The 60,948-nt window shown below is 36.8% G+C and overlaps 1 protein-coding gene across 12 annotated transcripts; it reads right to left on the bottom strand.

Moving 5' to 3' along the window:
• Positions 1-13,198: 13,198 nt before the first annotated feature.
• Positions 13,199-60,699, bottom strand: LOC131163700 (inactive poly [ADP-ribose] polymerase RCD1-like). 12 transcript variants are annotated; one of them, XM_058120385.1, is made up of 10 exons: positions 60,318-60,552; positions 59,814-59,873; positions 59,603-59,703; positions 52,415-52,522; positions 40,513-41,775; positions 30,849-31,090; positions 30,529-30,617; positions 25,704-25,889; positions 25,467-25,562; positions 13,199-13,524 (listed from the first exon to the last, which is right to left on the bottom strand). In XM_058120385.1, exons 5-10 carry the CDS (start codon positions 41,649-41,651, stop codon positions 13,411-13,413), a joined length of 1,866 nt encoding a protein of 621 aa, XP_057976368.1. In that variant the 5' UTR covers positions 41,652-41,775; positions 52,415-52,522; positions 59,603-59,703; positions 59,814-59,873; positions 60,318-60,552; the 3' UTR covers positions 13,199-13,410. The 12 variants fall into 12 exon arrangements, with proteins under 12 accessions (XP_057976368.1, XP_057976366.1, XP_057976372.1 ...); XM_058120383.1 differs by having other exon boundaries at positions 59,603-59,708; XM_058120389.1 differs by lacking the exon at positions 52,415-52,522 and having other exon boundaries at positions 60,318-60,699.
• Positions 60,700-60,948: the final 249 nt, after the last annotated feature.

A 60,948-nucleotide genomic window follows, 5' to 3' on the forward strand; every position in this document is an offset into this window, starting at 1 on the left:
CGGAAATCACTTGGCTAGCAGAGCCTTAGCTCACAAGGCTCTGCGGCAAGGGTTCTATTGGCCCATTATGATGGACACAATCAAGATGGTTAAACGATGTGACAGAAGCCAGAAGTGTGCTAGCATACCACACCTACCAGCCAGTATTCTCTCCCCCCCTGACAAGTCCTTGTCCCTTCACCCAATGTGGACTGGATATCCTAGGACCATTACCTCAAGCAACGAGGCAACGGAAGTTCTTGTTGGTGGCTATTGACTACTTCACTAAGTGGGTAAAAGTAGAAGCCCTAACCTACATAACAGAGCACAACATCACCATCCCTTGGGCTATAGTCATAGACTATGGGAGACAATTTGACAACAACCACTTCAAAAAAATTTGCGCTGACCTGGGCATAAAATTATTGTTCACATCTATTGCGCACCCGCAAAGTAACAAACAAGTAGAGAATATGAATAGAACAATCTTGCACAGTCTAAGAACGCGGCTCGAGACTTCATATGGCAAATGGGTAGAAGAACTCCCATCCATTATTTGGGCATGCCATACGACCCGACGAACAGCTATAGGGGAAACTCCCTTCATGATCGCCTTTGGAGTAGAGGCAATCATCCCTGCAGAAGTTGGAATCTCTTCCTGGCGAAGATGACAATTTAATGAGAAGAACAATAACAAAAAATTAAAAACAAAATTGGATCTCTTGGAGGAAAGACAAGACCCAGTGCAGATGAGAATTGTAGCAAACCAACAAAAGGTGGTCAGGTATTACAATGCTTGGGTGAAGTCACGAATGTTCAACGTGGGGGATCTGGTCCTGAGGAAAGTGCGAAGCGACCCCACAGAACTCGGGTCAAGCAAACTGAAGCCCAATTGGGAAGGACCATACCAAATAGCATCAGATATCAAACTGGGAGCATACACTTTAATGGATTTAGAAGGGAAAGAGATCAAAAACACATAGAATTCTGATATGTTAAAGAAATACTATTCTTAAATTTCCAATTCATAAGTTGTAAACTTCAGTAGTAAACTGCAAAAGCTTGAAAAGCAAAAATTACAAAAGTAAAAGTAATAAAACTTCAAGCTGGACTCTCTAGTCACCAGTTTTGCTACCTTCTCCACCCTCATATTCAATCTCTTCAATCTCGTCCATTTCCTCCCCCAATTGTGAGCTCTCATTACCATAACCATATGAACAAACGCCAGTTAGAGAAAGATCAGGATGCATTGTCGTGACCTACTCTCGGCACCTCTGAAAGCCTGCTTGGTACATTTGAGAAGTATTAAGGATGAATTGCTTGGAGCTTCGAAAATCCGATATCTCCGCACTTATGGTAGCAAGGATCTCTTCATTCTGAATCTCTGCAATCTCCTTTGGAAGGGCCTTCTCTCAACGAGTAGCTTCGTCCCGAGCTTCGTACAACTCATTCAACACGGCAACATATTTCTCCCTCAACTCCATAGAAACCCAGTTCATCTCAACCATCTTTTATTCCATGCTTAGAGACATAGTTTCCAGTTGAAAACAATATCAAAATTAGCATGCATGCAATGGTGAGTAGCAAAAATAAACTCATAGGAAAAACTGACAAGGCTACTTGATAAGAAGTCTACAAAATGTTGGCAGACAGATTTTTAGGGAGCATCATCTTCATCTCTAGAAGGTCATCAACGTGCACTGCACGCCGAAGAACAGGACTAGAAAGCGTAGGGTCATGAAAGATGGGTCCCCCAGAAGCATTAGGCGCCAGTGAGGGCATCTACGTTAAAGGCTGCTCATAATCTGCTGTAAGAGCATCTTCCAACTGAGAGGAATCATCCTATAAGTCTCTCTTCTTCTTCTTCTTCTTCTTCTTCTTACTCGCCCTTTGCTTTTTTGCTTTAGCCATCACAGCCTCATATTGATTAAAGTTCATATCTACAAAAAAGAGAAGAGGGGGGTAAAAAAAATCTGGTAGAATAAAGTACAGTATACTACAAAGCTTATAAGAAGTAAAAATTGGGGGAGACGGGACTGAGCCGACACTGCGCAAGAACTCGCTCCCTGAGCAGCTCACTGTGGGGGATAATCCCCTACCGAGCACTAGTTCGGAGCTCCTGAAGGATAGCTTGCTCTAAGGGGGACAATTGGGGGCCAAGTGGCACAGCCGGGCTAAAACGGAGGGTAGAGTTAGATTTAAAAAAATAGCTTATGCCCATGCATAATAAGTAAAGGATAGGGCAAAGAACATCACCATCAAGAGGGGTGAACCAGACACAGGGCCCATAATAGTTAAGCTCCACAGATGCGAAAAAGAAACAAAATTTCCAGTCATGAATGGATGAGTTACCAAGGGTAAAAAGCTTAAAGTCAGAGAGACAATTGAAGTATTACAGCTCTTTCTCTACGGAGTGCTTTCTCATCTGAAAGCAGCTCCGGAATAAAGCCACTATGGGTTGATGACCTCTTTTAATGAGGAAGATGGTAAAGCACGCCATCGTCAAGTATGAGTTAGGGGCCAATTGTGAAGGAGCTGCATTGTAAAAGCGACATATATCAGAAAAGAAAGGAAAAAGGGAAGCCTGAGCCTTAAGTTAAGGAAATCGGTGTAAAAGCAAATCTCATTTGGGCCAGGCTCTTGAGTGGACTCAGAGCTGGTGGGTAGCCTCGTTTGGATGTTATCAAGGAAGGCAAAAAAATGACGCAAGGTGTGCATATTTCCAGGGGAAAGGTTTGATCGAGTATTACTTATACTAGTTGGAGGCCTAGAATGAGCCTCAGAAGATTTCATGGAGGCCAAACCTTAAAAGGTCAAAGGGAAAAACAACTTGACTACTTCACAAGTTTAGATCAACGGAGCCTATTTTCAATCGTTTATTGGGAACACATTCGAAGGAAATGAAGAATACGAAGAACTTTCAAAAAAAACTTGAAGAACACTAAGAACATGCAAAGAATGTGTGATAAATGGGAAAGAAAAAAGCCAAAATATAACACACACAAAGCCAAGGGAAAGCAAAGAAAAGCAATGAAAACAGACACAAAGAGAAAGGAGGACAGAAGAGCATACCTAGCAGATACAAAGGGAACCTTTGAGTCAAGGCAAGGAAGAAGTGAGCAAGTGAGCGCTTTTTATAGAGCAAAGTGGGCTCGAATCTCCAAAAAGCACATATCATGAGGAGGCGAGAATCACTAAGTGGTTCGCATCTTAAGGAAGAATATACAAACTTCGGTACAAACATGCAGCCCAAGGAAGATGCATATCCACCTAGGTACAAAAATTGAACAGACGCACGCTGACATGACTCCGGAGAGCAATTACTCATCCCACAAGCATGTCGTCCAAGGAATATGCATATCCTGTCAGATACAGAAACTGAACAAGCACACACTAATGTGACTCTGATAAATGCGCATCCCAAACAGACGCAACCACGAGCCCCGAAAGAGATCTCGAAACTCTATAGGTACGTTCACACTAATGAGAGATCTTGAAACTCTACAAGTACAGACCAACTGATGAGCAATGCTCATGAGGCCTAAAAACAACCCAACATATGAGCACAGCTCATTAGGATAAGAAAAATTAGCCTAACTGATGAGCAACGCTCATGAGATCTGAAGACAACCCAAAAGATGAGCACAACTCATTAGGCAAAGAAAAATTGGGTCAACTGATGAGCAACGCTCATTAGGCCTAAAGACAGCCCAAAAGATGAGCACGAATCATTAGGCAAAGAAAAAAAATGGCCCAACTAATGAGTAATGCTCATGAGGCCTGAAAATAGCCCAAAAGATAAGCATCGCTCATTAGGCAAAGAAAAATCGGCCCAACTGATGAGCAATGCTCATGAGGCCTAAAGACAGCCCAAAAGATAAGCATGACTCATTAGGCAAAGAATTGGACCAACTAATGAGCAACGCTTATGAGGGCTGAAAACAACCCAAAAGATGAGCACGGCGCATTAGGCGACCAGTGGATGAGTAACACACATAAAGGTAAAGTAAAACTAGCTCAAGCTGCTCGACATTAAATTCCTCACATAGAGCTACTCAACACAAAATGTATCACAAAGAGCTGCTCGGCATAATATCCCTCACAAAGAGCTGTTTGGCATAAAATGCTTCTAAAAGAGCTGCTCGGTATAAGTGATTCTCGATGAGCTACTCGGCATTAAATGCCTCACGAAGAGCTCCTCAGCACAAAATGCCTCACAAAGAGCTGCTCAGCATAAAATTTTCCCAAATAGCCGCTCGACATAAAATGACGAGTTGTTCAGCATAAAATGCCTCTTGAGGAGCTACTCGACACAAAATGTCACTCGATGAATTGCTTAACACAAAAGTCCATTTAGAAGTTTGCTCGGCGCAAAGTTCATATTACTAAACTACTTGGTATAAAATACACTTTGAAAAGCTATTCGGTCGTTATCTGGTCAATCCAATGAAGGCCTATAAACATCGGCTCGAGTGAACTAAGCAAACGCGTTGACCACAGCTCGACAAGCCACATTGTCCCTAAACCTCAGCTCGGATGAGCCAACACCCTCACGATTTCGACTAGGCAGAGTCGTGCACACGTTAAACCAGCTCAGATCAATTGACATACCGATGATTTTAGCTTGGAAAAACCATATATGTGACATATTTGGCTCGGATCAACGACACCCTCATGATTTCAGCTCACCAAAGTCATGCACACATGAAACTTGCTCGGATTAGCTGACATGTCAACGAGTTTGGCTTGACAAAGCCACATACATGACAACTTCGGCTCGAATCAGCGAAGCCCTCACAATTTCGGCTCAGCAAAGCGGTCCACGCGTGAAACCAACTAGGATCAACCAATATATCGACAAGTTTAGCTCGGCAAAGCCACATACGTGACAACTTTGGCTCGGATCAACGACACGCTCATGATTTCATCTTGGTAAAGTCGTGCACACATGAAACCGACTCGGATCAGCCGACGTGCCAATGAGTTCGGCTCGGCAAAGCCACATACGAGACAACTTCAGCTCGGATCAGCGACACCCTCATGATTTTAGCTCGGCAAAGTCGTGCACACATGAAATTGACTCGGATTAGCTAGCATACTGACAAGTTTGGGTTGACCAAGCCCTATACGCATCAAAATCAGCTCAGAAAAGCCAACAACACACCAAGCCTGCTCAGCAAATCATACATGAGAAAACAACTCTTTAAAAAAAAAAAAAAACAATAAGATAGCTTTCAAACTTTGAAAACAAGTTTCAAAAATTCGAAACTGAAGGGGGGGCAAATGATATACCCCAAATTTATCAACCACCATGAGTCAAAGGGAGACTAAAGCCCAGCATTGATGAGGTCAGTTACCACCCAAGTCAATTGCTCTAATAGAGCAATTGGCGCCAACCCCATAATGACCAGAGTGATCCACGCCAGCACTGTAATAACCGGACTGATTCACCCCGGCACTATAATGATCGGATTGATTCATGCCAAATGCCATAATGGCAAATATCCCAAGGGTCAAACCTCGTCAATATAAAAGAGGGTATTACGAAGAGGTAAAGGTATCTCATTCTAACCCATTTTTACTATTGCTTACAACCTCTCTAGAAAATCCCTTACTTAGGCGATCGAATTCGGAAGGTTCCTCGAAGGTCACTCGACATTTCCACTCCGCAACAGTAATATTAAGAAGAGATTAATTATCAAGTTGGAGGGACAAGGGACAAGGTTGCACCAAGCTCAAAATTTCTTCATTCTGCTAATTAAACTTGTCCATTATGCAAGCATTAGTTTCAACAAGGTCTTTTAGGTGTCGCACACAATTAAAGAAAGTGTTTAAATTGTTGTCCTTAGGGGCAAGAGTAAAAGTGGACGGTAGTGTTTGAGATCTAAGCTTCAAAGACTTAGGATTTCAATACCATCCTTGTTCAGTTCTTTGGATTTTCATGGAAATAAGAGTGTGTTCATTATATGGTTTGGTTCTGATCTTGTCAGGAATCGCATCCCCAAAGTGAACATGAAAAGCTGAAAATAGTTTGCAAAGGTAAAAAACATAGTGCAAAGAAGTAGAGTTTCTTTTCTTGGGAGCCAACATATGGTGGAGCATAAAAATAGGCAAATTAATGGGTTTTTTTTTTCAAAAGATTAATAACCAAAGTCATAGAACTAGCTCAGGGCAGCAAGAGATTTGCAACAATGTCATGGATGATTCTCTTCTCAACTGAGAGAAGGTTGGCATCATTTTTGGGCTTGGATGATCCGAAAATAGTTTTCAAAGCTTTATTTTTCTTAAAGGCATTTAATGAGTCAAATCTAGTTATGGGAAGGTCAAAATGAAGGCCAGATGACGTGCTTTAATATATGTGTGGAGTGCACATAGGATCTTAAAATGGGTGCATCAATTTTCCCTTTTTTTTCTAGATTTGAACAAAATAAAAGTACAAAATTTCTCAAGATAGGGCCATTGAAAAGATATAGTTTCATCCTCCCTTGAGCCTCAAAATGTTTAGGAAATCTAAACCCATTGTTATAAAAATATACAAAATGGACAATACGAGGTGGAAAATTTTTCTTATTGATAAAAAGATAGTACAACCTATTTTTATCACTTAGGATGAGATACCAGTCAGCATCATAGCCTTTCAAGATATGAAAGAGAACGTATTGATCCACATAAACACAGTTTGACAAGTCTAGAGAAGGAGATTTCTCTTCTCGAACAAGATTTAGAGTAGAAGAGGATGGAGGTTGTGGAGGTGACGGCGATGAAGAAGGAACGTAGGGTGATCGCGGTAAGTGGTTAAAAGCTAGATTTCTATTCCATATCGTTAGAGAGCTCAACCAAACAATTTTCTTGTGCTTTAGGTGTGCATGAGCGAAGAGATCAACTCCTCAAATTATAGGAATTCGCTGTAGTTTTTAGGGCTATTGGAGAGCATTCAAGGGAGACCAGCAGACACAAGAGAAATGCACATGGCTTCAAGGTTGGGTGGTTGGGTCTGCATGTGCTTTTAACCGAGTCTTCATTTAATAGTGCATTAAACACAACCCTAAATCCCTTCTAAATTTGACCACCTTCTCTTCGAGGAGGGGCCTTTGTGAATACATCAACAATATGGTTATTTGTGTTTATGTATTCAAAAGCAATATTTTGATTAGCAATATGTTCTCTTAGAAAATGGTGTCTGATATCAATGTGTTTCACGTGTGAATGATGACATGGATTTTTTATGAGAAAATAACTCTAGAATTATCACATAAAATGGGAAATTTTTTGCAGTTTATTCCATAATCTCTTAGTAGATAAATCATACAGAGAATTTGTCCACAACAACTACCTGCAGCTATATAGTAAGCCTCGATACTACTAAGTGCTACATATTTTTGCTTTCTACTTGACCAACTAATCAAATAGAAACTTAAAACTTGACAACATCCACTAGTACTCTTCCTATCTAATTTTTAACCTACAAAGTTAGCTTAGAATAACTAAATAGTTTAAAGTCATAACAATTTAGGATAGAATAATCTAAGATCAATGGTACCAAAATGTATCTTAATATTGTTTAATAATAATTAAATGGCACTCCCTAGAGAATCAGATTGGCACCTAGCACACAAACAAATAAACACTGAACATAATATCAAGCTTACTGGTGGTTAAATATAATAGGGATCCAATGATGCTTCTGTATAGTTTGTGATTCATTTTCTTTCCTTTTTCAGATCAATCAAATTTACTAAACTACTCATGAGTGTGAAAAATATTTTTCAATTCTCAATATCAAATTTCTTCACCAACAATTTTGCATATTTAATTTGACTTATATAGATACCTTCAAAGCATTATTACAAGGGAGTCATTCTTATCTCAAGAGCAACACATTCACTAGTACGAGCAAGATTGGTTGTTTCTTATGTTAAGAGCCTTATTCGGTTGTTTCCAAGACTTGCCAACTACTATTGCAAATACAGTTAAGGGTTACTCAAGTAGGATTGCCCTATTTCGAATTGTTGAAGAAGAATCATGGGTGGAACTTGACATAGAAGACTTTGACAACTTCGTGGAAGCCAAGATTAAGGATTCAATACTTACTTTTCCTAATATCACAAAGCCCTTCTAAGTATAATTGATGCATTTAACTGCATCCTTAATGGCATCTTGTTGCATGAAGGTCACCTTGTTGCATCAAGAGTCATAAGCTTAGTGAAATTGACTGAAGAACAAAAATCAAGAGAAGGAAATCGTAGCAGTGATTCATTACCCTTGAATGTGGCATCATCAATTACATGGGTCGAAGTTCATTATAATAATATATAACCCAATAGTTAGCACTTGTACACACCATATGTTATTCCCCAAACATCATTGATAAGAAATTCTACCAAAGTTTTATTTTGAGGATAAGGTAGGGTAGATGAATCAAGTTGCAAATGCACTAACAGTAAAGCTAAAGCCTACAACCCTATAAATGGTAGATGGAAAGTAAGGTTACGACGAAAGCACGGGAGTGAATTAAGGAGAATCTTGTTAAATATCCAGTAGTCCAAAACATAATGAAGTTGGTGGAAGAAGGAAAACTCTCTAGTTTTTGTTAGAGATGGCTTACTATGAACATATGAATATCAACTCTTTGTTCCTCAAGTCAATGATCTTAAGAAGACGCTATTGCCAAAGTGTCATAATACCATGCGAGTAGGCCAACCAACATGGAGTTGGACTTTGGCATTGCTAAAAAGGGGTACTATTGGCCTCACATGTGAGATTAAGCTAGTTATGTATATATAAACTTGTCTTGCCTGCCAAATAGACAAGGTTGAGTGGATAAAGATTAAGAGTTTGTTGAAGCACTTATCAACATCAAAAAGATTGTAGGAATGTCTCACTTGACTTCATAATCAACGTAATGGACCTATAATTGTTGTTATAGACAAGTTCTCAAAGTACAAAACCTTTATGTTGGCCTAATAAGGTTTACAACTCTTATTTTGATGATAACAAATCAAGGGAATTTAATATGTTTTTAAAGTGGTGATGTTTCAAAAATCAAGTATTAGAAATTTCAAGATCAACTAATCACACGAGAACATTGTACACCTACAAACAAGTAATTCAAAGAAAGCTCAGATCAAAGTTCAACAAAACTCGGATCAAAGTTTGACAAATATTATAAAAGCTCGAAGAATGTTGAAGCTCAAGACAAGATGAACTCAAAGCAAAGACATACATGAAGACTTCAAGAATTGAACGCTTTAGAGTCTTAAGGAAGTCTTATGTAAGTACTTCAATTTAAAGTTCAATATGAATGCATTGAAACTCTTTAAGAATAATAAAGACCTAGAGACCTATTTTTAAGCCCTTGAAAAATGTTTTTCAAAGTTATAAATTAAAAAGCCCAAAGAGCAAAAAGAGTTTTTGAAATAAAAATCTTAAAAAATAAATTTTTCAAATGTTCAGGCGCCTGACCTAAAATAGACAGGCGACTAACATTTTTTATGTTTTTTAAGATTAGCTAACAAAAAGGTGCCAGACGCCTAACTGAGGCGACTGACCTAGTTTTGTCAAGCGACTAACGGTATACTGACTTTTCAAATAAAATTGAATTTGAACTAGATAGGCACCTAACCCTTTTAAGACAAGTGACTGCCATTCAAAATTTTTTAAAAGTTCAATACGAGAAAGTTTCTAAATTTGGTTTCTTGGGCTCCAAACTTCGTGTTAACTTGGGAAACACTCCAAGTAAACTTGGGGAATAAGGAATACACTTTTTAAACTCTATATATAGCCCCCAAGGCAAAGATTTTAAAATACGAAGAAATTATTCCGCAATAAAATACTCTCAAGTGCTCTCAATTCTCAAAGGCTATCTTGCTCATATCTTGCTCACGTCTTGCTCACATCTTATTGATATTCTCTACTGACTTCTTGCTGAAATTCTCACACTGAAGTTGAGCATAAATTATGAATCTTTCAATCATAGAAAGATCATACCGGTGATAAGTTTACTTTGAGCTTCAAGTTCATTGCATATTGATATTTACTTTGAAGTATACTTTGTGCTTAAACTCGTACTAACTTGCTTTTTCAGAGAGTGCTTCTTGTACACAAGAATTCTTTCTTGTCTCTTGTTTTCTTAATGATTCAGGGCTATTGGATTGTTGTAACCAAGCATAGGGTATCGTTTGGAGAAGGGGCTCTAACCTAATTGAAGGAGGAATTGTAATCGATTTGTTCTGCCTGCAAAGGAACGAGTTAGTGGAATCCTTAGGAAGTCTTGCCTAAGGCAAGGGCGTAGACTGGGGATAAGTCGAATCTCGTAAAAAATCTCGATCTCACTCTCTCTACCCTTTTCTATTTAAATTTCAGAATATATACAAATTGTATTTTTCAAAGTGCAGGGTTGTTGAAACTGATATTGAGGAAGACCTTTTAATCTAACAAAATACGTTGGTTAATATTTTGCGAAAACCTTTAAAGCAGTACGTTGATTAACCACTTGTGAAAATCTTGATTAAAAGAAGTGCTTAAAAATCATACATGCAAAGCTATAAGCCAAACGCTAAAAATAAAGAAAGTGCTGCAAAGCTTTCTCAAATTTTGCTTTCTCAAATTTTGGTTAAGTATTGTGGTTGATTGATTGGTTACTATTGTGGTTGTGATTGGTATTTAGATTATGTTTGGTTTGTGGTTGATTTAAAATTAAGTCATACTTGTAAGTTTGTTTAAATATACAAAAAGCTAAAAATTTTCAATAACACTTAAACGAATTTGTATAAGCCCAATTCACCCCTTCCGCTCTTGGGATAACACCTTGACTTTCACTTTATTCTGGCACTAAAGTATTAATTGGTAGAGGAGACGATGCACTATTTTTCAAATACATTATGAATATTGGAACGTTCCTCAAGACATTATTAGTGACCAAAATGCTATATTCATATAAGCTTCTAGTTTAAAATTAGAGTTCTTAAGCTTCTTTTAGACTGATAAACAAACAAATAGATTCAATGGCAACTAGAGGAGTCCCACTCCCTTTTGTCACGCTAGCCATAAGAATTAGGTGCAGTAACTCAATATGACTTTAGTTTTGTTTCAAAAAAGCTTATCCACAAACAAAGAATTTTTTTAAAGATTATTATAGGCCAACAGTTGATGTTACCTCACACAATGAATAAGTTTTACAATGAAAAAAGTCTAGAAGGACACATTAGCGCCAAAGAATAAAGGCATAATGCAAATATTGCCCAAGCTTACCTAGAAAAATATATCAAGTGGATGAAGAAAGTGGTGGATCAAAGGAGAAGACTGTTGCACCTCAACATAGGGAACTTTGTGTTTGTTAAGCTCCATTTTAAACAAATCAAGTCATCATAAGGTCAAGATTTATAGGAGACTACCTCACAAGTATGAAAAACTAACCCCATCTTACCCAATGTCGAGAAGGCCTCCTACAATCCTCCAATTTGCATGGAAGTGCACCAATGTTTACATCAATTGCCTTAATTCTATGCTAACACTCAAAATCCAACTCACAACAACAAAAGCATCACTAAAAGGCAAACGAAAAAACATTTAAAGAGATCCTTACAAAGTAAAAGTAAGATCATTAAGGCATCAATGGTGGGAGTCTAATAAAGTGGAAAAGCCTTGAAGAAGAAGTAAACTAAGGCTAGCAAAAGACTGGCATATGTTTGTGGACAAAATTCGTCATTACTTCGCATCAACAATACTTAGCATCAAAGAGCACTAGGGCATCAATTGAATACAGCAACAGCAACAACAACAATAAGCCTGAAATCCCACTAGATTGGGTCAATTACATGAATCATTGTCCTCTAAGTCACCCAATGAAGAGTGTTTTCCTATATTAAATTAAGGGCTATTAAATCCTTTCTCACTACCTCATTGCAAGCTATTTTATGACTACCCTTGCACCTTTTCATGCTAGACACAATAACTCACTCCTTACTTTATCTTTTAATGTTAAACCACTCATCTACCTTAACATTCACATCTCAACAACTTTTATTTTTTGTACTCATCTTTCTTAGTTGCCCAACATTTTGAACCATAAAGCATAGCTGGCCTTAAAGCGACTTTATAAAATTTTCCTTTTAATTTTAAAGGTATTCAACGATCACACAACATACATGACGCAATCCTCCAATTTACCACACATATTTTAATTATATGTACTACGCCTTCAAATTTAAGGTCATCAACAAAATAAGTGGTCGAACACGTAACGTGTCAAACTTTTCTAAGGCCTTACATGCCCTTGGCCACTTGTCTTGTCCCATTGCATGCATACCCCCCATGTAATTAGTAGTGTAATCCATTAGATTAAGTTGCACCCTAGGTAATAATGCACATCACTATGTGCATGGTGACGTTTCCTAATGTATGGATGACGTAAAAAAAAATTTGAGGGAGCGTGTACTCATCCATACTGTATGGTTCACTACATTGTGTTTTCACGTTTTCACCATTAACTTTTGACCATGACCAGTTAAGAGGTTATGTACTCGAACTAGTTATGTACTTAAACCAACGCCATACAACTCCTCACATTAAATGCTCAACCCGTGATGTTGCCCTAGCCATTTTAATCAAGACAACTATTTAACGCCAAGTCAAGGTGGGCTTTTACAACAATTTCTCCCGAGAAAAAGACACGTTCAAAGAGTGTATTTCTAACAATTTCCCACAACTTCAAATGTGGTCATATACAACACAGTAATATCATCCTCCATCTCACACGATGGCCCCAAAACAAGCATGTAAGAGTGCTTGCAGGTATTTCCAGCATTTACAGTAATAAAAAAATGTGCAGGATGCTTGGGTATTTCTATTATTTCTATTTCTTTTCCATTTAAGAGAACCCAATCACCTCCTCCCTCCGTCTATTCTCACCCTTTTTCCCAACTTATATCTCTACTTTTATGTCAACAAAAACAACCAAGGAAATCCATTCTCCCATTCTTCAACAGTAATGTCATTCTCATAGCACATTTTCTAGACAACTTCTGGTATGAACTAATTAAAAATAAATAAAAATGAACTCATAAGTTATAAAGAGAAGTTACGCATGACGTAATTTACGATTACCTGGTTCCGATTATTGTCATTTTTCTAGGTCATCCATAACACCCCCCTAAAAATCATCAATTTCAGACGGTGAGAGTGCCACCAAAATATTAAACAGCTCAAAAGATCCAAGTGATTTGGTAATGAAGTAAAGATCAACTGAATGAACTTCCAATCCACATTCAGAAACATCCAGTCTTCAAGATCCAACATCAGAGAACAGCATGGTTCTATTTAAACCACACCACCACAACCCACCCCAACAAGCCCAAAAAAAAAAACAAAAAATAGAAAAGCTAGCATTTTACCATACACCCAAAAGCCACTGTCCAACTAGATCAATGAGCTTCATGTCGACGCATTATCAGCACAAAAACTCTCTCCCTCCTGTTTTGGTGCTACCATTGCTTTCAATGCAGTGGAAGCATTGACAATAAATGCAGGCTTTGGCATTGATGATACCTGCAAGTTTAAGTGAGAACAGCAATTAATGAACCAAAACCTAGGGTCCTCAGACACAAAATAATCTAATTAGACTTCCAACAAAATTCAAAAAATGCAGTATAAATGTAACCAGGCTTGAGCAAGTAATCAGGCATATTTTTGTCAAGGCCTGACAGATTTTGGATGCAGTACTGCTCGCAAATGAACTAGTGATCTAGAAATTACAAGGATAACAGGAGGGAGTTCACATGTACATTAAACAAAGAAAAAGCCTATGGCTTCTTTAACTGGCAGTTTCTTGGCTGGAGCTCCACGCTATCCAGCACACTACAAAAGAGCGCATTATTTTGCCTCCAGCAGAGGTGGCTAAGGCCAGGGAAACCCCTTTCCCTTCTCTTGCCACAGAAATGCATAGTTCCATGCTTAACAAAGCAGATGAAGAAGGCCATTTAAGAAGTTTTTGAGCAGAAAGGAGTGGCAATAGTCACAAACTATTTCCCATCTTCTTCCTGATGAGGCAAAAGGAGCAGCGCACATCTGTAGTCTGATGACATTATCATTTTTCAGTGACACAAAGGCAGAACTTGCTGTCTATTTTAGTCTTCCTAATGCTGTTCCAGCTTTGAAACTGAACTTGGGTAAAGTCCAATTGTCCCTGTGGGAAAGAGTAAGGAATATGATGGGCTAGCAAGGGGTCCCTCCCTTTGGTTTATTTTAGGATACCTTTGGAGTGAAATTCAAAGATAAAAAATCCAGGACTTTTGAGAAGTTTGAAAAAGGGACCAGCACAAAGTGTAGAATTTTCTTTTCTATTGCTAATATTCAATTTTAAATTTAGAAACCCACCAACATTTTTTTCTTAAATAATTAAAGTGTCATTACACATTTTGCACCATAGTATACAAGCATAGCCCTAAAGTTGGGTCAGCATGTTGGAAGGGGCAGATGCTTTCCAAGAATCATAGACTTGCAATGCTAAAGGGTTTCTTGGCTAAACCTTGCAAATTATTTCACATCCAATTTCCCAATTTTTGCTCAGTCCACAAGAAAATTTAAAACATTTAAAGAAGGATCCTTTGGGCAATTTTGGAGGGAATCAGAAGTACCATCTGGTGAGATGGCAGAGAGTTCAACTCCCTGTGAATCTGTGGGTCTCAGAGTGCCGGACATTATGAATGTAAGGATCTTTCTGGAAAGTGGTAGCCAACATTAATGCAAGAGGAGAACATATGAACAGAAGCAGTTCTGCTAAATTTGGTGAGAGCCATAATGGGGCAAGGTTAAGCAAGAATATTAGGAGAGGGTGAGACGATTTTTTCAAAATTATTTTTTTTTTCAATGCAGGATGGGGATTGGGGTCTACATCTCTTGCTAGTGGCTGGTACAGTAAAAACCCATAGGATCAGTTTACCTCCTGTCCTGTGTGAGGAACATATGGTTGCAAGATGCTTAATGGTTGAAAATAACCAAAACTTGGGGCCTGTTTGGTATCATTTCTGGCTTTTGTTTCTTATTCTCATTTTTGTAGAGTGAAGAAACAAATTATGAAAATGTATTTATTTACATTGCCAATTCTCTGTTTCAATTGTCGGTCTTCCACTGTTTTCGAAAAAATAAAACCCAGATTTTATGGTTTTTCAGTTGTTGACAGCTTGTTGCCAAAATACTTCATCCAGAATTAAATTTTGTGATTGAAATAATTAATTTTATACATAATTTTTATTAAACTTGGAATAAAATGATTATATGAATTTACAATTAAATAAAATAAATAATAATTAAGAAAGATAATTGAAATCATTTTTATTTTTTATAATATTTTTATTTTGCAGTTTTTTTATTTAAATCATATTTTTTTTAAATGGTAATTAATTCATAGGCAAAAGTGAGCATTTGTTCAATCAAATTTTTAATTTGATTTAGTTTTAGATATATTAACCAAATAGGTTGCTGATTTTCAATTTTAGTTTTTATTTCTGATTTTTAATTTTTCATTTCTGGGTTTCATTTTCATACTTGAAAGTTGAGTGACACCAAACGGCCCTTAATCTATTTGAGAAACTTTATGGTAGGGAGGGTGAAAGGTAGAGAAATGACAACAGGGCAGTCTGGCCCTAATGCCCCTACAGCAAGGTAATTTCACTGTAAAATTCATCTATTCAGAGGTGTCTAGAGACAATGAAGAAGTAAACACAATATGCTCCCCACAAAAACTTATTTAGAAAACCAAGGCCCCAGGCCCCTCCTAAGGTTGGACACACAGATTCTAATAATTGATATCTAAAGAAGAGAGGCTGAAACTAGGCCTGGCAAAACGGGGGGCGGGCCGGGTTTGGGCGGGTCACTAATGGGGCGGGTCATAAACGGGCCGAATCATAGACAGGTCGATGTTCAACGGATCACACACATGCCAACCCTAAGGTCACCCGTTTTAAAATATATAAATTTTTTATTTTAAATTTTTTTAAAATTTCATATAAAATGACATTTTTAAAAAAAAAAAACTGCATTTGATTTATTAATTTCTAAATAAAAAGAACATAAAATGTAAAAAAACAATACATCCCTTTAATGAATACATTTTTAAAAAAATGTAAAATTAAAAAAAACACACACCTCCCCACCTCTTGTCGGCTGCCGGCTGGTCCTCTGCGGAGCTGGGGGTGGGGGGGAGATTGACGCTTGTGCCAGTGGTCCATGGCGCCTGGAGGAGACGACAACTCGATCTGCTCAAGGTGTGGAGTGGTCCGAGTGGATCATTCACTAGAGACGACGACTGGCAGGTCCGGCACGTAACAGCGCACCAGTCACCAGAGGAGAGGAAAGACTGCCGGACTGGAGAGGAGAGCTGGAGAGGATTGACTGAGAATCTGAGAGACAGAGAGAGAGCTGAGAGCCGAGAGGTCAAAGACGACCCAGACGGCCAGACGAGGAGACTAGAGACTGGAGTGGAGAGGCGCGGCGTGGGTTAGGGAGTTGGGAAGGGGAACTTAGCCTTAGGGCTTTTTTTTTTTTTTTAAGTGTGTGATTGTGAAGTGTGAACCGTGAGGGTGACTGGGTGAGGCGTGTGAGAAGAAGCACTAAACTAAAATTAACGGGTCACCCGCCGGGTGACCCGCTCAAACCCCACTTAACCCGTTTATAAACGGGTTGACCCGTGACCCGCCCAATTATTAAATGGGTTAACTTTCTTAAACCCAAACCCGTTTTAAAAGGGCGGGTCCGGGTGACCAGACGGGTTATTACCCGTTTTGCCAGGCCTAGCTGTAACATTGTGAATATGCCTTTTGTGCAAGGAGCAACAAGAACATATGTTAACCATCTCCTCCCGCATTGCTCTTGGATGATTACAATTTGAGGCCTTGAGCATGCAGCCTTGAGAGTTAAATGGGAACAACCGATACTAAGGTTCAACACAACACTTTGTAATAAAACCCCGCTGGATTATTTGGGAGTGTAGAGGAATTCCGTGACATGGTTCTCTTTGCCTTGCATACTAGGGCAACCCAACCCAAAAGCTCTTTGGAAGCAACCAAGGCAAAAGATTTTCTCTTAGGAAGAAAGCAAGGGCAGTGAATGGTTCTCTTTGCCTTGCATACTAGGGCAACCCGACCCCACCCCACGCCACCACCCCGCAGGAATCTGTTACTAGCTACTGTAGTTATTTAGTGTTACTGCTGCGAGTAATTGATGTATGAGTGTGACGTAGTGCATAAATTAGTAAAGGCAATATGGTCATTGTAATGTATTAGGCATATATATCATATAGGGAGAGACCTATCATTGTGATTAGGCCGTCCAATTTAGCCAATTCTTCGACATGTTGTCAGAGCATAACTCTGAGGCCTAAACCCTACTTGCCATAGACATCGTCAAACTGAAGCCTAAACCCTAAATCCACAGCATGCCCCCCATTGTTGGAGAATTGACATCACCGTAGGCCTAAAAACCAGCCAACAGCCGCAGGAAGCCACAAAAGTCACCAGAAACTCCCTGGACAACACTACCAGCTTAAGAACAAAAAAACCTCTCTAGATTTTGCAAAATCAACACAGAGCCACCCAGATACGATCTGACCACCACTGAAATCCAACAAGCTGGAGCTGCTCCCACATGCCCCTGCGCTGGTCAAAGGCAGGCAGGGCCAGCTGCTCCCACACGCCGGTGCATGAAGCTTCTTACAGGCATGTTTCTGGCCTGAGTTGTACCTACATTGTTCGAAGCCCTCCATAAACATATTAGTGAGTACTCTTGTGATCCATTTTTGTCCAAATATCTCAGCTTTTTAGTTGCTTGCATGCAGAATTCTGGGAATGAGTGTTTGGTGCAACCTGAAGCTATCTGTCAATGCCTATTGAGTTCAATGGGGCATGAAACAGTGGTGTGTTTGTGATTCATTTAGTTGTCTTTGTTGTTCGTCTATGTTAGTGGTTTGCCCTGATTGTCAAATGTTCTGTGTGTTCAGATGGCTTCCATGAATCCTAAAAAGTATGTTGTTTGTTATGTATTTTTCATTTGCCGTCACATCAAGGCTATGTGTGTGTGCTGGGATGGAGTCCCCAAATCCCAAAAGTATGTTTCCCTCGCCAATCACTTGTTCAGCCATTGGTGAACATCCCATTATAACTACCATAGAGGAGTATTCAAGATTCCTGTAGGCATCCCAACAAATCTCTCATCACATTGCATCTTTTGCACAAAAAGGTAATCATATAGTTTGCATGGCATCTAGTATCTCTCCCACTAGCTCTTGGGTAATAGATTTTGCCACCACTAACCATAAGGTGTAATCAACTTCTTTTCTACCCTGCTCTATTCTAAAAATCAATCTCAAGTTGCTTTTGTTGATTGAATCCACTACTTTAGTTAACGTAGTACGACCAATAAAGTCACAAAATTGTTTTATGGTTTCTTTCCTCACTCTGTTGTTATTCAAAATTTGAAGACGAAGAAGACAATTGGCACAAGATATGAAGCTAGTGGGCTTTACTACTTTTGAGTCGCTCTCTCGCCTATTGCATGCCAGGGCCACTACAGCACCACTTCAAATCCATTGTCGATTTGGTCATCCTTCATTGAACAAGTTAGAAATAATTACTACTTTTGAGTTCTATGTCTAACCTTGATTGCGAGTCTTTTCAATTAGGAAAGTATCATCACATCCCCTTTGCATCCCAAGTCAATAAACAAGCAATTATTCATTCATGTTAGTCCATTCCAATGTTTGAAGTCCGAGCCATGTCGCATCAAGTTTGTCAATGACTACTCTAGGATGACTTGCTTGTGTTTAAATGAAAGATTGTTCTGAGTTGTTCAATATCTTTTATGTTTTCCTTCTCAAATAAGGACCCAACTTGATATGCTAGGATACTCTTTGGTGATGATACTAAGTAGCACTTCAGTATCCAATTCACAACCTATATGACTAACTTCAATATGATCCATCAGTCATCTTGTGCCCACACTCCACAACCGAATGGAGTTGCAACGAGAACAAAATAGATATATTTTTCAAAGTCTCTCTACCCTAATTGCATAAAAAGAATATCCCCAAAGTTTTTTGGAGCGATGCCATGCTCATTGCTTGCACTCTCATTAATAAAATGTCATCCTCTATCCCCAGTGGTAAAATCTAATATTCACTTTGCTTGCTCTCTCATTAATAAAATGTCATCCTCTATCGCTAGTGGTAAAATCTAATATTCACTTATCCTCCCAAAGGCTCCTTTGTTTTCACTTTCTCCTCGTATTTTTGGTTGTATCCTCTATCCATTAATTAAGTCCAAGAATGGATACGTTGGGTCCTCATGTCATCAAATGTATTTTTTAGCCCATTCTTCTACTCAAAAGGGACAGCGACGTTACTTTATGTCAATTCTTTGTCCACGGTGTTCTTTGAGTCTACACCATACAATTCCAATTCCTTGAGTTCTGTTAATCTTGATGAGTACCTTCCTCTGCCTAGCTTTCCCTATTGTCTCTACCTAATCTTCCTACATCTTCCACCAATTTGACGACTCCTCGTTGCTTGTATCATCTTATTTTGCAAATGTAGTGACTCAAAGGAAGAGAGCCTCCTCTAGCTTCTACTTCTACACCCCTGTTCCCTTGCTGAATGATCTTATTTCTCATGTTAATATTCCTATTTCTTTCAAAAAGGTAAATGCACTTGTACCCAGCATCCAATCTCTAATTTTGTTTGTTATGATTTATTATCACCCTCATATTACTGCTTTATCAATACCCTATCTTTTGTGCTCTTCCAAAATTAATTTCTGAATCCCTATCCCATCTTGGGTGGAGGACTGCAATGAATGAAGAGATGAGAGCATTATGGGATAATGGTAGTTAGGAACTATAATCTCTTCCTCTTAACAAGTCTCTGGTTTGTTGTTGCCAGGTGTATACCGTGAAAGTCAATCCAAATTGCTCCATGGCTTGTTTAAAGGTCCATCTAAGGGATACACTCAGGTGTACGGTTTGGACTATTCGAAAGCATTCTCCCTCGTTGCCAAATTTGCGCAATTTAATTGTTCATCTTCTTAGCCACAACATGTCATTATCCTCTGCATTATTTAGATGTGAAGAATGCCTTCCTATGGGAAATCAAGCATGCAGTGCAAATATTAAACAAACAATATTAATTTAATAAAACATCTCAACCAAATATTCAAAAATAAATTTCATTCCATAAATAATGTTATGAACAAGAAGACATTAAAAAACTAAACACTAGGAAAAGAAATTCCAATTTCTATCAAGAAAAAAAAGTGATAAATCGAACACAAGTATTCCATAAAAATACTAAATAATGCCAAAAAATACCCAATCTGACACACAAATTGTGGATATTAACAGACCATCATTCCAAAACAAAACATTTAGCGGTCCAAAGCATTCTTTCTATTTAGTTCTTTTTTGTGAGGAATTTTAGTGCATATGCACTACTTTGCACTTGCATGGCTAATACATTATAATTTATAAAGAGAAAATTCTAAGGGCCACATCAATTGAGGAAAATAGCTTTATTTTCCAATTTCAATTTTTTTAAAAATTACAAGTGCCACCACATCTTTCAATTTTTGAGCACTCATACAAACAAATATATAAATAATTAAAAACATCGTTTCATTATTTTCCATTTTTCCCATACAAATGTTGGGATAAAATAGAAAATAAACTGGCATTTATGTAATTTTTTGAAAAATTAAAATTGAAAAATGAAAATTATTTTTTCCCAAAACTAAACATGCCCTAAAACTTACCCATCCCAATAATAATGTTATGTTACATCCCATTTTGTTAGTCAAAAGGAAAACAAGTCTAGCATCATCATGCACGTATTTTGTTGTTTAAGTGCACAAATTGACAAGGAACCCAAACCCTATTTGTACCACAGCACAATAAATAGCTTCTTTCTTGCAAAACAATGACCCAATCTGAATCGCACTAGGTTATGTTGTAAAGTAAAAAGATTGAGAAGAGGAAAAAAAAATTCCTAAAGCATGAGTACAGTTCCAAGTTTGCCCTCACATACATATTAAGAACAAAAGACGAGACAATGCCCCCACTTATGCCATATAATTACTAAAGCAATATATTCTCTTTTAAACCCCCCCCCCTTTTTTTTTTTCTTTTCTTCAAGCTGAAGGTATATAAATATCAACCTAACTTGTTAGAACCATTAGACAAGGTAGGCTAAAATAAAGTCTTCATGAAAACATCCTCTAACTGATTGGTAGCAATATAATGGTAGTCTAATTATCACAAAACACATCTCTAGATTTCACGTTACAAAAAAACACATCTCTAACATAAAAGACTTCAACCACATAAGTTCACTCATAATATGAATCATATTTCATACAACAATAGCTTGTTTCATAAAATGACATATAACATGATTACCTCCCACAAATGTACTAGTAGACATATGATCATCAAAAGAAGCAACCTAATATTTATTAGAGTATACAATGATATAATAGAAACTATTACATATTTTCATCAAACCTCTACAAGTAGCATCCATTGTAGCTATTTGGGATTTTCCATAAAATGACTCCCCAACCCCACAATAAAGGATGTATGAGGTCTAGTGACAGTGAAGTAAATCAACTTGCTAACCAACTACCTATATCGATGTTTGTCTTAGAAGTCTGGTCCAACATCCATATACAACTCCAAATAAGGACCTACAAGAATATCAATTGGTTTTGGTTTGGATCTCAACAAGCCAATCCTACATAGCAAGTCCAAGATACATATTCACTAAGATAAATTCAACCTTTTCTTACATAGTACAATCCCAATACATAGAACATAACATAGAGAACCCAAATCCTTGATTGAAGTTTTTCTTAAAGCTAGCTTGAGCTATGTAGTCACGCTCCAGTCATTGTCAATGATGATGTCGTCAAAATATAGTAGAAGTACCACACTAATCTCCTTTGGAAATAGACAGAAAGATTGGGGTAGCACTTCACAAAACCAAGTGTAGAGACCACCATATTAAATTGGTCAAACCAAGCTCAACAAGACTTGAGGCCCTTCCTTTCTCGGAGCAACATACCCCACAAGGCTACCCTATATATCTCTACTTGCAAATCTCCATACAAAAAGGCATTCTTCATAAAAGAACCAATCAAGCTAAACTGCAAACGAGATTGATACATGAACAAAATTTAGCCAAACAACATAAGAGGTCTCAAAATAATTAATTCTCTATGTTTGGTGTACACCTTGGCAACCAATTGAGCCTTCGAATTCAACCAATCGATAGAGCCATGAGGAAGATATTTGATGGTGCACACCCTACAATGCCTAAGCAATTCTTAATGAAGATCCACCAAGTCTCATGTCCTTTGAGTGGTCAAAGCATTCGCTTCTACATTCATTGCATGCTTCAACATCTAAGGAAGGGATGAAAACAAAGGATATAAACAAGCAAAAGAAGGCAAAAGACCAGGAAGGTGAAGAATGGAAACATAATGAGCAATAAGATAAGGCAACAAAGGAATACAACTTCAAGTACCTTTCTAGTGAACAGTTGGCAAATCCAAATCATTCTAGTCAAAATTTTGATATAGTGAAGCTTGAAGGAAAAATTAGGCATATATAATAAACAAAAGAGGAATAGAAGGAAAAGGAAAAGTATTGGCACAGCCAAAAACCGATGTAATTGAACCATTAGCAATACTAACCTTAGAGCATAAAGTATTGAGTTTCAAGGAGTGAAACAAATTAGGATTGGAGCATGGGAAAATCAATAACACAAGGTGAGGATGATGAAAAGGTAAGAAGCCTGGTTGTACCTGGTCACAAAACAACTAAATGCAATGCAAAAGCCTAATTTTGGAGTTGTTGAACCATGCAGCCAAGATTGTTATATTCCTCTCAAGACTTGGTAGATGGTGCACTCAGCAATGTAGACAAGATTGCTATATTCCTCTCAAGACTAAGTAGATGGCACATGTCAATTTCCCATGTAGATCCCAAGAGCAATCAACAATATGATTTTCCTTGCCATAATGTGTGCAAATGCCAGAATTGCCATGACACTCCCTCTACAACAGCCACAATCCAAACCTCGTCCTCATCCTCATCCTCATCCTCATCCTAATCCTTGTCCACTGCCCCCACCACAGCTAGAGGTAGTGCTAACTATGGTTGAATTATCACTAGAAGAAACTTTGCAAGAAGACTCAAAAGTAATTCTTTGTTGGACAGTAGGATTTTAAGCATATGCTTCATTCATAAAAGGTATGAATTCCAGAAAGAATCTAATTGCAGATGGATTAAAGCTCAGCACTTGACACAAACACAAACTTACTAACCAAAACTCTGGCTATTTGCCTCTTAATCATCTCAATGTCAGAATAAATTGATTCATAGATATTGAGTTCCTCAAATATACACTTTAAAGTGTTAAAATACGCACTAATAGATCTACCTTCTTGGTCATATTTGAATAACTTCTCACATAAGTCAAAAACATGAGTTCGATTTTTACCCTTGTTGCAAACTTTCTAAAGATTATCCTATCGGACCTTGGCTGTGTCATGAAACATCACATTCGTAGCAATTCATGGATCCAAGTTATTCCACAACCACACAAGCAACATGTCATTCTCTCGCATCCAATCTTCATAATCCTTGGATTTTGGAGACAGAGAACAATGCAACAAAATACTTCAACCTCTCTTTCGTGTAATACAAATGTACTATCTTAGATACAACAGGCAGTGTGGGGATCCAACCAATTTGATGCTAGTTTATAAAATTACTTGAATCTCTCCATAGAGGCAATCAAAACCACCCCTAATACAATACTGTTAATTCACACAGGCATCAAGAATGAACCAATACAACGACAATGCAGAATCAGCCAGCACATGCAAGCACAACATAGCACTTCAGAACTTCAAACATCCAAAGCTTCAATAGTCAGCTCTGGCCACAGATCTGACATTACAATATCCTACGATGAATTACTTGACCATGCAGAAGAGGCAGACCACAAAAAGCACCGCGGGCACTTAATAAACAATATGGCAGAGTAGCAGCTACGTGTGTTACAGATGGCAGCAACTACAAGCAGGTGTAAGCAAGACCAAAAACTAAAATCTTTAAACACCAATCAATACCACTGACGACCTACCTTCTTGATGCCTGTGTGAATTAACAGTATTGTATTAGGGGTGGTTTTGATTGCCTCTATTTAGAGTCTAGACATGGAGGAGAATGCAGCACATACCTGGAAAGATACCAGGACTTCCCTTTTTTGCATTAATATAAACATGCATTGCCTAGAACCACAACAGACAGTTGGAGGATCCAACCCATTGGGTGGCAGTGATATGTATGTTAACAGTTTCAGCCAAAGCTCTCTATGTAGGGGCCATTAAAACACCACTCCAGCACCAGGAATGAACAACACAGCAACAATGCAAAACCAGGCAGCACACTACCACTAAGCAACACAGAAATTGAAAGATTAAGAATTTCAAGAGGCACCTATGACCACAGAACTGAAGTTACAATATCCTAGGAGGGATCACTTGACCAAGCAAAACAAAGCAGACCGGAAAAAAGTGCCACAGGAACTTAATAGACAACCTGGCAGCAGCTACAGGCACTATGGCTGGCAACACGTAGAATGAGAGCAAGCAAAACAGTCACAATATTGCAATAAATCACTAACACAGGCAGCACCAAAACAGCATCATCAGACCACAACCAGCCAGTGGAACATCAAAACAGCAATAGCAGTATACTTGAAATAGCTTCATATCAGCAAACCCCAAAACCACACACAGCACCCATGACCCAGCCAAGGATGCTGCAAAACCTAAGAAAGAAGAAGAGAGTCACTAAATGACTCTTCAATCAAACAGAAAATCATATTTGATAACCAATTAGTGAAACATTAAAGAAAAACAAAAAAAAATCATCGCAGTTTCCAAGCATATGTACTACTCCATGTCTGCCCTCTTATATACTAATAATAAGGAAACATAGAAGACAAAATTGGCCCCATTCACACCACATAATTACTAAAATAGCAAATTCTCTCGTCAAACAATTTATTAATTTAGCTCAAACTTGTTGCGAGCAAGATTGAGTAATTTCAATTTTCAAGGTATCCAAAAGTTCATGCATGTTCCATAAATGGATCGCTGAGATAACTCCTAAACCAAATGGGCATCTGTATAAATTTGTTCGTAGACAAGTTAGGAATGATGTTCATTCCTCCTAAATGGCATGGCTTAACAACTCATGAACAGGAAGACACAACTGCTACAATATTGAAAATATTTATTTACAAAAAAAAACTCAAAAGGCACCACTGGTAGAGTCAACTACGTGAAATCCCCTTCCCCCCTAAAAACCCGACCTCCATCCTTATGCATGCGCACGCACACAAAAAACCAATTCAATCACATAACAGCATACCATACCTTGTGCTGAAGACTTGTTATTGTAGACCTCAATAAATTATCTCCAACTATCAACCTCAACCTTTTGATAAACTCTTCCCGATTTATTTTCTTCCTCTGATAAAAAGAACACAGCCATAAAATAATTTTCAATATAAATGAGAAAATAATAAACAAATGGTTCAGATGTTGAACATACCTTGAAAAGGTCACATAAATGAGAAAATAATAAACAAATGATTCAGATGTTGAACACACCTTGAAAAGGTCATAATGAATATGAATGAGATTCATGTCCTTAACAGAAACCTTGTCTGAAATAGCTGAAAATAACATAGGGAAGGGCATCCAAGGGGATTTAGGAGCCCTGGGAGAGTCTGACCCTAGAATAACAGCTTTTTCCTGAGATCTTCCACAAAGTGGAATTGCATGACAGTCACTTCCCTAAATATTTAAAATCACAATTGTTAAAGACCATTAGAAAGAAAAATTCACTGCAAAAATGTCAAATTATAGCTCTACAAAGAAGCCATAAAGAACATATGTACAAGAAAATCTCAACAAAACAAGCCACAAAGTACTCCAGCATGTAGATGGTGAGGGCCAAATGATCAAATAATCAGGTGATCGTCCAAACCGCATACAACTGTGAAATTAAAAATAAAAAAATAAATAATAAGAAATATAAAAGAAGGCTAGTGTCCATCAAGGAAAAAGAATGCTTCCCATATGAACAAATGACTTTCTTTGGGTGGGGCATGGGGTGTGGAGAGTGGTGGTGGGGAATTCAACTATAAAACCTTAGAATAATGCTAAGACATGAAAGGCACTGGCACTGCAAGAAAGCAGTGTTCTTAAAACGGGACTAGACAGTCTTCCAACAGCAAATTCAACCATAATGCTTTCAAACTACATAAAGTCACGACATGCACTAGGTTGCAAGAGTAATTAGAAACAGAACAGACAGCTGACTGAAAGGCTGTCCACTTCCCAGTTCTACCAACCTGACTGGGGTATAAGTATTGTAATGCATGGCTCCCAGCCCACTTGTTCCTTGATGTGGGTTGACAGTTCGAATTTATCAAACACAAGCAGTTTTTCCCATCAAAAGATACGAGACTAAGAGTGTGTTTTGGACCATTGATAAATCTTTCTAGAAGAGATCAGATAGGAGCTCTAACCATAAACGGTGTTGTTTTGGACCATTAATAAATCTTTACAGAAGAGATCAGATAGGAGCTTTAACCAAGAACGGTGTTGTTTTGGACCATTAATAAATCTTTAAAAGAACAGTGTTTTATTAATTAAAAGTTCCTTAATTTTTCAAAAAGTTGAGGAAAGCCTTGACTCAATCTCAAAGGTGTCGCATCCAACCCTTAAGGCCACAAGTTCAAATCACAAACGAAAAAATAAAAGCCTCTCCAATCATGGAGGTACGACTGCAAACATCTTGCCATCACAGGACCCCCAGGGGCATGGGAGCCTTGTGCACTAGGTGTTACATTTTTTCAGATTTTTAAGAAGAGATTGCATGGGGATTCAAATTCCTTAATTGCAAGGGGGCCTTGAGCGCTAGGTGTCACATGTCTTTTATTTTTAAGAAGAGATGGCACGAGGGTTCGAATTTAGGAAACTGTAAGAGAAGCTGCAGTATACTTCTGCATTTGCTCCCAAACTAACAACCAAGCTCATGGCACAACAATCTTCCCAGAAAAATACTTACAGAAGTTTTTGCCCATGCAATAATGGATAAGCTTCGAACAAATTGTGGTATATGAAAAAACAACCGCCGAATTGATGCATCACAAAATTTCAAAAGGTATGGCTTGTGCAAATTGATCATATAGTGTTTTTTTTTTTCCCCCCCCCCCCCCCACCACCAAAACTAATTTCTGTCAAGAAAGCCTCCAAAAGAAGCTTGTGAAGTTGGATAACTAAAAAACTAGAAATTGTTCAGTTCACTGTTTTTTTAGAAGTCGGCTCTTTTAATTTCTTCCATTTCTCAAACCAATCAGAAAATGACGCAAGAAACAACCAGAGGAGAAACTGCTCCTCAGATTAACTGATCCAACTGGCCAAGTCTGATATGTTCTGGTTTAAAAAGATGCTTAGTAAAAGTGAAATCTTTAATCTAGATAAAAGTTGCAGAATATGATACTTAATGCCTTCCATTTTACACATACAAGCACATGCAAAAGAAAAATAGAGATTCACAAACCAACAAGCATGTGACATTCTTGCATCAGTGCCGTGCCAGAGGACTGTATGGCAGCCTTGGAAAGACTTGGCCCCCCATATGAAAGCACTTAAAAAAACGTGCTTATAGCACTTATCACTTAAAATAAGCACTTTTACAAAAAAGTGTTCGACTTGTACTACAACAAACACTTATTGTAAAATGTGTTTTTCCAAAATCACTTTTTTGAGAACTTTTTAAGTGAATTTTGAGAAACAACCTAAGATAGCTTTTTGGCCACTTATAAATGACACTGTTCATAAGCAGAGTCAATTTTGTAAATATAAGAAAATTTAGTGACTATTTTATAATTTTAAAATACATTAGAAGATAATCATATACTATTTTATTATGTATTATAATATATTAATTATTAATGAAACATAACTTTATTATGGAATGAAGAAGAAAAACCATCCATTAATTTAAAATTATATTTAAAATTAAAAATAATAATTTAATTAACAATATAACTTTAATATAAATTAATATGATAATCACATGTTATAAACATAAATTAAGAAAAAGATTATTTTAACCAAAAAAAAATATTTAATATTATAAAATTTTAGTTAACAGAAAATATTCAAATTATAAATAGAAAATTAATATTATTATCATTTAAATTTAGTTACAAAAATATTATTTTTATTTAAAATATATTTAAAAATAACTATATATTATTTTACCATATATTATGGTATATTAGTTATTACAATTCAATTCTGGATTGAACAAGACTATTTATTAAAATATTTAAATATTATACTATTTTTAGCTAATAAAATATTTAAATATTAATTAAAAATAATAATTAACATAATTAATTAAATTTTTAATTAAAAATTAACCTTACATTATTTTACTATGCATTATAGCCTATTAATTATTGATAAAATATAGTTAAATTCGGGAATGAATAAAAAGAACCATCTATAAATTTAAATTAACATTAAATAAATTGAAATTTTTAATTTAGTAATTAATACTATTTTTAACATAACTTAATGAGATAATCATATGTTATAAATAAGAATATTATATAAGTTTAGTTAATAGAAAATATTCAAAATTTAAATAGAAAATTAATATTATTATCATTTAAATTTAGTTATAAAAATATTACTTTAATTTAAAATATATTTAAAAATAACTATATATTATTTTACCATGTATTATGGTATATTAGTTATTACAATTCAATTCTGAATTGAACAAGAACTATTTATTAATTTAAATTAACATTAAATAAATTAAATTTTGAATTTAATGAATAATATTATTTTTATAAATAAACATTAATACCAAGATTATTGTTAATAAAAAATAATAATCTTCTATTATTTTTTAATAGAAAATATTTAAATTTTAATATAAATAATTAAAATAATTATTAATGAAATTGTTATTTTAAAAATATTAATATTTGCAATCTAAAATATGTTTAAAAATAATCATATAGTACCCTATAATAAAAGCAAGTATCCAAATACCACTTATTTTAAACACAACCAAACACCACTTATAACTTTCAGCACTTTTCCAGTTCAGCACTTCTTCTGAAAAGTGCTTCTGTATGAGTGGTTCCAAACAATGTGTCTTGGAATTAACTACAGTAAACATGGATTCAATTATGGAATTGTCATAATTTTTACTGGGAGTGTCACTTGGCCTTATAGCAGATTTACTGAAGTGGCATTCTCAATCAAGTGAAGTATGATTCTGCAGATCCATTGTTGCTTATTCATTTTGAGTGAGAATGGTATGGAAAGATGACGTCCTAAAGGGAAATCCTATGCGAACTTCCAAACAACCAAGTATCCTTTTGGGCACTACGTGAGCAACCCAAAAATGCCTTGGGACAGGCCATTGACAATTGACATCCTCAAGGGATAACTTGCACTTCCATGTGGTTCTAGGAGCCCCATGGACAACCCATTGGAGAATGCGGTCGCACCTTGGGACAAGATTTGTCATGCCACAAGCATGACCACTGAATTTTGATCATGACCATTTTATTTGAATTAGTATGGCTGGACAGGACTTGATATAATCTTGCCACTGCACAGGAATGACTTTGTCACATGTTAAGCAAATTAAGGCGAAGGTGATTCTTTTGGCATTAGCATTCTGTCACCCGCAGCTGCTGGCAAAGAGTTAGCTGATGCTCGAGGTCATATCTAGTATCAAAGTTTGCCTCAATTAAGTCGTGCTCTAGCCTCTATAGGAGTTATTACTTCCTTGGTAGCTCAAGGGTTTCACACAGTTTCAGTAGTTCTTCCGCTTCCAGGATAAATTCTCCCATTTGTGCCTCAGATGATGGGGGATAAGCTTCATTGTCAAGAGGGAAACAGCCCGGATCACCAGCTAAGGTCCCTAAATGACCGCTCAGCGATAGTTCCCCTCCCAAGGGCAGGTTCTTACGCGTTACTCAGTTCACACAGTCAATCCTCCAGAGCCCAAGCACCTTCAGAACAATTGCAAGTTGCAGAATTTTCTCGGATCAACGTGCCATCAAGGAAATTTTACCTAAAATGTGGTTCCATTAAAAAATCTGCAGAGCCCTACAAACTACACCAACATGTTTAGGCTGAACTAAACTCCTTACAAACTATGAGCATTTCCCAAGCCCATAAATGATGGACTTCAGCACCCATATTATTCTTATTTCAACTAAAAAGATATCTTGTGGATGTTGTACGTTCCTAAAATAGGAATAAGCCCTAAGATTTACTAAAGATTCACAACTAAGATTCCACAATAAAAAAGGAAAAAAACACAAAAAAAAGTACAAAAAGAAATGAATTATTCAAAAAAAAAAAAAAAAAAGCTCACACGTTTGCCTACCACATCAGCTACAAAAGGTTGGCCTAGAGGCCCATGGCAAGCAGTGACCCCTGAAATATCATATTTGCTCTCATTTCCAACAAAGTACCCTGTCCAAACAGCATAAAGAACTAGTGCTCAAATATTTGGAAAGTTTAATGTTAAAAAAAAAAGAAATTAAAGAATGCACCCACTCACTAAATTAGCAAAATATCTGATCCATGCATCATCTTTTGAGTGGGATTGGATAGATAAAATCAACTACTGGGTTGCATGCATAAGGTAACGCTTGAAAATTTGCAAAATTATTAGGAAAACAGAAATAAGGGGTAAAATATCACCTTTGGCACTGGACAAGACCTTGAAACTAACAACATATTCAGGGTATATGTGAGTGAACATATTCATGTGCCATACTACATAATATCTTGGATTTTGCAGATTGTCTACTCCACTATCGAAGTCCTCAGTACTGGGATGGAATTGTTCAGATCCAGGATGAACAAGCTCCATGTTCCCCAAAACAACACGACACAGAACCATATGCTGTACACCATTTTCATCAACATCACAAAAATTTGCACTGCAAAGAAAACAAAATCTGAATCCATCTCCAAACACATTGTGATGAGAAATATACAAATAATAGAAACAGCAACAGCAGCAGCAGCAGAAACAAATCAACAATGACATCAACTTCATTACCATCATCATAATAAGAACAATATGATTATGATGATGATGATGAAGATGATGAAACCTTGCCATACAAAAAGGTTTGTCGCATGGCAGCAACTAGAATTTGAGCAATCTCATATTAAAATCCCATAGATGCCTAAACCCAACCTGATTAGTACTTTTGACTAGCAATCTGACGAGTAATTTGTGGCATTAAATTTCAATTTCAACTAAAACTTCAAGCTTTCATAATTATTACCAAAAAAAAACAAATGAAATTTTTATTTTGACTTTAATTTAAATTTTGAATAAAATTATAAAAATGACTGAAATCAACTGTACAACAACAACAACAACAAAAAGCATGAAGTCCCATCACATGGGTTCAGCTACATTAAACCTGATCCGCCATTTCCCATAATCCAGGGCAACATCCTCGAACAATTGGAGGGCTGTCAAATCCTTGCTCACTATCTATGTCCAAATTATTTCAGGTCTACACAGTCTACCCCTCCCCCTCCTACTGCCACTAACCATTAACAAACTACTCAATGGATATTTGGGCCATTTGGCCTACATTGCAAGTACCCAACCATCTTAGCATCGTTACCTTATCTTCTGAGGGTGCTACACCTAACTTAACATGTAAAATATAGAATTTTTTAATTGAAATTTAGAAAAACCGAATAGAAATAATACTGCATAATTTATAATTAAAATATTTCGAATAAAATACGTAAGTGAATGACAAGTATGTGTTCTCATACGATGCAATATCCATGAAATGATGAGATATTAAGAATCTTCTTTTATTATAAATGAAATTCATAACAAAAGGCTGGATTACGTGGTAAACTCAAGGCTCTCCTAGTTTAAATGCCAAGATTTAAGACTTGAGGGCTACAGCTTTCCATTTAAGATAACACCTAGGTATTTAAGTGGAGATGAGTTGAGGGGCGGGCCTATTATCCCGGTAAATTAGTAAAGCGTCCAAAGGGCCTCAGACACCATCGTTTCAGAAAAAAAAAATATATATACAAATCAGACATAGGGGAAAAAAAGGTTTAAAGAAATTTTTTAACTAACTTACAAGTGATGACATAAAAATCCAAAAAGGCTAAAATCTATATTCCTATCCTTAGCATAATACCATGTATCAAAATTTATTCTTGACCGAAAAAAGATTATTAAGAGAAAGAACCACTTGATAACAAATTACCGTATACTCTTATCCAAAAATAAATAAATTACCCAATGATTTATAGAAAAGATAGTACAAAGCAATCTAATAAATAATTAAATATATGTACCCTTCAAACATATTTGTTTATTGTTATGATTCTCATTTGTTTCTAAGATCAAAAATATCAAATTACTATTAAAATAAGATTTTTAGTTACTAATTTATAAATATTACATGCAGGAACAATTGAGTGGAGTCAAGCTATGTGAACCCTTTTTCTGTCATCATGCGTGGTTAAGGGAACATCCTCAAAAAGTGGTGTTATCACATCCTTACTAGCCCAGTAATTAATTCTAAATCTAACCACTCATGCTACCTCTAACAACAACTAGATTAGCCCTCCTCACTACAGCATTATTTGGTCTATATTGCAGGTATCCAAAACCATGTGAACTGCCCCTATCCTTTTCTTCTATAGGTGCCATGCCTAGCTTACCAATGTGCCCATTCCTTATTATCTTTTGTACTTACACAAACACTAGTCATCATCTTGGAATTCTCCCTTTGCAACATTTACTTTTTCAATAAGTTGTTTCTTAGTTGTTAAACATTTCGATCCATATAGCTCTTATATAGAACTTTCCTTTCACAAAGTACTCTCCAATCGCATAATACAGCCAAAGCAATCCATTTTATCCTACCTGCTTTACTCTTTTTATGACCACTTTCTTCAGTTCCTCCATTATAGCATGCATAATTGATACAAGGTACTGACTGCTGAAATCTATTTGGTACCAAAAATTCCTAGATCAGGTCTATTATTTTCTCAAATATTCCTCCTAAAATGACTAAGGTTACATTTCATTTGTGGAACATCTATTCCCAGGAATAGATTAGTTTTAGTAGGTTAGTTATAATTAGTTATATATAAAATTATGTTATTACAATAAAGCAAATAACAATATGAAACGTTTTATGAGTCCATAATAAGGAATAGATAGTTATTCCCAAATTCAATTATGGAGATGTCTATTCCTTTCTAAATTAAATGCTGATTAAGATGATTAGGAATATACAATGAACAACGATTCCCTTAATTCCCCAAATTTAAATTATATTTCATCTTATTCCAAAAAATAACTATTTTGCCAAACCAAACGAGCCGTAAAATTGCATTTTATGTATTCTTTCGCGCTCCGACTTGCCTTGAGAACTCTAGATTCTAAATTTCATCTCCATGACTCCAGCTTAGATTTTGCTCCACGTCATCTAAGACAATATCCAAAAGAACCATACATAGAGCCCCATTTTTGATATATTTAATATCTTCATCCATAATTAAAGAAAAGATATAAGGACTCAAGGCAACCGCTCGATGTACACCTATCGTAATTGGAAATTCCTTACTCCCCACACAGTCCTACCATCAATCATTACCCTGATACTTACACATCCTCAATGATATCTCATACCAACTAACTAGCCCCTTTTTTTATAAAATTCATCACAAGACTTCTCATATGCTACCTATGGGTCATTTGGTCAATAAAAACCAAATGCGAATCTCTATTCTTTTCCCTAAACTTTTCCATTGATCTTCTTAATAGATATATAGCCTCTGCTAATAGAGTATAAAACCAAGCTAATTTCTAGAGCCACATTTCTCTGATGTCAGATAACTTTCCCCAAATATGAAGAATTATGAGTAAAAATTGAAATACATGTATGCATAAATTATTAAATTTGCAGTGAACTTGTAACTTGAAATAGGTAACAACCACCACCGCCTCCTCACCAGCACTAGGTGGGTTCAGCTATGAATTCTATTCTACCATTCCATACAGTCTAGGGTGATGATGTCCACCAAAAGGTGGAGATTCAAATCCTTACTATATTGGCTCGAGTTATTCTAGGCCCTCCTCACCCCCGCCTATTGCCACTATAAAAAACTTGAAAAGTATAAGGCGCAAATAAATTTTGCGCACTTAAATTCCAAAGAATCAAAAACTTAAAAGAAGGGACTTCATTTGCTCAAAAGAGTTAAAATACAATTGAGGATTTGTCAAAATCTAGGTACTTTGTTCAAAGTTCACACACTTAAATTTCATCTAACTTGAGATTTCTTGAATGAAATTCTTCAAATTTGTTGAAATCTGATATTGGAAGCTTTCGATATTCAAGTTGTAGCTTAAAGTTAATTTTGTCCCACAGGACCAAATTTTAGAAAGATTTGACAATGCTTTAAATACTTTAATATATTTCAAATGCAAAGTAGAAATTTGCGAGCAAATTTTGTAATGAGAAAATTAACCTTCATTTCAATTTAGAAGAGGGATGAAAATGGTAATTTCAATCAAAAATTCAACAATTTTCCATGGATGTTTAAACCACTCCTAACCATAATCATGAGGTTACTTTTTCTGATGGATCAAAGAACATAAGAAACATAATAAGTTCACATCTACTTTAACAACAATACAAAGAACAGTCAGTTTGCCAATTCGTTCATCCACCAACGAGATGTAAAACCATTAATAAAAAGCTGACAGGCACACCCACTAGTGTCCGAAGAAAAGTCCAGCAATAGACAAGGCCTTCAATGTCAGTTACAGCCCAAACAGAATACATTTAAAGTAATTAAACTAAATGCAGTTCATGGTAAGTTGGTGGGACGGTGAACCATATAGTTGGATGCAAATATATAATAGGTCCATAGGTCCACATACATGTCATACGAGCTATGGGAACTGTTGTTTGTGGTGTGGCTCTTATACTTTGGATTTCTCAATCAAAGAAGGAAAAAAAACATAAAGGGGCAACACAGCAGGGACTCATTGACAAGTGCCATGTGCTCATCGACGAGTTGATCGCGAGAGCAGGAAAATTTCAGAAAATAGGCTTGTCGACGAATGCCCTGTTCTCATCAACGAGTGTTCTTCTATGGATCATCGACGAATCCCCTATTCTCGTCGACAAGAAGTTCTGGGCTGCGAGCAGTTTTTTGCATTTTGAATTTTGAACGTTGGGGTGGTTGGTTAACTGGAGGGAAACCTCCGAAGGAGTGTTATATATGTCATTCTAGGCGTGTATTAACAGCGTGTGATCATTTGAGAAGTGTATCGTGTACTTCGTGATTTCCTTAGTGAAATTCTTGTGTCATTACTTCCGTGAATGTAGGCTTTGCCGAACCACGTAAATCTTGTGTTGTTCTTATTTTTTATCATTTTCTAGTTGTGTTTCATTTACTTGTTGTATCTATTCCACTGTGCATCTTAATTATCTCATCCATATTACAACAAATTGGTATCAGAGCGATTGTTGTTATGGCATCAGGATCGTCTTCCGCAAGATTTGACATTGTCAAATTTGATGGAACCGGGAACTTTGGTTTACGGCAGAGGAGAGTGAACGACATTCTTGTACAACAAGGAATGGGAAAGGCATTACTTGGTGATCAACCGGATGGAATGGATGAGGCAATATGGGGAGATTTGCAAGCAAAGGCCGCTTCTACAATACGCTTGTATTTGTCTGACGAAGTACTCTATCGGGTGATGGAGGAAGATTCTCCAACAGCTATATGGCAAAAGTTAGAGAGCCGGTACATGTCAAAATCTCTCAATAATAAACTTTTTCTTAAGCAATGTTTGAATTGGCTTAAGATGGTTGAAGGATCAAACTTAGATCAACATATTAATGCCTTCAATCAAATTATTAGTGATTTGATGAGAGTTGACGTTAAGTTCGATAAGGATGACAAAGCTTTGATGCTGTTAAACTCTTTGCCCTCGACTCATATCTATGAAAATCTTGTGACCACTCTTACGTGGGGAAAAGAAACTCTTGATCTTGAAAAGGTAACAAGCGTTTTGCTAAATTTTCATCAAAGATTGAAAATATGTGATGAAGGAGAAATCCCAAAATCAATCCAACAAGAAAGAAATCCAATGTCATAAATGCGGTAAAAAGGGGCATGTGAAACCAGAGTGTCCGGATTGGAAGAAGGGAAATTCCAGGAAGCATGAGGGTACTTCAAAATCTGTGAATGTTGTTCAAGAAAGAGGTTCAACGTGTAGTGATGGTGATGTTCTATCAGTTTCAGCGGGATTGGATAATCTAACGGACTCTTGGATACTTGATTCGACATGTTCTTATCACATGATTCCGAACAAGGAGTGGTTCAGCACTTACAAGTTAGTGAATTCTAGATCAGTTTTTATGGGTAATGATTCTTCTTGCAAGATCATTGGCATAGGAAATGTAAAGATAAAAATGTTTGATGGTGCTGTAAGAATGTTGTGTAATGTAAGACATATACCAGAGTTGCGTAAGAGTTTGATATCACTCGAAATTTTGGATTGTAATGGCTTTAATTACAAATCCAAAGGTGGAGTTCTAACGATATGGAAAGGTAATCTGACTGTAATGAAAAGGCAGAAACTGGATGGGAATATCTACGCATTGCAAGGAACTACCATGTAGGTGGAGCAGCCATAGATGCTGAATCAGATGAAACCATCTTGTGGCATATGCACCTTGGGCATATGGGGGAACACGACATGAAAAAACTACACGAGGGAATTGTTGAAGGGCTTAAAATCATGTTAGCTGGAATTTTGCAAGATCTGTGTTCTTAAAAAACATAACAGAGCAAGGTTTAGATCGGCTATACACAAGAGAAAGAGTATTCTTGATTATGTGCATTCAGTTGTTTGGGACCTAATTAGAGTTGCATCAAAGGGTGAACATGTGTATTATGTGAGTTTCACTGATGATTACTCAAGAAAGGTCTGAGTTTACTTCATGCGTCACAAATCATATACGTTTGCCAAGTTTAAGATTTGGAAGGCTGAAGTGGATAATGGGACTAAGTACGCTGATTCTCAATTTATGGAGTTCTGTGTGAAGCAGGGCATAAGAGACACTTTATAGTTCGCTAGACACCTCAACACAATGGTGTGGTATAACGGATGAACCAGACTCTTTCTGAAAGGGTTCGATGTCTCAGATTAAATGCAGGACTACCGAAAAACTTCTGGGTCGAGGCAGTAAGTATGGTTTGTTTTCTAATAAACCGATCACCAAGGGCGTCACTAGAGGTTAGAGTGGCAGAATAGGTTTGTACAGGAAATGCAGTAGGCTACTTCGAATTGAAGGTACTCGGGTGTCCAACCTATGTTCACATATCTAGTGAGGAGAGGTCTAAACTTGACCCAAAGTTTCGTCGTTGCATCTTTTTTGGATATGTAAAGGGTGTAAAGGGGTACAATCTATGGGACCCAGGGGCAAACAAGGAAGTGATCAGTAGGGATGTAGTCTTTGATGAAAAGGCTATGGTGAAGCATACTTAAGATTATGATGAACAAAAATAGGAGCCAGAAAGCTGGGGCAGTGATGAACATGTTGTGCAGGTAGAGTTGGAAGCTCATGGCAATGACAATGATCATGGTCCTATGGTTGCAGGGAGCTCTAGCTCGGGAAACCAGCAAGTCGACGATATTCCTAGACGGAGATCCAGACGCACTATCAGACCTCCACCAAGGTATAGATTTGAAAAGTTATCTTATGTTTTCCTTACTAATTGCAATGATCCAACTACATTTCAAGAGGCAGTACAGTCCAGGAGAAAGATAGGTGGATGAGTGCGATGATTGAGGAGATGGAATCACTACATAAGAACCAAACTTGGGATTTGGTGGAGCTTCCAGATGGGAAGAGACCAATAGGTTGCAAATGGGTATATAGGATGAAGGAAACAATTTCAGAAAAGGAATAAGAGAAATTCGAGGCACGATTGGTATCAAAAGGATACTCACAGAAGAAGGGGATAGATTATGATGAGATCTTTTCTCCACTAGTCCGATATACTTCTATTAGAATTGTGTTGGGGTTGGTAGCCCATTATGATCTTCATTTGACAAAAATAGACGTGAAGATGGCGTTTCTTCACAGTGACTTGGAGAAATAAATCTACATGGTACTACCGAAGAGATTCATTGAACCGGAAAAAGAAAATTTCGTTTGTACGTTGAAAAAATTTCTTAATGGACTGAAACAGTCTCCAAGGCAATGGTATAAACGGATTGGCTACAAAAGGTGTGAGTATGACTGTTATATATATGTGAACAAGCTTGAGGATGGTTCTCTAATTTTCTTGTCATTGTATGTCGATGATATGTTGATAACTGCAAAAGATTTAACTGAGGTGAATCAGTTAAAGGACCTGTTGTATAAGAAATTTGATATGAAGGAAGGCTCAGCCAAGAAAATACTTGGGATGGAGATTCACCGTGACAAAACTGTAGGGAGATTATGGCTATCTCAGGACGGTAATGTGCATAAGGAGTTGGGAGAGGTTTAGCATGGCTGATGCAAGACCAGTGTGTACACCTCTGGCGAATCATTTCAAGTTGTCTACTGCAGACTGCCCAAGTACGGATGAGGAAATCCAGGACATGTCAAAGGTCCCCTATGCTAATGCTGTGGGGAGTTTAATGTATGTCATGATGTGTACGAGGCTAGATTTGGCTCATGCGGTGAGCGTAGTTAGTAAGTTGCTCTCTAATCCAGGAAGACAGCATTGGGAAGCCGTCAAATGGATACTCAGATACTTACAGGGTAGGTCTGGATATGGCATCATGTTCGGCAAGCAACGAAGTTCTTCTTCAGTTATGGGATTTGTAAATGTTGATTATGCTGGAGATATGAATGACAGAAAGTCTACAACGGAATATTTATTTACCCTTGTAGGAGGATCGGTATGTTGGAGATCCATGGTACAATCTCTGGTAGCATTATCCACAACTGGGGCGGAATATATGGTAGTTCCCAAAACTGCAAAGGAAGCCTTATGACTTACCGATTTAGTCAGAGAGCTGGAGTTACAGCAAGATGGAGTGGTGCTGCATTGTGATAGTCAGAGTGTCATTTACTTGGCGAAGAATCGGATATGTCATGCTAGAAACAAGCATATTGATGTGAGGTTTCACAGGATTTAGGAATTGATTGCTTGGGGTGAGCGTTGGAGAAAGTTCACATGTCTAAAAATGCAACAAATATTCTGACGAAATCAGTTACTTCTGAAAAGTTCAAGCATTGCTTGGACTTACTCCATGTCTCCAATTGATAGAAGGGAGACAAACCCAACCAAGCATTTCAAGTTTAAGGTGGAACAGTTAGACATGTTTTCCAGGGATTCTCCTAAGGGGCGTATAATCGCCAAGGTGGAGGTTGTTGTTTGTGGTGTAACTCTTATACTTTGGATTTCTTAATCAAAGAAGGAAGAAAAACATAAAGGGGCAACATAGCAGGGACTCGTTGACGAGTGCCCTGTGCTCGTCGACGAGTAGATAGAGCATAAAAATTTCAAAAAATAGGCTCGTCGACAAATGCCCTGTTCTCGTCGACGAGTGTACTTTCTATGGATCGTCGACGAATCCACTATTCTCGTCGACGAGAAGTTTTGGGCTGCAAGCAGTTTTTTGCATTTTGAATTTTGAAACTAGAGGGAACCCTCCGAGGGACCATTATATATGTCATTCTGGGCGTGTATTAACAGCGTATGTGATCATTTGAGTAGTGTATTGTGTACTTTGTGATTTCCTTAGTGAAATTCTAGTGTCATTGCATCCGTGAATGTAGGCTTTGCCGAACCACGTAAATCTTATCGTTGTTCTTATTTTTTATCATTTTCTGGTTGTGTCATTTACTTGTTGTATCTATTCCACTGTGCATCTTAATTATCCCATCCATATTACAACTTCCTATCATGCCCTATGTTGGTCACACAAGAAAACCTTTTGTCAAAGAATAATCACAATATTAACACAACAGATTCCCTCTCTCTAGTGCTCAAGATATCTCAAAAATAGAGAGATATTGCCCTGTTCACCTACTCGGAAACCAGCTCAACTTTGGAATATACTTGGAGCAGACATAAGAAATAAGCTCTGATTTACATTTATCCATTTGTTTTCTCATGTCAGACTGCAAAGTAAGTTAAATACCCCTCATCAGGGATGAAAAATTCATTTTACTTTATAACATACAGTTCTTGTCAGGATTGGAATATGCAATTCACAAACTTCTTTATTGACTTAAAAGAAACAAAACTAAAAACAAAAGCAAAAAAAAAAAAAACAAACCTCGTGTGAGTGCAGTTAACAGCCACAAGTTGAACACCAATACCATATATGGACTTATTTTTTGTTAGACCACCATGCCCCAGTCCATAAATCAAGGTACTAGATAATGCTTCCTTGGAAGAAGGAAGCCAAGCATACTGAACATTTGCATCCCCACGATACTTTTTGGTTATTTCAACCTGCTTCTCAAAAAGCTCCAATCGAGCTTGCATTGAAACACTTGAGCAGCGGCATATCTCAAGAATATCGGCATTAATAATTGAATCCGTGCCTGTCAAAAACATGCTACGCACAGAATCAGAATCCAAATCTCCATGGGCAGGTTCAAACTCTGTTAATAAGTTTTTCTCCATCTGCTGACTTCCTGCAACAGCCTTATCCAATTTTCCATCAGATTTTTCATTGCAGCTATCCTCGACTTCTGCATCATAATTGTTGCTCTCAGGTTTCTGATCAATTTGAATTTCTTTAACAATAGCGTTTGACTCTCCACTACATTCCTTGAACTTAGCATGATCCACTCCATTTATGTCAATTTCAAGCTGCAGCTTAATCTCACGAGACCCAAAAGAGTCTGCAAACGATGCCTGATCTTTCTCACATCCATGATAGCAGCATTCACTTAGCTCATTTTCATCATCAGAAAAAATTTCTGGAAAAAAACAGCTTCCTGCTTCGTCAATCCAAGCAACAGGCTGCTGTAAACCTGTTTTCAAGTCTAGCCGAATCATATGCAAAAAATCTAGCAAAATACGATGACCATCTAAGTCAACCTCAACTGCTGTCTTTTTTACCTGAAAATCTTTTCCAACCATGCCAACAAGATCCTGAGGAAAGTCAGTCCATTCACCATTCTGATAGAACATTATACGTTGTGGAAACCCACTTTTCAGAAAATTTGAATAATGTCTGACCAATGATTTCCTAAAATATGACCTAGAGTCCACATACTTGCTCTTGCATCCATCAAGTTTCCTTCGCTTGCAAAGCATACTTGTTGATGAGTTCAAGGTGGACCGCAATGGTACCACTGCACGAGTTGTTCCAGAAGAATATGCTCCCTTGAAAGCCTGCTTCCTCTTCAAGCCAAACCCAACCCTTTGATCACTATCCAATGCCTCTGCGAATTTTGCTTCCATTGCTATCTACAAAATCAATCACTGTGCACAACTCTTCGACCAAAGCAACAAATAAAATGGAACTATACAACTCTACTACTGGACAATCTCAGAGGAACTATATCATTACAGAGAATGCCAAACCCTGAACAAATAAAAAAAAAAACAGGTAGTCAGTTAAGATATCCAAATAACAGATGAAAATGGCCTTTGTTAATGAGATTATAAGTTCCTAACAGCATGCTCACACACACATGAACAAACAAAAGAGGAGCTAGTGATTCACACGTAACACAAAATTGCATGCCCAAACCAATGAAACCACTCCACACATTTAGACAACCAACTTAAATTTGGACAGCATTGATGAAGTATAACGCTAATAACTAAAGCAAATACAAACAATAGATGCGCAAGAAGTGTGTTTACAACAATGCCACATTCGTTAAATGGTGGCAATAAAGGTATTGGCTCTGTGATAGGAGGTATCTCAGTGCATTGGCAAAGAACAGTGGAGGTGATACAAGTTGCACCAATGACGTGCAGTTGACAATTATAAGGTGGGGATGAAAGTTAAAAGGCAGTTTCAGAAAAAGGAGAAACAACCAGTGCAGAATAATAACATTCAGGATCAGATTAATTATAATTAAAATTTGACATCTAATAAACCAATATATAATGTTCCATTAAATTTATTGATGAGGCCACAGATTGCATGTTAAGTAATGAAGTAACGGTTTACAGATCAGGGGCCTTAGCCTTAAAATTGACCAAAAACTTAAGCATGCTCCAAACATCCTGTATTTGTACTCTTCTCGGCATTAATGTCCAGCAGAAACCATTGAATTCTGCAGTCCTGCCGGAAAGTTAGAGAGTGATCCTCCCTTCTCTCTTGGAAGGTGCTTTCCCGCGGAGGCTAGGGCTGGATTGTGTGATTGTTGCTTGAATCTGGAAGAGATTGAACTTGAAATTCCTTTCGGATAGCGTGTGGAAGGATATTGGAGTGTGGTGGTTCAAATTCTTGGTTTCCCGCCTGATGTGTTTTTGAATTTGAACCTCCCCTGGCCGATGGCAGGTGGTTCAAAGAGCTGGGTTAAGTCTGCCATGGGAAGCAAAGAAGGAAGGAAGGAAATGATTGAGGATGCACTTAGATTTATTGTAGCTAAAGGAGGCAGAAGGGGGCAGTGGGTCACAAAGAAGGATTCTGAAATAATTGCAGAATATGAAAGGCTGGAGGAAGAGGCAGAAAAAAGATTTTTGGAGACGAACAGGCCTCGGCCGGCGACAACATTGTATAACAATTTACAGGACAAGGGAGAAGAACATGCAAGCCCTTTAGAATACCTGAAGAAATCTGTGATAAATGGGGATCATGTTCACTCTACCCCAATGGTGTTGAGTGAGAGGATAATGGAAACCCTTGGACTTGTGGGAAGTGAGGAGTCTTCAGAGAGATGCATGAATGAAAATGAAAGTAACAAGATACAATCGTGGGATGATAGGGTGGAGGATGACACTGTCAGTGTGAAATCTAAAGCCCCTGATGAACAAGATGATAGATTGAAGGAGGATAACAATGCGAAGAAGATGAATGAAGGAAGAACAATAATAAGGAACAACAAAAGGGTGCCATGGTCGGAGTTATTTGCAAATAACAAGAAACCTGGTTGCTGTACCGCAATTCCGGCGTTCCATACAGATGGCAATGGTGCTAAAATGAAGTCATCTGATTTATCTCATCTAGAAGACTCATACCAGAAGTGTCTGGTTGGCTACTTTGTTGGGAAGGCTCCTGGAAGGGATACTTTGAGCACTGTGGTTAATTTGTGGAAAGCTAAGGTCAACTACATTACGCATGCGGATGGGTGGGTGGTATTCAAATTTCAGAAGATGGAAGAACTAGAAGAGATCCTGCAGCAAGCACCTTATGTGGTTCAGGGTAGGACTTTATTTATGAAAAAAATGCCTAATATGTTTCAATTTAGATCTGAGCACAGGACCACTTTGCCTGTATGGATTCAGTTAAGGAACCTACCAATAGAGATGTGGAATCCATTGGCCTTAGGAAGGATATGCTCTGAGCTAGGTAAACCGATATGTGCTGATAAGTTAACTATGATGCAAGCCAGAATTTCTTTTGCTAGGGTGCTTGTGCAGATAGATGTTGCGAAGGAGATTAAGTATTCAGTCAAGGTATTCCTTCCTGAAGATGAAGAAATGGTGCAAGAGATTGTGTATGAGAACTTGCCCTGGTACTGTACTCTCTGTAAGCATGTTGGGCACACGGCTAATTTCTGTGGTATAAAGAAAAGAAATGAAGATGCAGCAAAGTCAAAGGAAATGGAAAATAACATGCCTGGGTCAGAATGCCAGAATGCAAACAAGCTGAATTGTAAACAGGTAAAAGGAGATCAGGGAAAAGAGAAGGTGGGGGAATCTGAATATTTAGCTGGCTCTTCTGATGGGCATTTGTTTGATCCCATTTGTGGAGCTTTGTTGTCTCAGTTGGGTTACAAGAGGATGAATAGGGTGTGTGATTTATTCCCTGAGGTTGAGTATGGAAGCAAACCTGCTTCTCGGCTGGAGGAGAAGGCTGTGGAGGCAGCTTTTGGGGGGGGGGGGACACATTATCACTGAGCTCAATGCAGCAGCTCTTAAAGATACTGAAATTGTTAGACTGAAGGGGACCTGACGATGTTCTCACAGCATGTTGTTCTCAAGGGGACAGAAGCATTGGGGATAGAAGCAATGATAGAGGAGTGGATTATCAGCCTGATCCAAGTTTGATTGAGGGCCAGCAGATACTATGTGCTCCAGAAGCTAATGGTGATACCACTGCTGGTTGTTCTAGTCAAACTAATAGAACCACAAATGAAGGTATTAATGCTGTTAAAAACAGGAAAAATGGGAAGAAAGGAGGTGGTTCAAGTCAACAAGCTAAAAAAGGGGGGCATGGCCCCCAACATGCTAAATGAAGGCTGCTATATGGAATATCAGAAAACTTAACATGCCCCTGAAACAAAAAGGGATCAAAGATCTCATTAGGAAGAACAAATTGGATATTATAGGGATTTTGGAAACTAAATTGTCATTGGAAAAATTGGAAAAAACGATGAGTACGAAATTTAGTTTGTGGCAACAAATCAATAACTTTGAACTACATGAGGGTGGAAGAATCCTAATTCTGTGGAATTCTCAGAAGGTGAAATTACAGGTATGCCATAAAAGTGAGCAGGCCATACACTACTTGATCAAATGCCAAATAACATTGAATGAATTCCTTGTAAGTTTCATCTATGGATTTAATACAATAGTTGCTAGAAGACCATTATGGATGGACATTATCCAAACTGGAAATGTTTATACTGGTCCTTGGATGCTTATGGGAGATTTTAATTGTGTTTTGAATAATGAGGAAAAGAGGAATGGTGTGCCTATGTCGATGTATGATATGAAAGATATAAGTGAATGTTTTGATATTGCGGGACTGACTGATCTAAAATCTTCAGGATGCTTTCTCACTTGGTCCAATGGGAGAGTATGGTGCAAACTTGACAGAGTTATGGTGAACCAGGGATCATAGTAGTTAAAAGCGCGCCCCTAGGCACAAGGCGCAGTGAAGCGAAGAGGCTTGCGCCTCAAACCAGGTGAGGCAAGGCGACCTGCAAGAGGCGACACTAGGCGAGACAAGGCGCACTAGGGCGACAAGCGCAGTGAGTCGCACCTTGTGAATTTTTAGTCATTTAAAGTAGAGAAATAGCCACAGCCAGACCCGTAGCCCTCCTTCGACTCGAACAAACATAGCCCTCGCCTCTCTCAGCCCTTCGAAGCCCTTCATGAGTTCGTCTTGCACATTTGAACCAGCAGGAGCCTTCGCGATCCTTCAAACCAGCAACGTGAGCTCATCTGCGAGCCTTCGAACCAGCCAGGAGCCTTCGCTACTTTGTCTTCGAGCTTCAAACCAGGATCGTGAGTTCGTCTTTGACATTTTGAAGAAGCACGACCCTTCGCGACTTCGTTTCCAACCAGCAGGAGCCCTCGCGAGTTCTTCTTCTTCTTCTTGCTCCCTGCTTGTTGCGTGCTACGAGCTGCTGACTGCTGCCTGCTGCCTTCTGCTTCTCTTTTTCTTCTTCTTCTTCTTCTTCTTCTTCTTCCTGCTACCTGCTTGTTGCGTGCTGCGTGCTGCTGACTGCTGCCTGCTGCTTCTCTTTTTCTTTTCTTTATATGTAAGCTTATAAATTAAATATTTTCTTTAATTAATTTAAGCTTATAAATTATAACTAATACATAATATTTATTTTTTTTACTGAAATTTACCTACTGTTTTTAAATTTGTAATATTTAATTTAATTAATGTAAGTTTATAAATTATAACTAATACATAATATTTATTCTTTTTATTGAAATTTGGCTACTCTTTTTCTTCTTCTTCTTTATATGTAATTACTAAATAAATATTTAGTTTAATTAATGCAAGTTTATAAGTTATAATTAATACATAATATTTATTCTTTTTACTGAAATTTAGCTACTATTTTTTAATTTGTAATATTTAGTTTAATTAATGTGAGTTTATAAATTATAACTAATACATAATATTTATTTTTTTTATTGAAATATAACTACTATTTTTTGATTTGTACTCTTTTCTTTTGATGTTGAACTATGTTGAATTGTTGATGCTTTTGGGCTAAATTTTCAAATTTGTAATTGAGTTTTTTGGCATTTTAAATTCTAATATTAATAGATATTCATATGTTCATATATCAATTACCCCAAATAGACATTTTACCCCATTTTAATAATTGTGCGCCTCACCTTCATGAGGCGCGCGCCTTCGCCTCGCGCCTTCGCCTCGCGCCTCACGCCTCAGCTTCAAAGACCCTTTGCGCCTTGGCTCGCCTCGCGCCTCTAACTACTATGCCAGGGATGGTTTATGAATAACTGGAATGCACAGGTCAGTTTCCAGTTTCCTGGCAGTATGTCTGACCACTCAGTGTCTCTGGTTTCCTTGTTTGCTGAACAGGAATTGGGGAGACTTCCATTCAAATTCTTCAATATGTGGACAATTCACCCTGAGTTCCAGGAGAGAGTTAAAGATGTCTGGCAGGGAAGTTTTGATGGTTGTATGCAGTACTGTTTTGTTAAGAAGCAGCAAGCATTGAAAAAATCTTTAAGGTCTCTGAATACCTTACATTACTCTCACATCTCAGCTCGTGCTGAGAGGGCAAGTGCTGAATTAATGGAGATCCAGAGTACGCTACATGATGACCACTCTTGTGAAGAGCTACAAGAGGAATTGAGGAGAAAGATTTGTGTAGCCATTAGACTGGAGAGTGCTAACAGAATGTTTTTATCCCAATTGGCAAAGTGTAAATATTTGAGAGACTGACAGGAACTCTTCTTTTTTCCATGCTGTACTAAGGAGGAACAGATGCAAAAATCATATTACAGCTGTAGTGAAACAAAATGGGGAACTTACTAAGTCGTATGATCAAGTGGCTGCTGAATTTGTGAATTACTACTCTCAATTACTTGGCACTGAGGAGTGTTGCTCCAAGATAAATGTTCAGGTGGTAAAAAGGGGTCCTGTCTTGAATGACTTGAGAAGGAATGAAAGGATGCAACCTATTTCAGATGAGGATATCAGAATGGCTTTGTTCAGCATAGAGGATGATAAAGCTCCAAGGCCTGATGGGTTCTCTGCAGGTTTTTACAAAAAGGCGTGGAGCACTATTGGTTATGAATTCAGTCAAGCTGTGAAGGAATTCTTCCAGAATGGCAGATTACTGAAGCAAATAAACCATACATGTATAGCTTGAATTCCGAAGACTTCTCATGCTTGTTCAGTCAATGATTATCGTCCAATATCATGCTGTAATGTAGTGTATAAAGTTATTGCAAAATTGATAGCAAGCAAAATCAAACTTTGCTTAGAAGGTCTGATAAGCCCAGCTCAAGCAGCATTTGTTCAAGGAAGAAGCATGGTGGAAAACATCTACCTGGTGCAGGAATTAATAAGAGGATATAAAAGGAAGAGAATATCTCCAAGATGTCTTCTGAAAATTGATTTGAAAAAAGCGTATGATTCTGTATCATGGGGTTTTCTGGAAGATATGCTGGTAAATCTAAACTCCCCTGCTGAAATGATCTCATGGATAATGGAATGTGTGTCGACTACGTCCTTCTCTGTCTCACTGAATGGAAGGATGAATGGATTTTTCAAGGGGAAGAAGGGACTGAGACAAGGTGATCCATTGTCTCCTTTGTTATCTGTAATCTGTATGGAGTACCTGTCAAGACTCCTCAAATCTCTAGAAGGTAAATGTAAATTCAGATTCCATCCCAAGTGTGAAGAGCTCAAGATCTCCCATCTGGTTTTTGCTGATGATCTTATGCTTTTCTCTCGGGGTGATGCTGTATCTGTGGGTCACTTATTGGAATGCATGAATGAATTCTTCCAGTGTACTGGTATGTCAGCCAACAATCTGAAGTCCAGCCTTTATCATGCTGGAATGAAGGAGTGTGATTTAGAAATTATAATGAATCAAACGGGAATCAAGCAAGTGAATTCCCCTTCAGATACCTTGGTGTTCCTCTGCTGTCATCTAAGCTGAATGCTGCTCACTACAAGCCGTTGATTGACAGAATTGCTGGTCTGTTAAAGGGTTGGCCTGGTAGCACTTTGACGTATGCAGGGAAACTAGAGATAATAAACTCAATTATCCAAGGCCTAGAGTGCTTTTGGCTTGCGATTTTTCCAATCCCACTGAATGTCCTAAATCAAATAATCAAGCTGTGCAGAGTTTATTTGTGGAATGGAAGGAGAAAACCCTTGGTTGCCTGGCAGGAAATCTGCAAACCAAAGGAAGAAGGTGGGCTAGGAGTGCTAGATCTCAAGGTGTGGAACAAAGCATTACTGACAAAAGCCTTGTGGAATATACAAGCCAAAAAGGATAGTTTGAGGACGAAATGGATCCATCAGATCTATTTAAAAAATTCTGGAATTTGGGATGCTGCAGCAAAAAAAAGATGATTCTCCCTTGTTCAAGAGCTTGATTGAAATTAAAAATCAGTTGCTGCAGAATTCTGGGGGTGTGGATGCAGCCAAAGTAGTGATGAATGAAATGAAATGGAGCTCTCACATGTCTATGAATTTTGGAGGGGAAAGTCTCAATAAATGACGTGGATGAAAGGAATATGGTATAATGGGAATACACTGAAACATGCATTTTGCCTATGGCTTGGTTGGAAAGGTAAGCTTCCAACTTGTGAAATACTACCAGTAGATGGGAGAGATCAAAGATGCACATTCTGTATGGAGGATGTAGAGACCCAAGACCACCTCTTCTTCAGGTGTAAATTCTTAGCTGAGGTTTGGGGAAGTATAAGGAAGTGGTTGGGAATTAAAAGAGCAATGAGTACAATTAAGGCTGCGGTGAAATGGTTACACAAACAAGAGAATGGTAAGGGTTTTCTTTCAGCTGGAAAAAGGATTGGATTAGCTACCACGGTATACTTTATTTGGCACTTTAGGAATAGGAAAAGATTTGAAAACTATGTATTACCCCCTATGGAATTAATTAAAGTAATCCAAAGACATATCTATAGGGTGGTTTTTGATAAATTTGATATGTACTCAGTTTGGTATTGTTGAGCGTGTTGATGCTCTTGTAATATTTTGGGCACATTATCTCTTGATTGGTCATTTTGGCCCCCGGGTATGCCCGGGTTTTGATGTATTGTTTTGGATGCATATTCAATTTATCTCACTTGTATCTGGTTGACCTGGGTATGCCCAGAGTAGTTGTATATATACAGTTGATCAATACATTTACCCATTTGATCAAAAAAAGAAAAAAGATATTCACATAAAATACGGATGTAAGCCCATACCAGTTACTAACTTGTAGTTGCCACTAATGAAAAGGACCCTGTAAGTATCCCTAACTTCCTATGTTTGCACACTAGGTCATCTATTTTTGGTAGCAAAAATAACTGGGATTCTGCAATGCATTCAAAAATCTAGCCAACACAGGAGGAGCAAACAAAGCATAAAATACTGGAGGAGGTGGTGGACTATGACAAGTAGATACAATTACACATTCAATGCCCATCTCATTGTGCTCTCTATTTTTTTCCCTTTTTTTTTTTTCAAATTCTATGCATGTAAAATCATCACACAGACTTGACAGGCACACTCACCATGTCACCCTTAAAAAGAAAAAATTAAGACACAAAAAATTAAGGGACAATGTAATTTATTTACATTCCAAGATGTAATCAACATCACCTTTGACTAATACCAATCTCAATTAGAAAGCTGAAATCTTCAGTTTCCCACGCTCCATTTGGAGGCTGTAAGAACTCAAAAAATTTTCAAAATGAATATATAACGGCCACAGGCCCATTTGAATGTTTGATCACGTAACCAACTTCATGCTTTGTCATTTTGTTTTCATTTCAAACACTCCTGTTCTTTTTCATTCAGTTTATCTTCAAAACTCTAGAAACAGGAAATATGTTTGGTACTGTCATATTTTTCAGTGTTTTCCCCAAAATAGGAACAGGAAATGTGTTTGATTAACACTTAATATAACACAAGTTGAAACTTCACAGTCAATCACGTGTAAGGTTGTCCTTTGCATTAGCGCATTATGCATTACATGAGAGCAATACAAACATATCCATGAGTTAGATGGTAACAAATTATTTTTTACTATTCTAATACTATAGATAGCGATAAACAAGAAGATTTATACTGTAATTTATAGTCTTAAGAAGTGATCCTACATTAAACATTTCTAGCTAAATACTTGTTTCAGTACATGTGCATTATATTGAGCTGAATAACTGAAGAAAAATCTCTTAATAATAACCTATGTGGGATTCAAACCTACAACAGTACAACATCTCACACCACTCTCAACTAGGCTGAGATGGACTAATAGAGGATTGCAACAAAATTAAAAATTTTGCAGCAAAAAATTCATAGCTAAATAAAAAACCATAAAATGAAACAAAAGTATATGCAAACAAATTTTTTGACCATTTTGAATATAGTATATAAACGGACTTTAACATTAACAGCTCAAATCCATCAGAGATTCTAAATGTACTGCATCCAGCATGGAGTTTCCCATAATTTTGGGTGGTAAACCTATTCACTATCAAGCAAAAGCTGTGATTTTGTGTTGATGGATCAACCTTTCCATCAGTAATACTTTCATATTAGGCAGAATTCTGTGGCAATTTACACATTCAAACAAGTTCTCCACATCTCTATAAAGCATTCCTGAAAAATGAAGATTTACTTTAATGGCCCTTTGACAACCAAAAAAGCAAAAAAAAAAATTCAACCCTACAAAGAAGGCAAATTTAGTTCAAGAAAAAATTACTTGCACATATTCCCAACAACCAGAAATCAAAACTCTCACACAAAACCCAATAATTCACAACCAATTAATGAAGACCGCAGCCTAGAAACACTATAAACTTTAAAACACATTAACTATTCAATTAGATCCTAGGCAGTTGGATACAGTGAATGTTTTAAAAGACAAAGCAATCAGCAAGGTGTTCTAGTTCTAATGATGCGACGTATAAGCCTCAAGGCATTAAGGCATAAATCTTTTCATACAAAAATCAAAAGTATATAAATAACATTGATTTAAAGTAAAAATTAGGAGAACTCTAAGATCTGAACTCTTAAAAAATTCAAGAATGATTTGTAAACTACTTGTAGGTCATTCTAAGAATAAAAAATTTAAATCCATTCAATCAAACAATGCTAAGAAATAACTAAAATTTTGGTAAAGTCTAAATTGTGCTCATGATCCAAGATGCAACTCTTGATTGTTTTGAAAAGGTTTAGGGCTCAAGAGTTTTAGAGATATCCTCCCATATATTCATTCAAGATCCAAGATGCAATTCTCAATTGTTTTTGACAAGTCGAATCAATTAGATCAGAGCATTCCTTAATCTTTTCATATATGCATGATCCAAGATGCAACCTCAGTGGTTTTGGAAAGGTTTAGAGTTCAAGGTTGAGATTCACTTAGATTGCAGCATTCCCTAATCCTTTCATCATTCATCTGATTAGCTTATCTAGCCATAACTTGCTACATCTTACTTGACAAATGCTAAATGAGTAAAGCCTCAATCAAGAAAGTGCAAAAGACACACCTTTTATGCCAATGTATTGGCCTTACTTTACTAAATTATTGTGTTAGCATGTCACAAGTTAGGTATTTTAGATGATGTCTCAAGGCGCTTCAGGAACACCTTGTCTTGGTGTAAGACTCATTTGCCTTAAGATACAAGAACAAACGGCAACGGCAGCAGCAGCAACAAGAAGACAAAAACTTGACAGCAAAAAGAATTTATTATCTGGACTCTTGAGGTTAAAGAATAAAAAAAAAGTCAAAAGTAAAAAAAGCAAAAAGACAAAAAGAAGGAAAAATCTTACAAAAGAAGCACAGATCTGAAGAGAAGTGGTGCAAAATACATAATGGAGTTTCAGTCTTGGAGAGAAGAAGACAACCACGATGTAGAGACTCCAAGAACGGAAAAATACAGATAAAGAGAGAGGGGGGGGGGAGGGGGGAGGGAGACCTTAGGACCAACTGAGAACAGAGAGAGAACGAGGATGAGGAAAAAGAAAACTCAACAGAGAAGACAAACTGAAGAGAAGCTGCACAAAAGTTTGGAGAGGCTTGGAGAAGAAGAGGCCAAGAGGATATCCAGTAACCGAGCACCTGAAAAAATGAGTCAAGGATCCTTACCTGTATAGCCAAACTCATGGAATGAGAGAATGAAATTGTACATTTACAAAATGCAATGGTATCGGAAGTGCCAACAGAACCGAATGCTTATGTTCAAAACATTATATCCTATAAAAACAATAAAAGTATCATAAATTAATACAATAAAAGTATGATATTCTATAAAATACAATATATTTTTGTAGGAAAATAATAATGTAATTAAGAGTTGCTATTAAATCACATATCAACATGTAAATGAAAATACAAGTAATCTTAATGTCATTTTTTTCCCCTACATGGTAACATAATTTACCTAATAGAAATAGATTGCAATTAAATGGATGATATGTTAATTCAGTAAGTAATTTACTCTTTCTTGACCTATAGTAGTAATAAAACACATGCAGATGCACAATACTAAAGGAGGGAAGAAAAAACTTATTCCTATTTCTTATATTTTCTACAAAATATAATAATTTCAAAATTCTGTCACAGCATGTTTTACAAGTCTTAACACATCTGGGAAAATTAAAATCTCTTCTGCAACTCATAATATGGCCCATTTCACTAGAATGCTCTTCTGCATTTTCTGCTTTTACCATTACAATTTCTTTTTAACAGAATACGTTCACAAGTTGGATTTAACCACTCATGTAACTATCATGGCATCATTTTCACCATCATATCCATTCTTATCCTTACTTGAAAGTCTTTTTTCTGCAAATCAAACATTTTAAAGCTCTGATCAAATTTTTTTTTTAACTTCAAACTACAAATAAGTAATTTTGCTGCCCAACATCCCAATTATTTCCAGGAGAGTCCCAGATTTTACAGAATTTTGTGGCCATTTTCTATTAAAATTTTATCCATTTTCTGATTTTGTAATTTGAAAATGAAGTTTCTGATTTGTACCAATTTAATATTTCAACGGCAATAATTTTTGTTATTTAAAATATTATTCATCAATTCTCCACAAATTTGCTAAATTTTAAAAATTTATGAAATGGGGACGAGAATGCCCCTTGGTCACATGCATTCACAGTTACCATGGTCCATCTTCCACCTTCCTGTCTTTTCATCAGTTCCAGGAACAATCAAATTCAAAATTAATCCATTTTTCAGCATCAGCCAAATTTTTTTAATCCCGTTCTACTTTTAGATAAGTACTTTTCTATAAGTGGTTCCTAACAATCCTAAGAATGCCAACATAAATGCACAGGCAACTAGATTAAACATGCCCAAACTACAAGCTTTAGGGTAATCAATAAACCAATTCACTAAAGAGTAAGGCACAAATAAATGCAAGATTCACTGTTCTGATTTTTCCTCTCTTTTTGGTGGTGAGGAGGCTAGCCTACGCATAACCTACCTACATATCCATTCCATAGAGACATTAAAATCATTTAATACATTAAAAATATCTATCACCAATAAATTCTTTAACATTTGGGGCTCAAAAAAATCATTTTGTCATTAATCATCATAAATTCAAAGGTAGAAATAACGAGCACGCCAAGTGTATGAAGAAATTATTTAACATTCTACTTTATAGATCTTTACCACTAAGTCTACATTAAAAGAGTTGATTAACGTAACTTTATAAGCATGACATTCCAAAATATTTACTGTGAAGATTAAAATTATGATACTTTATCTTAATTGTTCAGGTAAAGATTACAATTGCCTCTCTGAGTCGAATTTTTTACATTAACTGAGCCGAGCTTGGATTTAGTTTAAAAAATGAATACAAGGTGCTAGGTACCACAATGGCATCCAGAAGAACATTAGAAATGGGTGCAAAGCATTTGCCTTTTGGGAAGCTGTGGAATTAATGTTGTCTTTGGCATCAAATTTTGGCAGTAGGACAAGAATTAAGAAAGCTTCTTTAAACGTTCACAGCATTATGGTTGCTAGCAACACATTCAGGTAGTTGATCACAAGGTAGAAGTAAATTAGGGTGGAAAGTTGGATAATATTGGAAACCTGTTGCCAGATTAATTGCTAAAAGCTACTAGGAAAATTAAGGATGCTTTGTTATGGGGAAAGAACAACATTAGGTAGTTACGGATTTAATATTTATCTTTTTTCTTTCAGGTCTGCTTTGATAAATTAGTATAATTCACTAGCTCTAACTCAATATTGTTGGTGTAAAAAGTAATGTAAAATCAGCTGAACAATTTTTACAAAAGAGTTTTGTCTTCAGCATCAGTTACAAGAGGGCCAGTGGCTAAGGTATTATAAGTCAGTTTTCCCTCAACTAATGGTTTATGATTTTTTTTAAAGGTTAATATCTACTAATTTCAAAAAGTAGCACGTTGGTGTCTGTACAAAAGAGGTTTAAGGAACAAAAAATCTTCTATTTTACAGACGGCGCTTTCAAATCTGCTCCTTAACTGATTCAGACTACATATACTTGTTTTATTCTTTATTTTTTCAACCAAACCCCTTCTTCAAAAGGAGACTGGCACACAGCCACAAGCAAGATACATGCAGCAAAAGAAAGAAACAAAACACACTACTAGAGAATTTAAATAAAGGGAATTCAGTCCCTAATAAACCTATACCAGTCTCCATTAAGACAGCTTAAAAGCTAGCATGAGAGCTCTGCATACAACCACATTCCTTTCCTTCCACAGAATTTAGAGGAAGGGAGGGGGAAAAAAGAGAGAAAAAAGTGAAGAACCCATCTCCAAAACCCCCCCTTTTATAATTGTTTCCTCCTTTAAACCACAAAAAAAAGACAAAAATAAATGTCAACGGATCTACAGCAACAATTTATTTAACTAAAGAATTTATCCAAGAAACTTTTCAGTCTACAATGAGGTATTGTAACTAGGCCATATTATTCCCTTACACCAAGACATCACTAGTCCTTCATGTCAATCATAATTCTCAGTCGATCGCACACACGCAAGCAGCCACAGGGGAATGGAATAATCAATAACGGTATGTGTAAATATCAAGACAAGTGCATAATGGGACAATGCCAAATTCAAAACTATTGCAATTGACCACACAGCAAAATTAAAATAATGGGACAATGCCAACTTCAAAACTATTGCAATTGACCACACTGCAAAATTAACTCTCCAAAAAAAATATTTATTCAATGCTAATTATCATCAATAAATATGTTAACCCGCTTTTCTCTGGAGAATTATAAAGGAACCAAATGACAGCTTACCACTACATATTACCACAGTTCTCACATTTCAAACAATTATTAGAAGACTTGCATGCACTGCACATATGGGCAGGTGCTGCTATAGGACTAGCATTATTAAGGAGAGGTGGTTCTCAGTTGGAAATTCTGGGTATCAATGTCGTGACAGCAATGATATTAAAGAAATTATTGATTGAAGGCACCAAGCAACACCATAGGTTGGTGGTTGTGGCGGCAATAGGGCAACCGTTAAGGTTAAATCATATTAAATTGAAGGTTCAAGATGACTTAAGGTTTCAATAGGAGTTTGTATGGATTAAAAGTTTTAGTTAACTAAAAACGAAAAAAACAATTCTAATTATTCCAGGTGGATCATTTAGGAAACTTTCAAATCAATGTGGTTTTTAAAATATATATAAAAAAAAATAGACAAACAATAAGTACAAATTTAAAATAATGAGCCTTAGTAAAATAAGTATTATGAGTATTTATATTTAAAAGCAAAAACAAATAAATCACTGTGTCAAACTTATACATTTCAATTTGTGATATTAGTACGACAGTTTGGTTAAGTTAATTTCTCTAAAATCAGGTTTCCCACTAATTAATAGAAGAACAAACCAAATATTAATTAAAAAAATGGATAGTCATTATCATTATCATAACAGGGAGACCAATTTATCATAACAGAGAGACCAATTTGTTTCTTCTTCTGCTCCTCTCTCATTCTTTAGCTAATTCCAGCAACCATATGAAGATTTAAGATTGCCCAACATATCAGCTTCAAAATCTTTAGAAAAAGTTTAAGGTTTCATTTGGTGCACAAAATGGAATAGGCTAGAACCGGAATAGTGATAATATAGGAGCATAATAGCTTACAATAGAAAATATGTTGCTATAAAGTAAATGACCACTAAAAAATTTGGATGAATACATAACATTAAAAAGGAAGGAATGACGATTCCCAAATTTCCACCATGGGATTGTCGGATGGAATAAGACAAACTTTTTCATGAGTGTTTTTTTCATTGTAATATCCCTACACAATGTCTACTCCATTCCCACCCTAACCCATTCCCTAAGCCAAATGCAACCTAGTATCCTTAAACTTAAAACAAAAATTCAAACGAGAGAAAATGTTAATGGACTAGGTTTACGGACCCCCAGGAATGGGTTCAAGGCCTTTCAGCATTAAAAAGGGGATTTACTCTGATGTTAAATGGCCATTTTGACTGAGATCCAATCAGACCCATTGGGTTGCGCCCAACTGCTCGCCAACTCGTGAATTAAACAAAGTGAATCACATGATTCAGGTGAGAATTCCTTTCTCAATTTGCTCTGCCTAGCACATTTGAACCTATAGGATAGTTAATTGAATTAAGTTGCACAATTCAAATTTTGGATCAAGAATTCTAGGATTTTGACAATATATTTTATTTTGCTTCTTTCCTCTTTTGCTGCTTCCAACAACCATTTCATGATTGCCAACAGGATCACATCAAAAAAAATTTCCTTGTTTCTCCTCAGGGTGTAATTCAATTAAGAGATAATCTTATGCTTTTCTTAATCATTACTGTTCTAAGGCTGGATATCAATTGTTGACCCACAACATAACAGATTAAAGACTTTCAATATTAGGATTTCTTGAGCTGTTAAATAGCCATTTTGGCTGGTATCCAATCAGACTTGTTGGGTTGGGCCCAATTGTTTGTCGATTCATGAATTATACAATGAGAATCATATGATTCAGGAGAAAATTCCTCTCCATTTGCTTCTCCTACCATATTTGAACCCATAGGCCAGTTAACTGAATTAAGTTGCACGATTCTATCTTTGGATAAAGATTTGTACAATTTTGACAACAGTTCTTTTGGGATGGGCCCAATTGTTTGTCGATTCATGAATTATACAATGAGAATCACATGATTCAGGAGAAAATTTCTTTCTCCATTTGCTTCTCCTACCATATTGGAACCCATAGGCCATTTAACTGAGCTAAGTTGCACAATTCCAACTTTGGATAAAGAGTTCTACACTTTTGACAACAGTTCTTTTGCTTCTTTCCTCTTTTCAATTTCCGACAGCAATTTCATGTTGCCTACAGTATCACGTTTAATCATTGTTCCTTGTTTTCTCACTCATGGAATAATTCAATAAAAAGACATTTTATGTCATTCTTAATGTTAATGCCAAGGCTCAATATCCATAGTTAACCCACAACCAAACAGCTTAAGATTTTAGGTATAATGTTAATCTAACATGCTACTGATCCTAGGTCCTAGCCTTGTTCCCCGCATTGTATGTTGTTAAAAATAATCTTATTCCCCGCTATGGGTTGTATTTATTTATTTGTTTACGTCTCCATGTGTCATCTGGCTGCATGTGTGGAAGGATGTTGCCTCATATACATTGTTAGCCCACAACCTAATGGTTTAGGTTTTAGGTAAAAGTGGTAGTCTAACATTTAGAAAGACTTTAGCAATCCCACCGCTATTTGATTATGACACAATCTTATTTTCACTCACTTGGGCAACATTAATCCATCTTCAACCATTACTAACTATTTTCAAAACAGTGCTGCACGCACAAGACTACATACATTGGTGTTCGAACATCACAATTATGAGAAACCACTTTTTTTTTTCGAAGATTTTTTTTATCAATTTTTCCAAAAAAAAAAAAATGCAGCCATAGAAATTTTCACCGAGTTACTAGTATTTTAATCTTGAAACTTTTTATTTCAAAAAATAAAAAATGCTTAAAAATGTGCAATGCAGCTACCCAGCTATCATTTTCCAAACAAATATTAGACCCATTTATGGACAAACTACATAGTGATAACTAATTAGCTAGAGCAGATAGATCCTAACTGTTAACATTTATATTGCAAATAATATTTGACCCGAAAATTTTAACTCAACAACTTAACTGGCATGTGTTATTGTTAAAATTTTAAATCTCAAATAAGCCTACTTGCAAAGCATGCAAAGTTGGTAGCTAATTATCGGGTAAAAATATCTAAATTTTTTGGACAAGTTGTACAAAATCATTTTAGTTATTTTATTTCATTCTAAAATGTCTATTATTCTTACAAAAGTAACCTTTCAAACGCGTTCTAACACCCTCTATGCATAGGTACAAGATATAATTGTTAAATTTTCTGTGCATGATCATTATGTTATACAAAAAACTTGTTGAACTTTTGTTTTAAAGTTAATATCTCTAAATTAAAAAATCTGAATAAAGTCCATTGCACAGGATCATAATTTGCATTGAATGATATACCTTGATGCATTAGAAGATAATTTTACCCTCATCTATGCGATTTTTCAGTTGATGTACAAGTTTCTCTAAATGCACCCAAATAAATGCTATCTTTCTACTTTTCAAGCAGGAACGGAAACCACCACTCTTTTTATAGAGTTCCTTCATAGATACATTTTTATTGATTCCACCATAGTATATACAGCCATTAAGAGTCTGTTTTGTTTGGAGGGAAGTGAAGATGATAAAAAAGGAAGGAAATGGATTCCCCTTCACTTCACCTCTTTCCTTGGTTCACATAAGATGAAGGGAAGACAAAACAAATGTAGAAAAAACATTGAAAAAAAGTGCCACTTTTGTCTCCCAAATCTGAGAGAAATTTAGAGAAATTGTGCAAAAAACCAAACATCAATAGACAACTTTAAAAAGGACTACTGTTGGGGGTATGCTCGTAAATGACAGTTGATTTCATTTTCTTTCCCCATGTTTCTCTCCACTCTCTCTTTTATTAGACCAAACACTACAAAGAGAAACTAGTTTCATTTCTCCTCTTCTCTTTCCTCTTATAAGCTCTTTTTCTCTTCTTTCCTCTTCTCCTCAACCAAGCAAACAGTAAAAAATGTTACTGTAGATAATCTAACTAACAGCATAACATTATGAAATAATTTTCAGAACAGGCTCAGATTTACTTGTATAAATTAGAACATGCAAATTTGCAGAAACCACTCAAATAGCTGCATATGTGAAGTGAGAAAAAAACTAAAATAATAATGACATACCTAGCGCTGCAATTAATGGTCACTTTGTACACGTTATCTTCTCTAAAAACCAACAAGTCACCAAAGATAAACTCCTTCCTCTTTCAGTCTAGAGTCCCCAGCTACTCTGATCATAACATGAACGAATGAAAAAGAAGAATTTTTATTTTTCACGGCCCAAAAAGTAATGCAATTTTGAGCAAAAAAAAACATCCAAAATTTTAAAAATTACTTTTCTTCTTTTGTAATGGAGAAGGAGGACAAGAAAAGCCCCAAAGTCTCCGTTAGCTTACTGAGAAAAAAAATCGTTAAGCAGAGAACACAAAATGTCAATCTCAGATGTTTTAACAATTTATGAACCTAATACTCCCTCGAAGAAGCAGAGATCGACTATTTAGTCTGAGCGAGGCCCGTATTTTCATGTCGGCAAAGCAAAACATAGAGATGAAAATTGAACACTCCATTTCCTCTCCTCCTCTTTTCTTTCCGCTCTCTCAGCAACCAAACGAAGGATAAACCTACTCCCCCCTACCGCAACCTGATCTCAGATCTCAATTCAAACATAGATCTGACTGATTCCGACTCAAACCCAATCAAATCGACGTAAACAAAACCAAAAACTAAAAATCTAAAAACTAAAAAATCATAATACACCAGATCTTCGATCCAGAACATCGAAATCGTTGCTTAAAAACAACATAGCAGAAACAGATCGATCGAATAGCAAGGGTTTTACCTGCATAAAGTGAGAGACGATGATTTTCTTGAGAGAAGGATCGGCGAAACCCTACCTCACGAAAATGAGGAACAGTATGAAGGCAACGACGCCGTTAATATGGCACGACTAACGGCCGTCGAGAGTCGGCAGTCTATCATAGCCTCAACGTTTTACGTGAGCGAAAAGAAAGGACCGCCCACCTTGGGCCCACTAATCGAGATAGAGTCACCTGCGGGTAGCATCACCGTGCCGCTGTTAACCTTTGATTGGACGAGCTATGTGAAAAGACGACCAAAAAAACGCAATTTCAATTTTGTATTAACGAGGGAATTTGATTGGTCGGTGTGAGAGTAGTTCGGGGACGTTAGGAGTTTCACCCCGAAAAAATCGTGCTGCATTTCAACGGCTCACGGAGCGTACTAGTGAGGATTTGAATTTTGGGTGTAGGGACTCGTAGGATCGCATGCTGTGCACTTTAGCATCGAGAGGAAAACCTTTGTTTGCAAAATGGGTTGGTTCTTAGGTAGGGCACGTTTGATATTATTTTTGTTTTTTTTTTAATTTTTATTTTTTATAGTTAAAAAATAGATTATAAAAATATGTTCATTTATATTATTTTATTTCTACTATTGATTTTTAATTTTTTGCT

This window comes from Malania oleifera, chromosome 9 (genome assembly GCF_029873635.1).
Source record: "Malania oleifera isolate guangnan ecotype guangnan chromosome 9, ASM2987363v1, whole genome shotgun sequence".
Lineage (NCBI taxonomy): Eukaryota > Viridiplantae > Streptophyta > Magnoliopsida > Santalales > Ximeniaceae > Malania > Malania oleifera.

What these genes read in the sequence shown, in the direction of transcription:
- LOC131163700 (XM_058120389.1), bottom strand. Translation starts at nt 41,651, where the DNA reads ATGGAAGCAAAATTCGCAGAGGCATTGGATAGTGATCAAAGGGTTGGG. An exon ending in TTCATTATGACCTTTTCAAG is followed by an intron (nt 25,563 to 25,703) that starts GTGTGTTCAACA and finishes TCTTTTTATCAG; the next exon opens with AGGAAGAAAATAAATCGGGA. An exon ending in TAACAAGTCTTCAGCACAAG is followed by an intron (nt 13,525 to 25,466) that starts GTATGGTATGCT and finishes TTAAACTTGCAG; the next exon opens with GTATCATCAATGCCAAAGCC.